This window comes from Oncorhynchus tshawytscha, linkage group LG03, assembly GCF_018296145.1.
Source record: "Oncorhynchus tshawytscha isolate Ot180627B linkage group LG03, Otsh_v2.0, whole genome shotgun sequence".
NCBI classification, from domain to species: domain Eukaryota; kingdom Metazoa; phylum Chordata; class Actinopteri; order Salmoniformes; family Salmonidae; genus Oncorhynchus; species Oncorhynchus tshawytscha.
The window spans coordinates 68,362,807-68,434,895 of record NC_056431.1 but is presented as its reverse complement, the minus strand read 5'-3'; the positions used below and the strand labels follow the sequence as shown (position 1 = coordinate 68,434,895).

General features: G+C 43.5%; 2 protein-coding genes across 3 annotated transcripts in view; both read right to left on the bottom strand.

Moving 5' to 3' along the window:
- LOC112246008 (otospiralin-like) overlaps positions 1 to 1,153 on the bottom strand; it is a 1,448-nt gene extending 295 nt beyond the window's left edge. Inside the window, exons 1-3 of the mRNA XM_024414271.1 lie at positions 1,080 to 1,153; positions 869 to 907; positions 1 to 262 (exon numbers count right to left, since the gene is read on the bottom strand). The exon at positions 1 to 262 is cut by the window's left edge and continues 295 nt beyond it. Of these exons, the coding sequence (XP_024270039.1) occupies positions 60 to 262; positions 869 to 907; positions 1,080 to 1,143 (306 nt within the window). The 5' untranslated portion in view covers positions 1,144 to 1,153 and the 3' untranslated portion in view covers positions 1 to 59. The remainder of the gene's footprint in view (positions 263 to 868; positions 908 to 1,079) is intronic.
- An 11,591-nt stretch (positions 1,154 to 12,744) lies between these two features.
- Positions 12,745 to 62,855, bottom strand: nck2a (NCK adaptor protein 2a). Of its 2 annotated transcripts, none has more exons than XM_042319887.1 (4): positions 62,628 to 62,855; positions 36,053 to 36,297; positions 13,810 to 14,600; positions 12,745 to 13,397 (listed from the first exon to the last, which is right to left on the bottom strand). In XM_042319887.1, the coding sequence occupies exons 2-4, from the start codon at positions 36,279 to 36,281 to the stop codon at positions 13,179 to 13,181; spliced, it is 1,239 nt and encodes a 412-aa protein (XP_042175821.1). In that variant the 5' UTR covers positions 36,282 to 36,297; positions 62,628 to 62,855; the 3' UTR covers positions 12,745 to 13,178. The 2 variants fall into 2 exon arrangements, with proteins under 2 accessions (XP_042175821.1, XP_042175822.1); XM_042319888.1 differs by having other exon boundaries at positions 62,754 to 62,834.
- Between the last annotated feature and the right edge of the window lie 9,234 nt (positions 62,856 to 72,089).

Genomic DNA, 72,089 nt, shown 5'->3' with positions numbered 1-72,089 from the left:
GACAATAGTTCAAAGGCAGTGATTTTAAACTTCTCCAAAGATTTAATTTGACCCAAACTTCATTCCGGTACCCCCTTAGACTCTTCTGTGTCTTCGTCGGGGCTGTCGTAACCTAGGTAACTGGCAATAGGGAAGTGGGCCCAGTAGGTTCTGGCCAGGTCCTGGATCCGGTCGTAACCAGCCTGGGCAGTCAGCTCCTGCAACCAGCCTGTGAAGTCAGACGACCACAGCGCCCAGTTGGGCATTTCACGTTTTTCCCTGCCTAGGGACAAAATCAATCAGTCAAATGATACATTTTTTTTAACCCTTATTTAATTAGGCAAGTCAGTTAAGAACAGATTCTTATTTTCAATGACGGCCTAGGAACAGTTATTACAGTTATAACTGCCTTGTTCAGGGGCAGGACGACAGATTTTTACCTTGTCAGCTCGGGGATTCGATTTTGCAACCTTTCGGTTACTAGTCCAAAGCTCTAACAACTAGGCTACCCTGCCGCCCCAGGGTAGCCTAGTGGTTATCCTGCCGCCCCAGGGTAGCCTAGTGGTTACCCTGCCGCTCCAGGGTAGCCTAGTGGTTACCCTGCCGCCCCAGGGTAGTCTAGTGGTTACCCTGCCGCCCCAGGGTAGCCTAGTGGTTACCCTGCCGCCCCAGGGTAGTCTAGTGGTTGCCCTGCCGCCCCAGGGTAGCCTAGTGGTTACCCTGCTGCCCCAGGGTAGCCTAGTGGTTACCCTGCCGCCCCAGGGTAGCCTAGTGGTTACCCTGCCGCCCCAGGGTAGCCTAGTGGTTACCCTGCCGCCCCAGGGTAGCCTAGTGGTTACCCTGCCGCCCTATAATAAAACATATTCATCCATCATTCTTTCTGGCTCACCTTTGCCTTCCTTTGTGGCAGTCTCTGTCTCTTCTGCTCCTGGATAAGACACAGTGAAGGGAAACAGAAAGAGTCAGACCTAAAGTTTAGTACTTTACGACAGTATGGGTGACCGATCAGATCCTTTGTCAATAACTGGGCAAAATATCAGAACTGGGTTGCCTGTGAAAAACACAGCCTATGAGTGGTATACTCAAAGGTGTTCACCTACCTGTGAAACTGAGGAGTCCCAGGAGTATGAAGCAGACCAACATTGAGACACGCAGGCGATGCATGCTGTCAGACAAGGCTATCCAGAGATAGACAGAGGGACACAGAAACACTATTCAGTTGAACTGAATAGGCAGAGAGGCCAAGAGACACAGAAAAAACACATGCAGGCAGATATAGTAGCAAGAAAAAATGCTCAGTTTACCTTGAACTATCAAGTACTAATTTCGTCAAACCACCCAGAGAAAATAGAAACTGGAAGAAAGTTAAAGGCAGAAATAAATACAAAGGGAAAATACCTGTCTATTCCAATGTTGTTACCAAGCCAACAAGTGCTCGAGGGCTAGATTCAGTCTGTAGCGCAGAAGATCCACGTTGTTGCGCAATTTAAATAGAAAGGTAATTTCCCATTGAGCTGACATTCCCAGCGTTTACCGTGAATGCGGGAACAATGCCTTCAGGAATGGCCTTTTCCTCTTTATTCAGATTACAGCCTCTCGCTTTTGGTTATTTGAAAATGACATCTCCAAAATATCGCTATTTTTAAAACAAGCCATAGAAAATTGGTTGCAATTTCAGTTTAACCGGCCAGAAAAGACAGAACAAATATTATGGTTCAACTCAAATATACTGATTAATTTTAAAAAGTATTTTTTGGGAGAAAAACAAACAAATTATATATTCTTTGTAAATGATATCATAAATAAGACTGGTGGAGTTATATCACACATGCAGCTAACAAAAATATATGGAAGTGTCTGCTCTACCCAAAATTACAACCAACTGATTGCAGCATTACCACAAAAATAGAAGAAGGAATTGGAAGGTGGAGAAACGAAGAAAGTTGCCTGTCGGCCCTGCATTAAAGACCAAAATTGGTTAAAGAAAATTGTGATAAATAAAAAAGTATACTCATTTCATTTAAGGACCAAAACATTGACAGCTGTGACATACAGATTGCAAAATAGTTGGGAAGAGATTTTCGATGTACCAATTCCATGGCACATGGTTTATGAACTGATACACAAAATTACACCTGATTCAAAACTTAGTTTTCTATTTAAATTATTATACAAAATTCTTTCAACCAATATGATGTCATATATATGGGGGACACAACCATCCCAGCTCTGCAGATTTTGCTGCGAAGAGACTCATTAGATCATTTGTTTTGGTACTGTCCATATGTAGCTGTTTTTGGTCGCAGGTTCAGGAATGGCTGAAGATTTGCAACATTTACCTGGAGTTAACTCTGCAAATCGCACTGCTGTGTGATCGGAAAAGTCAGATCGATCAATAGTCAATCGATCAATAGTATAATAATACTCTTAGTAAAAATGTTCATCTTTAATTTACAATTTGTAGAAACTATGAGAATAGAAAGGTTCAGAACTTTTGTGAAACATCACAGCACAGTTGAAAAATAGATGGATGGTCTTTAGAGACAGGTGGGAGGGGTTGAGGGTAGCTGAAGGCTGGGACTGGATGGTCTTTAGAGATAGATGGGAGGGGTTGAGGGTAGCAGAAGGATGGGACTAAAAACAAACAAAAGATAACTATTGTCAAATGCACTGTGTCTGTAAAATGTATATAGTATGAATAAGCTGGAAGTAAAAGCCTAATTGTTGTTGTTCATTAGTTTACTCCAATTAGGGGAGGGGGAAATAATAAAGGAAAATATATTTCAAAACAATATATATATTTAAAATAACATATATATTTATGGGGGATTGTAAAAGATATAAACAATCACATTCATAGAAGCCACAATCTATTTGCAATATTAAAGCTGATCCACCCCCTAAAAAAAATATTTTAAAAAATTATACAAACATGCAGTATCCACCAACGCAGGAACATTGCCTTTAAATCTAAATTGCGCTACAGCGTAGATTTTCCACGCTACGGATTGAATCTAAGCCCTAGTCTCGAGTACACTACCTAACCAACCAATGTAGAGAAAAAGACATTTGTACTAGAAATATGAAATATCAGGTAGAAAACCTTACCTGATTGAGATGACTGAGCCAAGGAGTTTTTGTCCGTATTGACCACAGTAAACTACAGCTACCTTCTCCTCTTTGATTGTACTGTAGTCTGCACCCGTTGAACGGTCCCTGTCCGGTGCTCTGGGGTTTCTGTCCATCTTCAGGTGAGGAGGAGACAGAAGAAGGGCAGACATATTTGTTTTTCACACTTCCTCTCTGTATGTCTGACCTCCACCACAACATACTTCACTGGATCTCTCACACACCTTACACACCCGCACACACAGTGATCTATGATACCAACTCTTTATTACCTGACTCTAGGCATAATGCTGACAACACTGCATTTGCAACGTTAGTTAGGTAGACTACAGCATCAACCATGCATTACTATTAATGCTGACCAAACTGCGGTTTACCGTCAAGGAAATCTATCGTGAAGAATAAACATTTGGCACTGAGCATCAAATACAGTGTACCACCTCAGGGTTAAACATATCTGTTTGGAAAGAACAGGAAGGGAGATGGAGAGAGGGAGAAAAATGGGATCAAAATATAGACAGGCGGAAAAGGCAGCCAGGGGGGAAATAGAGACAGACATGAGAGAGAGAGCTGTGAGAGACCAGTACACAGCCAGTCCAGAACTCTTCACACTTTGTATCCAGACAGCAGCCGGATGCAGTATTTTAATATTTAACAGATTTATTGTGGGGAAAGAGAAAGAGCCCACAGAGTGGATGAGACACAGAGACCAGACAGACAAACAGAGACTGGCACGGGTTATGAGAGAGCATCCTGTCATTTCTCCCTTCCATCTGTTATTCTCTTTGGGGGAGGCTAGCACCAGGATGTAAGCCTGAGACTGAGACTGAGCTACTGTTCTGATGTTTAGACCAAGTTTGGGTAAACTTCCCCTGCCAGGGCTGGTGGGTTGCTGCCTTTTACTCCAGCCAAGCAGTACTGATCAAGCCGTACTAATCAAGCCGTACTAATCAAGACGTACTAATGATGGTACTAATCAAGTCTTCATTCAAGGCTTTGAGTGCTTGTCTGGTGTTAAAATTGGTGTTTAATAACCATTTAATGTTTAATTGAATTGTTTATTCAGGCTTTGAGACACATCACAAGAGGTGTGTGTTTGTGAGAAAGTAGATAGAAAAAGAGAGCGAGAGGGTGTACTGTATGTGTGTAAAAGAGAGAGAGTGTGTACTGTACATATGTGTAAAAGAGATGGGGAGTATGTACTGTGTGTGTGTGTGTGTGTGTGTGTGTGTGTGTGTGTGTGTGTGTGTGTGTGTGTGTGTGTGTGTGTGTGTGTGTGTGTGTGTGTGTGTGTGTGTGTGTGTGTGTGTGTTAGTGTAAAAATCTTTTTCATCCTTAAGAGGGGAGTGGAATTATGTACAGAGACGGAGAAACCCTTCTATATGAAGAGCGTCCTCTCACTGACAACTTCACACACACAATGATCTGACACCTTCACAAACACAATGAGATGAAACAGCCTGGTCTTATAGACTAGACGTAATTAGATGTACCTAGGCAAATTAGAGAGATATGTTATGTTTGGTATGGGTATATAAGATAGATGGTTACTTAAGGCAAAAACAAAAGTAGAGTGGTTTTTCGGGGTGGATGGATGTGCATTTAACGCGAATGTCTAGCAACGCAAAGGTTGTGTGTTCAAATCTCATCACAGACAACTATAGCATTTTAGCTAATTAGCAACTTGCAACTACTTAGCATGTTTGCTAGCCCTTCCCCTAACCTTAACCCCCTAGCCAAGCTAATGTTAGCCAGCTAGCTCATTTTAGCCACCTAGCTAGAAATTGTAACATATCATACTACACGTAGCAAATCCGAAACATATAGTACGCTTTTAAAATTCATAACATATTGTACACTTTAAAATTCGTAACATATAATACAACTTGTAATTCGTAGCATATCATACGAGATGGGTGATGGACATCCATAAATGATGCATACAATACATACAAAACGTAATATATCATGCTAATGGATACAGGACTGTTTTGCTGGCACAGACTGGAATATGTTCCGGGATTCCTCCGATGGCATTGAGGAGTACACCACATCAGTCATTGGCTTCATCAATCAGTGCATTGATGACGTCGTCCCCAGAGTGACCGTACGTACATACCCCAACCAGAAAACATGGACATTCATGGACATTTAAGACATTCAACATAGAGCTGCAGCTTTCAAGGACTTTCAAGGACACACGTTACTGGGCTTGTGCCCAGTGACACAAGCCTACCAGACGTGTTAAACTACTTTGATGCTCATTTCAAAGCAAGTAACACTGCAACCTGCATGAGAGCACCAGCTGTTCCGGAAGACTGTGTGATCCCGCTCTCCGTAGCCATTGTGAGTAAGACCTTTAAACGGGTCAACATTCGCAAGGCCGCAGGGCCAGACGGATTACCAGGACATGTACTGCGAGCATGTGCTGACCAACTGGCAAGTGTCTTCACTCACATTTTCAACCTCTCCCTGTCAAAGTCTGTAATACCAACATCTTTTAAGCAGACCACCATAGTGCCTGTGCCCAAGAAGAATCACTGCCACTGTGAAAGATTTTAAAAATCAGTAACAATAATTTCACACACACACACACACACACACACACACACACACACACACACACACACACACAGTGTACTTTACACATTTCATTACAGATTATATTTTTATATATTGCAAATAAAATAAGAAAATCTTTTTAAAAATCTCAGATGAATAATATTTGATATGATTAATTTCAAACAATGACATTAGCATTAGAACTTACCGATCCAGCATGCCATCCCCGCCATGCAGAAACATGTCTTCCACCTGGTAGTCAAAACTAGCTTCTCTGAAAGATTCATCTTCCTGAAGCAACTCGGTCTCGCTGTATCTATCTATTTCCTCTGTAATTTGGGTTAAATCTGTATACCTAGCTTTTCCTGATTTATTCGCCATAATTTAAATATATAAACTTGTTGAAAATGCTATTGAATATGTACTGCTATGCGTAACACCCGTGGCTCCATCAAGTAGGATTTGCAATGGCGAACGAACCTCTTTTACTCCAGAGTTTACGACAAAGGCTGGTCTTCGAACGTATAACCATTACATATTGCCGTTTACCTCAGCTCATTGGCTATCTTCCAGGCTAGATTTCAAGATGATCAGTGGTCATTGGGCCAAAATACAGTCAATCAACGATAGACCGGTCCTACCATTGGTGCGCAATGAGGTCATTGATTGGTGTTTTCAAATCGGTTTGTTTCGGTCAATACGTCCCGGGAAAAGAACCATCATGTATGGTTGTGTTAGTAACAACCAGAGGATTGCAATGAACCCAACCATGACTGGATAAACATTTGTTTAGTGTGTAATTACCACAAACGCTTCGTCCAAAGTTGACTGAGACGGAAATCACGACGCAAGCGGTTTACAAATGTTTCGTGTTAGGCTATAAAAATGGACTTTATCAAACAAAACGAACATTCACTGTGTAGTTAGGACACTTGGCATTGCCACCAGAGGAAGATCTTCAATAGTAAGCTATTTATTTTATTGTTATTTCTGACTTTCATGACGCTAATGCTTGGTTGGAAAATGCTAGTAATACTTGTGTGTGGCGCCGTCCTCAGAGAATAGCATGTTTGCTTTCGCAGTAAAGCCTTTTTGAAATCTGACACAGCGGCTGGATTAATAAGACGTTCATCTTTTAAATGATGTAAGATACATCTATGTACAATAATGTTTACTATAACAAATGGTGTATTTAAAATGTTAGCGCTCTGCAGTTTCACCGGATGTTGGCCTGGTGGGACGTTAGCGTCTCACCTACCCTAGAGAGGTTAATAATGGCTGGAACGGAGCGAATGGAATGGCATCAAACACATGTGAATGACGTCACTCATTCTACTCCAGCCATTACCACCAGCCTGTCAGGGCCTGTATGGTTTGTGTGTGTCCAGCCCACTCCTCCTGACCTAATCTAAAGTAACAGGTGTAAAAAGACACCTGAGTGGAGTTTCCACATCCGGTTTTCAGCATAAAAGGAAGCTAGGTTGAAGATAGCTGTATCCTTGAAAACCAGATGAATCCGGTTGTTGGCATCTCTGCTAAGGGTGCTCCTCACCAGACAGACACGGTGTGATGTTTGTCACTGGTCAATCAAAAGGCTGAAGGATTTACTCAATGTAATGTGAACGGTGTGTCTGGCCAAGCCATTCCCTGAGATAAAGCTGGAAGGACTAACACCCTCCCTTACTCAGCAGAGACCCTGCTCCACACTGCAGCAAAAACACTAGACTGCCCATTCCTCTCTGCATCATAGTCACACACATCTCCACTTCTCACAGGAAACCACGTCTGTCATTAACTCCATTAGACAGGTCCTTACCAACAGATCACACATTCATCAGGGTTATCAAAGCCTGGCTGTCTCTCAGAGACTAGAGTATAGGACTTTCTGTCATTAATGTCCTTAGTGCTTTACCCTTCACCACCACCATGTTATCTAATGCATTGGTCATATTTCTACACCAGCAGACATTAAGGTAGTAAGATAATAGTGACGTTTAGACATGTTACATAGGCATGCATTCACAGTGCATCTCTTTGAGCTAGAGGACCAGCGCCCTCTAAAGGAGATCTGGGGGTAGGGGACAATATATCCTATCTTCCACTCTTATTTCCTACCTTCTACCATCTTCTCATCCAGACTCTTCTCTCTTCCCCTCTTTGTTCATCCTTCCTGTCCTCCTCCTCTCCTCTTCTCTCATCCCCTTCCATCTCACTCATCCTCTACTTCCCTGCCCCCTATCAGCTCTCCTTCTACCATCCTCTCATCCTCTCCCCCCCTGCCCTAGCTCACATCACCTGATTCCATCATCCTCTCCCCCACTTTCTCTTAACAGGGGGATTTACCTGCTGTAGTGATACAGTTGTTACCAGAAATATTTTGAAAGAAAGCTACAATTTCACACCATGTTATTGACTACCAACACACCCTTAGGCCAAGACTCAATCAGATAAAGTGTTAACAGGTGATAGAAGACACCCACATACAAGGCTGGCCTACTCATTAGGCAAGATTAGGCCACCGCCTGTGGTTGCAGATTAACAAGGGCGGCATGTACTGAGCTAAACTGACCAAGATACACCTCCAACAACACATAAAACCTCACATACTTCTGCCCAAAAACAATGACAATTTCTCTCAACCTGTGGCATATGGGCTTTTTAGGTGAGAGCTGATGCAGCCCTGTGATAAACAGTGCCCACCTTGTGAAAGCCAATATTTGGCTTGTCATTTCCCAGCATGCCTCTCTATCAGAGGCAACACTCTGGCGCTCCACCAACGTTCCATCAACAAAAAGATCTAACATAGGACCGTGGGCTCTCATTCTCAGTGGCTGACGTAAGACATTAAAGCGTGTTAACCCTCACAAGGCTGCCGGTCCAGACTATATCTCTAGCTGCGTCCTCAAAGCATGCACAGACCAACTGGCTGGAGTGTTTATGTACATATTCAATCTTTCCCTGTCCCAGTCTGTTGTCCCCACTTGCTTCAAGATGTCCACCAAGGTAACTGAACTAAATGACTATCGCCCCGTAGCACTCACTTCTGTCATTATGAAGTGCTTTGAGAGACTAGTTAAGGATCATATCACTTCCCCCTTAACTGACACCCTAGACCCACTTCAATTTGTATACCGCCCCAATAGAGCCACAGATAATGCAATCGCCATCTCACTGCACACTGCCCTATCCCATCTGGACAAGAGGAATACCTTCATTCAAGAATGCTGTTCATTGACTACAGCTCAGCCTTCAACACCATAGCACCCTCCAAGCGTATCATTAAGCTCGGAGCCGTGGATCTGAACCCCGCCCTGTGCAACTGGGTCGTGGACTTCCTGACGGGCCTCCTCCAGGTGGAGAAGGTAGGAAACAACACCTCCACTACACAGGGGTCCCACAAGGGTGCATGCTCAGTCCCCTCCTGTACTCCCTGTTCACCCATGACTGCGTGGCCATGCACGCCTCCAACTCAGTCATCACGTTTCCAGACGACACAACAGTAGTAGGCCTGATTACCAACAATGATGATATAGCCTACAGGGAGGTGAGGGCCCTGGCAGAGTGGTGCCAGGAAAATAACCTCTCCCTCAATGTCAACAAAACGATGGAGCTGATCATGAACTTGAGGAGACAACAGAGAGAGCACGCCTCTATTCACATCGACAGGACGACAGGACCGCAGTGGAGGTGTGATAGTTCCTCGGCATACACATCACTGACAAACACGTCTCCAGTGAAAGTTGGTAACAGATTTCTCTTTCCATTCACCACTGTCTGGAGGCTGGAAATATGTTTACTACATAGATTGGCTCTCATAAAATTATATTTGAGGCAACACCTCAGTTAGCACGGAATGATGCCGACGCCTTTTGGACTTTAAAAAAAATCTGACTTTGCCTTGATTTCCACGGACGTTGGTTTTTAGTCCAGTTGATTTGGTGCAAAACATAGACGTCTATTCAACTTTCATTCAGAACCAAAAATGTACCGAATTTCAACATACAGAAAATACTTATTTTCAACATCTTTAAAATAGATATTTTCAGCTTTCATTCAGAACCGAAAATGAACCTTATTTCAATGTCCGGGAAAATACATATTTTCCGATTTTATTCAGAACCTAAAATGAACGTAATTTCAACGTCGTAAAAAATACGTATTTTATTTTAAACGTAATTTTCTTACTGGGACTATTCTAGTTTTGTCAGGGGCAGCAATTTATTTGATCTTGCCTAGGGCGGTAGAGCAGCCACTGCCCTGCCTACATAGCGGATGTTTTGGCGGTGTGGGAGGTATAACTGTATAACAATGAGCAGCTGCTCTTGCGATCATTGTCAAGAAGCCGTACCCACCCCATTCGTGTTAGAAGTTCAGAACGAGAATATGTAGGCTATATAGAATAATTACACTTAAATTGAAAAATCATTAAAAACAAAAATAATGATTTATATAATTTTAATGGAGGTGTAGATTACATCTCACATTCCAGTATTCGAACTTGTAGTGCGAATCGTGCAGTCAGCTTTACGTATAATGACAGGAGCCGCTTGTGGATTTGACAGCTCTAACGCAGTTCCACCTCCGACACCATCAAAACAACCACTATGCAGATGTTGGCTAAAGTGGATCTGATTGAATCGAGCCCTTAATCCGTCTGACAAGGTTGTCATTGTGTGTGTCAGTGTAGGACAAATCAGACGTCTGTTTACGCTTTCACAATCATCTGAATCATTTGTACAGACTGTCTGTGAGGGAGCTATTAATTATATACTCTGATCAGATTGAGACAAGCCAGTCGATCCAGTTCAATCAATCTGTCAAACTGCATGTTGACAGCTAGGTGTCATCAGACCTGTGGCAGATGGTGTTAACCAATGATGGATTGAGACGAAATGAAGGAAAAGTTGGTGAAGCAACAGCTGTGCTGGAATGCAAACGCAATAGGTGTCAGTTCTGATGGTATGGAGCGGCAGAATGAGGGTCAAGGACGGGAATGGTCAGTACTGGAAAGACATAGTAAGAAGAGAGATCATGATACAGAAAGCAGTGGAGCATCTAGTAAAGAAAGCATAAAGAGAGCCAAGGTATGAATCAAGAGTAATGTGTTGGAGTGGAAATAGTGAGTGTTTGATGAGACCACAGGGCCTCACACACTATCTGACTAACTACTGCCATAGAGAAAGAGGTAGGTGAAGTGAAATTAGCTCAGTTCATTGAAAATGGTAGATTGTTCATGTTGTGGTAGCCAGGTTCAGCAAGAGAAGATTCTGAAAATGGAAAAGCTTACACGGGGAGAAGATTTAAGGCCATGTACGTGGTGATTATACAAGATTGAGGGGAGTCGTGACTGAGGTCCCAATGTCCATAGACGATAAAGAACATGTGAAGGGAGGAAGAGTGATTGAGGCCACACACTGGACACAATGAATAAAGTTGACTTCATAGCTAATATTGGTAAGGTTATCAATACAACGACTCGGGTTCTGGAAAGCAGAATTGCTAGGTTGAAGGTTATTGTGGAGACAGCAAGAGAGATATTGGGGGTAAGAGGTTACTGTTGAAATTGTTGACGTGCTGAACAATCCTAAGGGTGGAGTGTTTCAGCATGATATAGGTAACATTTAACGGGGTTGGGGGAGGGTTTGCTAGATGTTAGTAGGGATTTATTTGGTTTTCATGGTAGTACAGAATTCGCCAGCTCATGATTGATCGTACATTCCAGCACAGTACTTAAACAATTGTTTGCGGACCGCCATGATATCAAAGACGACAACAACGCTCAGTCATCTCCTCTGGCCTGAGTCACTCAGCAGCCAGACTGCATTTAAAAACAGCCAGCCAGACTGCATTTAAAAACTGCCAGCCGGACTGTATTTAAACAGCCAGACAGTTCTATGATTAACTATAGTGTAGAATAATAACATCCACTCCCAGAGACCAGCAGCAATTACCACTTGTCTCACGATGCAGCATCAGAGACAGAAAGGGCAGGCGGCTTATGATTTGAGTTATTCTGCAAAAACTTTTATTGAACATCCGCATTTCAATTCTCATCACATGATCAGTGGTACAGTACCATAGGTTGGATCAAAACGATTCATATATGCACATCTTCTGAATATATACATACAGTGGGAACAAGAATTAAATAACAATGCTCAATGACATTCAGATATATTATATCTAATAAAAGCTGAGAACCCCATGACCGATACGTAGCAAGAAGTATATAAAAAACAAAAAACATATTACTTTTGAATTAGTGTCATCCATCAACTACATTTACATATTGAGAGTAGAACGCCTGAAGACCTGATTTCATTGGAAAACAGCACTAGGGCCAATGAATACAATAAGGGCTCAATTCATATAGCGGAAGTTCAGCGTTAAAGCGTGATTTAAATTGAAAGAATATGTTCCCGCATTAGCGGAGACTGTAAACACTGCATCTTGTCAGCTCAAATCAGAAATGACCTTTACATCTCTAGCGTTCAATCTGTAATGCTTCAGTCATCCAGATTGAATCAAGAACTAAGTGTAGAGTAGAGCTGGAGCCAATAGAACAGTGCAATTAGTGTACAGCAGGAGCCAATCAAATAGCAGTAGTGTAGAGCTGGGACCAATAGAAAAACAGAACAATAAGTGTAGTGCCAATAGAAAAGCAATACAGTAAGCAGGTGGCACATTGACAGTATCTCTCTCTCGAAGTTGAGTTCCGAGGAGGATGAAGGTGGAGAAAGAGATGGATAGACGAGGATGAAGGTGGAGGAAGAGATGGATAGATGAGGATGAAGGTGGAAGAAGAGATGGATAGATGAGGATGAAGGTGGAGGAAGAGATGGGATGAGGAGATGATGGGATGAAGGATGAAGGAAGAGATGGATAGACGAGGATGAATGAATGGTGAAGATGAAGGTGGAGGAAGAGATGGATAGACGAGGATGAAGGTGGAGGAAGAGATGGATAGACGAGGATGAAGGTGGAAGAAGAGATGGATAGACGAGGATGAAGGTGGAGGAAGAGATGGATAGACGAGGATGAAGGTGGAGGAAGAGATGGATAGATGAGGATGAAGGTGGAGGAAGAGATGGATAGATGAGGATGAAGGTGGAGGAAGAGATGGATAGATGAGGATGAAGGTGGAGGAAGAGATGGATAGATGAGGATGAAGGTGGAGGAAGAGATGGATAGATGAGGATGAAGGTGGAGGAAGAGATGGATAGATGAGGATGAAGGTGGAAGAAGAGATGGATAGATGAGGATGAAGGTGGAAGAAGAGATGGATAGATGAGGATGAAGGTGGAAGAAGAGATGGATAGATGAGGATTAGGCAAAAGGAAGAAGAACAAATCTAAAGAGTGTTTACAGTGGTCCCTTAGTGAACTAGAAATCATCAGAACCTCTGGAGAGGGTTTACATTTCAAATGTTTTTTTAACTAACAAAGGAAACAGAACCAATACGAACTATGTGACTGGGCTAAAACAGACAGTAAGGTCTCTCCCCAAGTTCAGCATGTTGAGGATAGCTGGGGTTCGGGCAGCGGTTTGACCAGGTAGAGCTTGTCTCCTTGTTCACTGGTGAAGATGGGGGCTTTCTTGTAGTGTTCCACCAGTTCATCTATGGAGCTGAACTTGCGCTGGCCGATACAGTAGACCTCCTCTGAACACTGCACCTTGAAGTGCTTGTTCTTCCCAGGCGCCTTCAGAGACACAGAGAAATCACTGGGCTAGAGGGAGAAGGATGGAGAGAGCGAGAGTCAGTTCACTTACACAACATAGATGAAACATCTCCAACAAACACTCTACTAACTATCCACCAGCAGAGGGCACTATGACTTCATTTATAAATCACAGGTGAATAGCTGTTCATGTGTGCAGATACTGTATATCTCCTATCCTCCAATTTAGTATTTTATCCTTGGGAAGATCTCTATTGCATACTCCTCGCGTCCTCTCTCCCCGTCACCTCCTCAAAACCCATTGGAGGTGGTGGTCAATGAGGGGCATGAGGAGTATGCAATTGAGATCTTCCCCTTCCCACAGGGCAGTGTTTGGGAAACCCTGGTCTATCTCTTCTCACACACTCATACCTCCTTCCCTAATCCCTCCCCTTCCTTCATCCTCTCCTCCCCCACTCACCGATGACTCGCTGTCACGTATGAGGAAATCCCCCTCCTGTCCTCTCTCGTTGAGGACCAGCTCTGCTTGGTGTCTGGTCACCCCTCCGTAGTACCAGTCCCTGCCTGCAAACTTGCCCTCGCACGCCGGGGCCATGTGGCCGATCTGTGGGGAACCGGGGGGCGACAGCGGAAGGGCGGGGAGCCCGGGAGGCCCGTTGGTGTCATTCAGCACCAGCACGTAGTTTTTGGGCACCAGGCCCACCAGACCGCGGGTGTTCCGGCAGCGCCACCACTCTGGGTCGTTCTCAGGTTTCTCAACAACCTCCATCACCTCTCCTTTCTCAAAGTTCAGCTCCTCCTCCGTCACTGAGCTGAACGGGTACAGAGTCTGGACCAGCTGGAGCGCACCACTGCCCTCGCCACCCCGGCTGCCACCACCTCCCGCCCGCCCGTTGGTCATCGTGGCCTCCCTGCCCCTCCCTGGGGAGTCCCTTCCGCCTCTACCCCCTTCACCCTCTGAGGGGTCCTCCAGGACATAGTTGGAGGGGAACCAGCCCACACGGCCCCCCTGGCTGCCCCGCCACCAACCGTCACTGCACTTCTCCATCACCGTGACCCGGGACCCCTTGGCTAGGGTCAGCTCATCCTCGCGCTCCGCCACGTACGAGAACTTGACCACAGCCAGGATGTTGAGGTCGTAGACCCGCTCGGCCACTCCTCGGCCACTCCCATTGGAGGGGTACTCCGCATCTGTGCTGGGCGTAGGGGAGGCGTCACTGGCACTCTGCTTCCTTCTGCCCTTACCCAGTCCTGAGACAGAGACAAAGACATCAGTATGATAAGCTAACCTACCATGACATTTCATTTTATTTTAGAGAACCAGTCAAAGACAACATGTTTGGTGTTGCAAGTGGATTGAATAAAAAGTACTGTGGATTTCTTCTAGTTGGCAGTATTGGCAGCGACTGGTACTACAACACTTGTATAACCAGATACTAAGTAAGGAATAATTAACAAGGGGTTATGCGTCTTATGGAAAATAATAAACAACTAGGAGTTGCATTATTTTCCAGAGAACGCATAGAGCCCCAAGCTGATTATCTCTTTTATACCACGGCTATAATTGAACACAGTTGCCTCTAGAAATGTGTTCAAAATCCACTGAAGTAGCTAGCAAGTTAACTAGAAAGCTACAGTAGTTGCCTTGGTAACCAAACACAGACTTGCTAGTTTAGCTAACCAAACCACAATGCCAATGTTTTCAATTTGACTTGCTTGAAAAGCAGCTAAAACATGGAAGAATGAACTACAGACAGTGAATTATATCGTGCGTTATAGGGGATTAAACAACGGGTGGATCTAATCCGGGATGCTGATTGGTTAAAACCGCATTCCAGCCGGTGTCTATTCCACCTGTTGTGAAATCGTTAGATTACTTGTTAGATATTGCTGCATTGTCAGAACTAGAAGCATAAGCATTTCACTACACTTGCATTAACATCTGCTAACCATGTGTATGTGACCAATACAATTTGATTTGAAGTGACAACCGGTTAAAGCTATGCCCATTTACTCTGATCCATCTCACTGTGCAATCCACTGTCTCATCAGCCCAGCCATACAATTTATAAACTTGATCTCTAATGTAAAAACCATCTAGACATTTTCTCCCATTTCTTTTAGACTGGCAACTGGTTTTCAATAGCGATTTGCATAAACCTTGCTGTCGGTCTCTGACATTTCCAACATTGAATTTCAATATTGAAACAATCTCCTGCTGTCCAATAGTAATGAACGTGTAGGGGTCTGGAGTCGGGACAGACAGTTTTTCTCAGCCAGTCAAAATCACGAATAGGCATCATTTAAGGACATATACGAAATACATTTCAATGGAAAACAGATCAAACGATACTAAATGCAGCTTGTTTGTAGTCTTTCCTGCTTCAGTTTGAAGTGATTGTGTTAGTTGTGTTGTTGGCTGGCTCCTCTGAACAACAGTGATTGTGTTAGTTGTGTTGTTGGCTGGCTCCTCTGAACAACAGTGATTGTGTTAGTTGTGTTGTTGGCTGGCTCCTCTGAACAACAGTGATTGTGTTAGTTGTGTTGTTGGCTGGCTCCTCTGAACAACAGTGATTGTGTTAGTTGTGTTGTTGGCTAGCTCCTCTGAACAACAGTGATTGTGTTAGTTGTGTTGTTGGCTGGCTCCTCTGAACAACAGTGATTGTGTTAGTTGTGTTGTTGGCTGGCTCCTCTGAACAACAGTGATTGTGTTAGTTGTGTTGTTGGCTGGCTCCTCTGAACAACAGTGATTGTGTTAGTTGTGTTGTTGGCTGGCTCCTCTGAACAACAGTGATTGTGTTAGTTGTGTTGTTGGCTGGCTCCTCTGAACAACAGTGATTGTGTTAGTTGTGTTGTTGGCTGGCTCCTCTGAACAACAGTGATTGTGTTAGTTGTGTTGTTGGCTGGCTGAACCTCTGAACAACAGTGATTGTGTTAGTTGTGTTGTTGGCTGGCTCCTCTGAACAACAGTGATTGTGTTAGTTGTGTTGTTGGCTGGCTCCTCTGAACAACAGTGATTGTGTTAGTTGTGTTGTTGGCTGGCTCCTCTGAACAACAGTGATTGTGTTAGTTGTGTTGTTGGCTGGCTCCTCTGAACAACAGTGATTGTGTTAGCTGTGTGTTGGCTCCTCTGGCTGGCTGGCTCCTCTGAACAACAGTGATTGTGTTAGTTGTGTTGTTGGCTGGCTCCTCTGAACAACAGTGATTGTGTTAGTTGTGTTGTTGGCTGGCTCCTCTGAACAACAGTGATTGTGTTAGTGTGTGTTGTTGGCTGAACAACAGTGATTGTGTTAGCTCCTCTGAACAACAGTGATTGTGTTAGTTGTGTTGTTGGCTGGCTCCTCTGAACAACAGTGATTGTGTTAGTTGTGTTGTTGGCTGGCTCCTCTGAACAACAGTGATTGTGTTAGTTGTGTTGTTGGCTGGCTCCTCTGAACAACAGTGATTGTGTTAGTTGTGTTGTTGGCTAGCTCCTCTGAACAACAGTGATTGTGTTAGTTGTGTTGTTGGCTAGCTCCTCTGAACAACAGTGATTGTGTTAGTTGTGTTGTTGGCTGGCTCCTCTGAACAACAGTGGTTGTGTTAGTTGTGTTGTTGGCTGGCTCCTCTGAACAACAGTGATTGTGTTAGTTGTGTTGTTGGCTGGCTCCTCTGAACAACAGTGATTGTGTTAGTTGTGTTGTTGGCTAGCTCCTCTGAACAACAGTGATTGTGTGAACAACAGTGATTGTAGTTGTGTTGTTGGCTGGCTCCTCTGAACAACAGTGATTGTGTTAGTTGTGTTGTTGGCTGGCTCCTCTGAACAACAGTGATTGTGTTAGTTGTGTTGTTGGCTGGCTCCTCTGAACAACAGTGATTGTGTTAGTTGTGTTGTTGGCTGGCTCCTCTGAACAACAGTGTCCTGACGAGAGAACACATTTTCCGTGCCAGGTGAAATCGCTCATCGTTAGCTCATTCTTATGGATGTATCCAAATAAATGTCACTAGAAAACAGCTTAAACATGCAGCTACTTTGCTGTTGTTCTGGCTGCTGTGTTTAACGTGACTAAGTTAGCCGTAGTTCGGTAGCTAGCAAGCAAGGTATAAGAACGTCGCCAGCCAGCATGACAATAGAACATTTAGGATGAACGACTGGGTTCGCATCCATAGATGGTTCGGTTGCCAGAGACTGATAGAACGAACGACCAGCCGGCTTGGGTAGCAACCCTAGATTTGTGTCAGGACTTTATTTTTTGGAAGGATGAAATAGTATGAATAAATTAATCTAAATAAAAATGTAATGAAAATATGTCAATCATTATCTGAATATGTTGGTAACCCGTTCTATTTAAGCGATAATGCCCTTGATTAACCCCATACCAATTTATCCGCCAAACACCCTCAAGCCAATCAGAAACGAGTATTCAACAATGCCATGATATAAACATCTTTCATATCCACAACCGAAAACACATAAGTTATAACTCCAGTGGTACTGAGAAAGTAAATAAGACAGAAGGAGCCGAAGCTGATTCAGGACACTGGGAGACAAGGCAGGAGTTGGGGCACTAAATGGAGGCTTCAGGCTGCACTCTGGGCCCAGTTGGGGAGTAAACACTTAAGATAGAGGACAAAACAAACACATACAGGTAACTGCCAGAATAAAGGAAACACCAACAGTGTCTTATAATAGGGCACCATGAGCCAGAACAGCTTCAAACTCATGTTCACAATCACATGCACGTACATACAAGATTGTACACACATGCACTACATACAGTAATTCTCTCAAACTCGCACTCAGTGGGGCTAACACACACACACACACACACACACACACACACACCTGCTAGTGTGTGTGTCACAACTCCCATCTCATTAAACCAGGCATTCAGCACCACCGACATGCTCTAGCTCAGCTAACCAAGTCCCCTCAAAAAGCTGAAAATAGTACATTCGAGCTGGGGAGGAAAGTGGAGCAGACAGCCTGGTGCATGGATCTGCTGTGGTACTGACAGGCAGGCAAGGGATCAAAGCTGCCTCTACACCTACCCATCTCCTCTCCCTGCCTCCATCTCCTGCACAACGAAGACAGCAAGCTCTCTCCTGTCTCCTCCATGTTGATTATTTACCTGTTGTAACCCATGTTGAGCGCTAGCTAGGGCCAACTAAAAGTTGTTCTGATGCTTTCAGTTGTCACACCTAGGGAGATGGGTGACTGACATACAGATGACTAATGGCTCCGGTGGTTGGATGCTGGGCAGACAGACCCCATCAGGGCAGCTCTTACTGTACAAACCAATTACATCTTAAATAAAAGTCACCAAACATACTTTAGTTCTTCTGTTAGTTATGCAGTAAGTACAATTAGATTCCACTGCAAACACACATTCCCAATGCTGCAATTTGTTTAGTCACAACACAGGGAAAAGTGACAACTGTGTGTGTTTGTGTTGCAGTGTAGAGCCAGGTCACAGCTCTGTCGATGACAGCTAACTCAGAAAGTTATCGGGTTCACACAGAGTGGCACTAAACTTTCCTCCTGCTTTGTTGTGCGAGAGAGAAATGGGTGAGGAGAGGTGGAGGGAGGAGGCTCCCTTGGCAGCTGTTACTAACACACAGAAGACCAGACATCACAGGACAGAACTCACAGAAAAGAGGGGCGGAGTGAGAAAGAGTGAGAAAGAGAGCGAGAGAGAAAAAGCGAAACAGAAACAGAAAAAGAGGGCAGAAGAGGGCAAGATCAAGGGAAAAAAAGACAGACAGAAGGGGATGACAAATGCAAACAAGACAGGAATATTGAACAGACCGTAATGTTTAAAAGAAGAGTCAAGGTCCATGTACAACAAGCTACTGAGGAGTGGCTTCCGTCTGGCCACTCTACCATAAAGGACTGATTGGTGAAGTGCTGCAGAGATGGTTGTCCTTCTGTTCTCCAATGTCCAGAGGAAATCTGTGACCAAGGCCCTTCTAGCCTGATTGGTCAATTTGGCCGGGCGGCCAGCTATAATTATTTTTATTCAACTAGGCAAGTCAGTTAAGAACAAATTCTTATTTACAATGACGGCCTACCCTGGACAAACCCGGACGACGCTGGGCCAATTATGTGTTGCCCTATGGGAATCCCAGTCACGGCCGGATGCGATGCAGCTGGGATGCAGTGTCTTAGACCACTGCACCACTCTGGAGCCAAGAGAGTCTTGGTGGTTCCAAACTTCTTCAATTTAAGAATGATGGAGGCCACTGTGTTCTTGGGGACCTTCAATGCTGTAGAAATGTTTTGGTACCCTTCCCCAGATCTGTACCCACGACACAATCCTGGACAATTCCTTCAATCTCATGGCTTTGTTTTTGCTCTGACATGCACTGTCAACAGTTGACAGATCATGTCCAATCAATTGAATTTACCCCAGGTGGACTTCAATCAAGTTGTAGAAAGATCTCAAGGATGATCAATTTGAACAGGATGCACCAGACAGAGCTCAATTTTGAGTCTCAGTGCAAAGGGTCTGAATACTTATGTAATTAACCTCTCAAACCTCAGATTTTTGGGGTGGTGTGTTAGAATACCATTTTGGTATTTTGTATATAGTTATTCCATTCAAAATGTATAACTTCACCAATTTGGCCACTTGGGTACATTTGGGCTACTTATGTGGGACACCAGGGTCACTTCATGATAAATGTCATGTAGCACACTCATTTTGGAAGTTATCATTCTGAAACTTTGCACAAGTACTGTTGCCCTCTTATGTTTTCCACTGAAATTGTCCCCATCATCCTATCTGAATGTTTGTTTTATCTTGTTCATTTTAAAGATGATACAACAATAATAAACATATGTTTTTTTTCATTGTATTATCTAAACCAGATCTATTGTGTTATATTCTCCTACATTCAATTCACATTTACACAAACTTCAGAGTGTTGTCTTTCAAATGGTACCAAGAATATGCATATCCTTGGTCCTGTGCCTGAGTTACAGGCTGTTAGATTTGGGTATGTCTTCAGGCGGGGGGGGTAGCTCTAAGAGGTTTTAAGGTATTTCTGTATTTTATTTTTCACTTTGTCATTATGGGTATTGTGTGTAGATTGCTGAGGATTTGTTTTTTGTTTGTTTTTTAAAACTATTTTAGAAATAGGCTGTAACGTAATACAAATTTGAAAAAGTAAAAGGGGTCTGAATACTTTCCAAGGGCACTGTATGCTAATCTGATTGGGTAACACTAGAATACGCAAAAATATCTTTCAAAAGGAACAGAACAGCATTTTCATTATTTATGTTACTGTACGCAATGTGAGAGTAAAGTGTTTTAGAAACCTCGATACTATTTAGAACACAGATTTTATTTATTTATTTTACCTTTATTTAACCAGGCAAGTCAGATAAGAACAAATTCTTATTTTCAACGACGGCCTAGGAAGTGGGTAAACTGCCTGTTCAGGGGCAGAACGACAGATTTGTACCTTGTCAGCTCGGGGGTTTGAACTTGCAACCTTCCAGTTACTAGTCCAATGCTCTAACCACTAGGCTACCCTGCCGCCCCATATACCAAAACGTCTTACGTGCATGTGACTCTGGAGGAGTATTTGAAAAAGTCCTTTATTGGCGCTCCAGGAAAATGTCCTCTTAAAAACTGCCTATAAACACAAATGATGTTTGTGATATCAAAATGCTAATGTTAACACGTGTGTTAAATACTTATTTAGGAAAAGTCAAGAATGGAGGGGGGGGGGCATGACATTAACAATTGCAGAGATATTTCTATTTTAGATTCATATGCATTCAAAGTGTTTAAAAAAAAGTTACACTTCTCAAAAGGCACTGAATGGGTGGAACAACTCATTAGTGTGTGTGTGTGTTGCCCCACTTGATGTGACACAACATGAAACCTCTCCTCCTGGGCCTACTTCAAGCCATCCCGTGGAGAGACTGAGCTGTCGACTGCCTCAGGGTAGAGAGCAGAGATATGCCGAGGGCAGCAGACAAAGTCCCCCGAGACCCACACAGCCCAGCTCAGCTGAAACACACACTCTCAATCTCCCTCATTTCCACTTCAAGGCTCTGGTCTGCTGGTTGGCAGCGGAACAGTCTATTCCCTCCTTCCACACTCCATCTTTCTCTCTCTCCCCCCCATCCTTATTCATTCATCACTGGAGCCTGACCCATGACAACCCTACCTCAGCATGTTTAATAACAACCCAGAGTGACACAGAGGTTGGCATATCAACAGGGTGGGTAGGATTAGGGCTGTGGCGGTCACAAAATTTAGTCAGCCGGTGATTGTCAAGCAAATAACTGTCAGTCTCACGATAATTGATCGTTAATCAACAAACACATTTAGCATCTCCTGGCTTCCACTAATCACCTACAAGCCACTGATGCAGACCTTTGGAACATCTACATTTAAAAATGTCTAATAAATCCATTAAATATAGCCTACAACTTCGCAATAAATCCATTATTTATTTTAGACAGAATAGCACTCTGAGTTGTCTGATCTGACTAGTTCATTTAGCAAACAAACAAGATTTGCTTAGAATGCCGTGGCATTATTTTATAGTATGAAGAATACAATTGAACAATGCTGAATACAATTGAACAATGCTGAATAAAATAAAGGACATTTTCTCCAAACGATTTGAGGGAGTGCGACCATGCGGCTATTTTTTGTTGAGAGGTTAACAAAGAAATAGGTCCTCCTATATGCTTAATTTAGAGTTATTAATGTAACTTTAGTTGTTCTGCAAATGTTGGGCTATGTTTTGTTTTTAATACATTGTAAGGCGGCATGACGAGACTAACGATTTGAAAAGAAGTTGCTTGAAAGGCATGAGCTACGCTTTGTTTTTTGCAGAGGCTGTACAAATTTCATCAGTCTCTCATTCACAATTTGACAAGCACTTGATAATGCCTCGGATTTCACAGCGGCATCCCCTTTGTATGGCTGTAATGTACCCTAAGCACGAATATTCCATTAGCGAAAAACACCATTATCAAGTGACCGCAAATACGATTGTGCATGTAATGCATTTATTATAAAATGTGCATTTTTTATGGTGAAAATGATCTTCCCCAAACTTGAAACTCATGTGCTGCTTATGTATGCCAGCTAGGCTATATTGTCACCCATCAGACAATTCTTGATTTAAGCTCGTCTTCACATATACGAAAAAATGTGTGCAATTTGTTTTGATTTAGAACGGATCATTATCATGCACCCGTCTCAAAACAGGGACAGAGATTTAAAAAAAATACAGGTCATCTATGCACTTAAATAGCGAATGGAGGATGCTTTTCCTGTGGTTCATTTTCATACCAGCCTGGTAGGCTATACTCCTGTTGTAAAGATAAGTAATGTGCTTAATATTACTAAAGTTGAGAAATAAATATAGTAGGCCTAGCCTATAGAAAGCTGATGGGATCCTCCTCTTTTTAATAGAGGTCATCACTCTGTTTTCTCACGCAATTGCATAGCCTATAGAAATGTTGCGCAACATGAGCTCATGGACTCTCATGAAGTGTTTGATTAGATTTTTGATTACATTTGCATTGATGTCAGAGTGATTAGAGGGAGAATAGAGTGCTGAGAACCAGGCAGTTAGCAAGTTTGGTAGGCTACTAATGACCTTCAGCAGCATCAGAGCTTGAAGAAGCCTAATTACCGTGACTACACGGTCACGTGGAATTTGACTGCCTTAAGACTCATGACTGCCGGTGTGGCGGTAATACGGTCATCGCAACAGCCCTAGGTAAGAGACTTAAAATGTAATGCGTTACAGTTACTAATTACCTGTCAATTGTAAATCAGTAGGGCTGACTCCAATTAGTCGACTGGTCAATTGTTTAGGCGATAGGCTGTTGGTCGACAGATTTGCGTAACAAATATAGAGTACCAGTCAGAAGTGTGGACACACCTACTCATTCGAGGGTTTCTGTATTTTTACTATTTTCTACATTGTAGAATAATAGTGAAGACATCAAAACTATGAAATAACACATATGGAATGTGTAACCAAAAAAAGTGTTAAAATCTAAATTTATATTTAATATTTGAGATTCTTCTAAGTAGCCATCCTTTGCCTTGATGAGAGCTTTGCATACTCTTGGCATTCTCTCAACCAGCTTCATGAGGTAGGTAAATATATTTTTTTTATGGCACAGGAGACATGTCTGAGGCTATTACATCTCAGGATACTAATCCATTGCGGTGGCCACAGGGATGTGCTCTCTCCTGCCAATTTGTGAACAGTCACAGTCAACTTCATTGTGTGAATTATTTGCATTTGATTGTTAGTGTCAATTCCCCATTACATATATCACCAGAAGTACATTTACCATTCATTCCTATAATATGTCATCTATAATGTTTGTTAGAATACAGTCATTTCTGTTAATGCATTCAATATATAATTATTCCAGTCTAACGTTCTCGTTGTTGGAGTGGACACACTGTTTGCAGAGCACACAACATATACTTGAGAGAAACAAGTTTTGATTTATTTAATTCCTTTTAGGGGTTTTTCCAATTTAGGTGTGGTCTTTTGTTTGGAGCGCTTCTGTGAATGTTGAGTAAGGACACGCACCGGATTATACATAGAAGTAGGCCTATAGGCTACCTGTCCTGCGTGCAAATGTAGGCATATAAAATGTGCCCATTTGGAGATCAGATAGTGTTTCTGATTGGCTTAATGCAGCACTACTAATGAGCAGTGGAGCATCTCAAAGTAACCTCAGATAGCAAGAAAACAAAGTCTGTTTTTACATCCATTGAGAATGACAACAGTTCCTCAATGTATTGGAAACATCTTTCCAGCTCTCTCCCTTTCAATAACCACTCAGGATGAAAGAGAAAAAAATGTATGCTCTGATCCAGTGGAAACATCATAGAACAGGCCTACCTGATGACCTCTTTTCCCTTGCGCAAATAGCCTACAGCTGTGTCTGTCCCAAACTCACTGGCTCAGGAACCTCTGAGGGCCCAGCATATTTTATACAATGTTTCAAGTTCATTGCAGATAGGCCCTGCGTAGCCAATATGACATTTATTTTTATCAGGGTATTTTATACCTGTAGGCTGCAATGTATTAATTTGTTGGCTTTATGTAGGTTATTTTTACCTAGTTGGCAATGGAAATAGAAGTGAAGTTACTTTTTAGGTTTGTATCCTTATCGTTTAGATATAATTTTGATGAACCACATGACAATGATTGAGATAGGAAGACAAAGTAAATGAAACTCTTCCACAGAAATGTGCTTATGAAAACCATAAATGCCACGCAGATTGGTAGAAATGTTAAGATAAACCAGCATTCCACGTGAGAAAGGTTGCTGACTCCTCATGCAGCCTATAACCGGCAACTTCAGGAGAGTGAAGGCAGAATCTGGCAAAAGCCAGTAGGAGCAGGTTTGTTTTTGCTGCTGTGAAGGCACACGGTGGTATATTACCCAATAGATATTGGAGTTCAACAAATTTGTTTTCAAATTATTCTTTGTGGGTCTCTCACTCTCTCCCTCTCACTGTTCAACTATTGTCTTTCCGAGTTAACTACTAACCACACTTTATGCACTGCAGTGCCTGCTAGCTGTAGCTTTTCTTTCAGTACTAGATTCATTCTCTGATCCTTTGATTGAGTGGACAACATGTCAGTTCATGTTGCAAGAGCTCTGATAGGTTGGAGAACGTCCTCCGGAAGTTGTAAGTAATTACTGTGGAAGGGGGTGAGAACCATGAGCGTCTTTATATTGAAGTCAATGTACCCAGAGAAGGAAGGAAGCTAGCGGTGTTCCGACCACACCATGGTGCTACCCTACAGAGTGCTGCTGAGGCTACTGCCAAAACTTTGAATCAATCATTTGGTGACGTGAATATATTTAGTATAGTTATCTAAAAATGATAACTTTGTTTCACAATTGATATGAAATTCACTGAGGATGGCCCTCTTCCTCCTGAGGAGCCTCCATACAGTATCGCCTGTCGGCTAAACCACTGCTGTCGTCTTTACTGCCAAGCGTTTATTCAAGTTGTATGTATGATCTTTGGATGCCGACAGCAGTCACAGCATTGGAAGACATAGCTTGAACTGTAACCTAAAATAAATAAATATATTCATTCCTGTGATCTATTATTGATCAAACACATTGCTGTGTCATCATGTAGTGGTCTCGGACTTGTGGTCAGACTATATTATATATATTTATTTATATATATTTATATTATATATATGCCATCTATATTGTGAAGTGCACCAGTCCCTCCTGCAGCAAAGCACCCCCACAACATGATGATGCCACCCACCTGCTTCACGGTTGGGATGGTGTTCTTCGGCTTGCAAGCCTCCCCCATGTTCCTCCAAACATAACGATGGTCATTATGGCCAAACAGTTCTATTTTGGTTTCATCAGACCAGAAGACATTTCTCCAAAAAGTACAATCTTTGTCCCCATGTGCAGTTGCAAATCCTAGTCTGGCTTTTTTTAATGGTGGTTTTGGAGCAGTGTCTTCTTACTTGCTCAGATGGCCTTTGAGGTTATGTTGATATAGGACTCGTTTTACTGTGGATAAAGATACTTTTGTACCCGTTTCCTCCAGCATCTTCACAAGGTTCTTTGCTGTTGTTCTGGGATTGATTTGCACTTTTCGCACCAAAATTACATTCATCTCTAGGAGACAGAGCGCGTCTTCTTCCTGAGTGGTATGACGGCTATGTGGTCCCATGGTGTTTATACTTACATCCTATTGTTTTTACAGATGAATGTGGTACCTTCAGGTTTTTGGAAATTGCTCCCAAGGATGAACCAGACTTGTGGAGGTCTACAATTTTTTTTCTGAGGTCTAGGCAGATTTTTTTTATTTTACCCCGTAGTTCACCCCAATTTCATGGCATCCAATTGTTTAGCAGCTACTATCTTGTCTCATCGCTACAACTCCCGTACGGGCTCGGGAGAGACGACGGTTGAAAGTCATGCGTCCTCCGATACACAACCCAACCAGGACGCACTGCTTCTTAACACAGCGCACATTCAACCCGGAAGCCAGCCACACCAATTTGTCAGAGGAAACACCTTGCACCTGGCAACCTTGGTTAGTGCGCACTGCGCCCGGCCCGCCACAGGAGTCGCTGGTGCTGAGTGATGAGACAAGGATATCCCTACCGGCCAACCCCTCCCTTACCAATTGTGCCCAGAGTCTCTGGTGGCACAGCTGGCGCTGCAGTACAGCGGGCTGATTTATTTTTATTTTCCCATGATGTCAAGCAAAGAGGCACTGAGTTTGAAGGTAGACCTTGAAATACATCCACAGGTACACCTCCAATTGACTCAAGTGATGTCAATTAGCCTATCAGAAGCTTTTAGAGCCATGACATCATTTTCTGGAATTTTCCAAGCTGTTGTAAGGCACAGTCAACTTAGTGTATAAAAACTTCTGACCCACCGGAATTGTGATACAGTGAATTATAAGTGAAATAATCTGTCTAAACAATTGTTGGAAAAATGTCTTGTGTCATGTACAAAGTAGATGTCCTAACCGACTTGACAAAAGTATAGTTTGTTAATTAACTAGAAATTTGTGGAGTGGTTGAAAAACAAGTTAATGACTCCAACCTAAGTGCATGCAAACTTCCGACTTCAACTGTGTGTGTGTGTGTGTGTGTGTGTGTGTGTGTATATACAGTGCCTTGCGAAAGTATTCGGCCCCCTTGAACTTTGCGACCTTTTGCCACATTTCAGGCTTCAAACATAAAGATATAAAACTGTATTTTTTGTGAAGAATCAACAACAAGTGGGACACAATCATGAAGTGGAACGACATTTATTGGATATTTCAAACTTTAAAAAAAAAAATCAAAAACTGAAAAATTGGGCGTGCAAAATTATTCAGCCCCTTTACTTTCAGTGCAGCAAACTCTCTCCAGAAGTTCAATGAGGATCTCTGAATGATCCAATGTTGACCTAAATGACTAATGATGATAAATACAATCCACCTGTGTGTAATCAAGTCTCCATATAAATGCACCTGCACTGTGATAGTCTCAGAGGTCCGTTAAAAGCACAGAGAGCATCATGAAGAACAAGGAACACACCAGGCAGGTCCGAGATACTGTTGTGAAGAAGTTTAAAGCCGGATTTGGATACAAAAAGATTTCCCAAGCTTTAAACATCCCAAGGAGCACTGTGCAAGCGATAATATTCAAATGGAAGGAGTATCAGACCACTGCAAATCTACCAAGACCTGGCCGTCCCTCTAAACTTTCAGCTCATACAAGGAGAAGACTGATCAGAGATGCAGCCAAGAGGCCCATGATCACTCTGGATGAACTGCAGAGATCTACAGCTGAGGTGGGAGACTGTGTCCATAGGACAACAATCAGTCGTATATTGCACAAATCTGGCCTTTATGGAAGAGTGGCAAGAAGAAAGCCATTTCTTAAAGATATCCATAAAAAGTGTCGTTTAAAGTTTGCCACAAGCCACCTGGGAGACACACCAAACATGTGCTCTGGTCAGATGAAACCAAAATTGAACTTTTTGGCAACAATGCAAAACGTTATGTTTGGCGTAAAAGCAACACAGCTCATCACCCTGAACACACCATCCCCACTGTCAAACATGGTGGTGGCAGCATCATGGTTTGGGCCTGCTTTTCTTCAGCAGGGACAGGGAAGATGGTTAAAATTGATGGGAAGATGGATGGAGCCAAATACAGGACCATTCTGGAAGAAAACCTGATGGAGTCTGCAAAAGACCTGAGACTGGGACAGAGATTTGTCTTCCAACAAGACAATGATCCAAAACATAAAGCAAAATCTACAATGGAATGGTTCAAAAATAAACATATCCAGGTGTTAGAATGGCCAAGTCAAAGTCCAGACCTGAATCCAATCGAGAATCTGTGGAAAGAACTGAAAACTGCTGTTCACAAATGCTCTCCATCCAACCTCACTGAGCTCGAGCTGTTTTGCAAGGAGGAATGGGAAAAAAGTTCAGTCTCTCGATGTGCAAAACTGAGAGAGACATACCCCAAGCGACTTACAGCTGTAATCGCAGCAAAAGGTGGCGCTACAAAGTATTAACTTAAGGGGGCTGAATAATTTTGCACGCCCAATTTTTCAGTTTTTGATTTGTTAAAAAAGTTTGAAATATCCAATAAATGTCATTCCACTTCATGATTGTGTCCCACTTGTTGTTGATTCTTTTCAAAAAAATACAGTTTTATATCTTTATGTTTGAAGCCTGAAATGTGGCAAAAGGTCGCAAAGTTCAAGGGGGCCGAATACTTTCGCAAGGCACTGTATATATATATATATTATTATTTCCCTTCCCCATTGAAAGGTTGTGGCCTGTCAAATTTTTAAAACATTGCTACAGTAAAAGCATAGTGATATTAACACACAGTGCCCCGCCCTCCTTTCGGAAAAGCTGACCACGACTCCATTTTGCTGATCCCTGCCTACAGACAGAAACTAAAACAAGAAGCTCCCACGCTGAGGTCTGTCCAACGCTGGTCCGACCAAGCTGATTCCACACTCCAAGACTGCTTCCATCACGTGGACTGGGATATGTTTCGTATTGCATCAGATAACAACATTGACGAATACGCTGATTCGGTGTGCGAGTTCATTAGAACGTGCGTTGAAGATGTCGTTCCCATAGCAACGATTAAAACCGTGGATTGATGGCAGCATTCGCATGAAACTGAAAGCGTGAACCACTGCTTTTAATCAGGGCAAGGTGACTGGTAACATGACAGAATACAAACAGTGCAGCTATTCCCTCCGCAAGGCTATCAAACAAGCTAAGCGTCAGTATAGAGACAAAGTAGAATCTCAATTCAACGGCTCAGACGCAAGAGGTATGTGGCAGGGTCTACAGTCAATCACGGACTACAAGAAGAAAACCAGCCCAGTCACGGACCAGGATGTCTTGCTCCCAGGCAGACTAAATAACTTTTTTTCCCGCTTTGAGGACAATACAGTGCCACTGACATGGCCTGCAACGAAAACATGCGGACTCTCCTTCACTGCAGCCGAGGTGAGTAAAACATTTAAACCCTCGCAAGGCTGCAGGCCCAGACGGCATCCCCAGCCGCGCCCTCAGAGCATGCGCAGACCAGCTGGCCGGTGTGTTCACGGACATATTCAATCAATCCCTATACCAGTCTGCTGTTCCCACATGCTTCAAGAGGGCCACCATTGTTCCTGTTCCCAAGAAAGCTAAGGTAACTGAGCTAAACGACTACCGCCCCGTAGCACTCACTTCCGTCATCATGAAGTGCTTTGAGAGACTAGTCAAGGACCATATCACCTCCACCCTACCTGACACCCTAGACCAACTCCAATTTGCTTACCGCCCAAATAGGTCAACAGACGATGCAATCTCAACCACACTGCACACTGCCCTAACCCATCTGGACAAGAGGAATACCTATGTGAGAATGCTGTTCATCGACTACAGCTCGGTATTCAACACCATAGTACCCTCCAAGCTCGTCATCAAGCTCGAGACCCTGGGTCTCGACCCCGCCCTGTGCAACTGGGTACTGGACTTCCTGACGGGCCGCCCCCAGGTGGTGAGGGTAGGCAAAAACATCTCCACCCCGCTGATCCTCAAAACTGGGGCCCCACAAGGGTGCGTTCTGTGCCCTCTCCTGTACTCCCTGTTCACCCACGACTGCGTGGCCACGCACGCCTCCAACTCAATCATCAAGTTTGCGGACGACACAACAGTGGTAGGCTTGATTACCAACAACGACGAGACGGCCTACAGGGAGGAGGTGAGGGCCCTCGGAGTGTGGTGTCAGGAAAATAACCTCACACTCAACGTCAACAAAACTAAGGAGATGATTGTGGACTTCAGAGGGAACACCCCCCTATCCACATCGATGGAACAGTAGTGGAGAGGGTAGTAAGTTAAGTTCCTCGGCATACACATCACAGACAAACTGAATTGGTCCACTCACACAGACAGCATCGTGAAGAAGTCACAGCAGCGCCTCTTCAACCTCAGGAGGCTGAAGAAATTCGGCTTGTCACCAAAAGCACTCACAAACTTCTACAGATGCACAATCGAGAGCTTCCTGGCGGGCTGTATCACCGCCTGGTACGGTAACTGCTCCGCCCACAACCGTAAGGCTCTCCAGAGGGTAGTGAGGTCTGCATAACGCATCACCGGGGGCAAACTACCTGCCCTCCAGGACACCTACACCACCCGATGTTACAGGAAGGCCATAAAGATCATCAAGGACCACAACCACCCAAGCCACTGCCTGTTCACCCCGCTATCATCCAGAAGGCGAGGTCAGTACAGGTGCATCAAAGCTGGGACCGAGAGACTGAAAAACAGCTTCTATCTCAAGGCCATCAGACTGTTAAACAGCCACCACTAACATTGAGTGGCTGCTGCCAACACACTGACTCAACTCCAGCCACTTTAATAATGGGAAATGATGTAAAATATATCACTAGCCACTTTAAACAATGCTACCTAATATAATGTTTACATACCCTAAATTATTCATCTCATATGTATACATATATACTGTACTCTATATCATCTACTGCATCCTTATGTAATACATGTATCACTAGCCACTTTAACTATGCCACTTTGTTTACATACTCATCTCATATGTATATACTGTACTCGATACCATCTACTGTATCTTGCCTAAGCTGCTCTTTACCATCACTCATTCATATATCTTTATGTACATATTCTTTATCCCCTTACACTGTGTATAAGACAGTAGTTTTTTGGGGGGAATTGTTAGCTAGATTACTTGTTGGATTATTACTGCATTGTCGGAACTAGAAGCACAAGCATTTCGCTACACTCGCATTAACATCTGCTAACCATGTGTATGTGACAAATAAAATTTGATTTGATTTGCTACTGTATGTGCTCAGTCCATAACCATCCAGCGAGTTATGTTTTCACAAACATTATGGGCAGACAGGCACCACGACAGTGTGTACTGTACACCCTATATCTGTCAGAGAGATGAGAAAAATGGGGCAAAAGTTAAAAAAGAAAAAGACAAGAATAAACAAGTGAGGAAGCCATTTTGGCTCAGTGGGGAGATGGTTGCCCCCTGCACAGCCATTTTGTATCAATGCTACTGGGCTTCTCCCTTCAGGAAGAACAACCCAGGATACGGCAAAACATGCAGTACTGACTGGAGAAAGAGGAAACATAGCTTTGAGTGCTTACTTTACTAGGCGGGCCGGCATGCATGTGCGCACACACAAAATAAGACGCATTAGAAGATACTGACGAACCCTCACCATCCAAACATTGATTTATGATGAAATACAACATTTTGAAATGCTAGGGGTTGAAGTAGAACCTGGCCATAATGTAAAATTCAATAACAGACGCGGATAGCTAGTCGTTTCTTGGTTTCACCACAGGCTGCAACACCATCAGGCTAGCGCATCATGCCCTGATGGTTGGTGGGTGGGCAAGTGCATTGCTTTGTTTAGAGACCTCACTCTGAAGCTGGTTTACTGGCCTGCAGACAAGACTTCAATGACTCAGCCACATCTCTTTAACGGGCATATAGAGACATCCCTTCAATTATGGATACACTCACATTGGTGTCAGAATAACAGTGTGTAGGGGATAGCAGAGAAGGTGAGAATGTTTGTGGATGAGTGTTGGTTCAGTGCCTCTAGAATTAGTTTTCTTATTGCTAGAAATATTTTGAGATTCATGGCAAGAGAAAGAAGCTAGATCTGTGCACATCGTGAGCACTCCCCACGCACACACAGTCCTGACTCAGTGCTGGCGAGTGACAGGCTGTGCAGTGTTGGCCCACAGTCTGATGGCGCCGTCCCTCGGGGCAGAGGGGAATATGTGTCTGAAACAGACTACCCATCCCCTCGCATAGCCTCCTCCCCCCTCTCTTTCTCTGTATGTCTGTGTGCGCCTCTCTCTCAATCTAAACTTCTCTCTCGCTCTCCCACAAGCAGAGAAGACGTACACTATATATGCACAAAAGTATGGAAACACCCCTTCAAAATGAGTGGATTAGTCTATTTCAAGTGTGAAATCAAGCACACAGCCATGCAATCTCCATAGACAAACATTGGCAGTAGAATGGCCTTACTGAAGAGCTCAGTGACTTTCAATGTGGCACCTTCATAGGATGCCAACTTTCCAACAAGTCAGTTCGTCAAATTTCTGCCCTGCTAGAGCTGCCCCGGTCAACTGTAAGTTATGTTATTGTGACATGGAAACGTCTAGGAGCAACAACGGGTCAGCCACTAAGTGGTAGGCCACACAAGTTCATAGAACGAGTGTTGAAGCGCGTAGCACGTAAAAATCATCTGTCATTGGTTGCACTCACTACTGAGTTCCAAATTGCCTCTGGAAGCACAAGAGCGGTTCATCGGGAGCTTTATGAAATGGGTTTTAATGGCAGAGCAGCTGCACACAAGCCTAAGATCACCATGCGCAATGCCAAGCATCGGCTGGAGTGGTGTAACGATCACCGCCATTGGTCTCTGGAGCAGTGGAAACACATTCTCTGGAGTGATGATTTGGTTGATGTCTGGAGAACACCTCCTTCCCCAATGCATAGTGACAACTGTAAAGGGCTAGGCCTCTTAGTTCCAGTGAAGGGAAATCTTAACGCTACAGCGCCATTCTGGACGATTCTGTGCTTCCAACTTTGTGGCAAAAGTTTGGAGAAAGCCCTTTCCGGTTTCAGCATGACAATTCCGCAGAGCACAAAGCAAGGTCCATACATAAATGGTTTGTTGAGATCGGTGTGGAAGAACTTGAACGGCCTGCACAGAGCCCTGACCTCAACTCCATCAAACACCTTCGGGAAGAATTGGAATGCCGACTGCAAGCCAGGGATAATCTCACAACATCGGTGCCTGACCTCACTAATGCTCGTGTCTGAATGGCAGCAAGTCCCACAGCAATGTTCCAACATCTAGTGAAAGCCTTCCGAGAAGCGTGGAGGCTGTTACAGCAACAAGGGGGGGGGGGACTCCATACTAATGCCCTGTGTGCTCAACTCCCTGTCTCTCTCTCTGGTGCACGCTAGAGTTCACAGTTCAGCTAAATGTGTATGAGTATATGAAAAGGCATAAAAAAGGGAGCAAGGGAGCAAGGAGATGGCGAGAGATAACAGGACAACGTCTCTTCAGTCTCCACCAGCCCAGAGACAGGATCACGTTTGGATAACATTTAATCTACCATAATCCTGTAGTGTGCGGAGCAGTTTTCATGACGTTACACGCATTATCCTGAACCCTTAACTCTAAACTAGGAATCTTTCCAACCGGAAACCTGTGAAGAGGAATGCTGACAAACCTGGGACAGGTGCACGACCTTTACACTCACAGGTCACACGTGAATGAGTGCTTGTATTATTAAATTCTTGGATATAGGGGGCGCTCTTTTAATTTATGGATTAAAAAACGTGCCCGTTTTAAGCGCAATATTTTGTCACGAAAAGATGCTCGACTATGCATATAATTGGCAGCTTTGGAAAGAAAACACTCTAAGGTTTCCAAAACTGCAAAGATATTATCTGTGGAGTGCCACAGAACTCATGCTACAGGCGAAACCAAGATGAAACTTCAACCATGAAATGGGCAGAATTTTTGAAGCTCTGTTTTCCATTGTCTCCTTATATGGCTGTGAATGCGCCGGGAATGAGCCTGCCCTTTCTATCGTTTCTCTAAGGTGTCTGCAGCATTGTGACGTATTTGTAGGCATATCATTGGAAGATTCGCCATAAGAGACTACATTTACCAGGGGTCCCCCCGGTGTCCTTTGTCTAAATTGGTGCGTAATCTACAAGCTGCACGCAGTCATCCAGTGATTGAGAGGAGAGAGGCGGCTTTCAACGAACGATATATCATGAAGAGATATGTGAAAAACACCTTGAGGATTGATTCTAAACAACGTTTACCATGTTTCATTATGGAGTTAATTTGGAAAAAAGTTCGGCGTTTTGAAGACTGAATTTTCGTTTTTTTTTTGGTAGCCAAACGTGACGCACCAAACGGAGCAATTTCTCCTAAACAAATAATCTTTCGGGAAAAACTGAGCATTTGCTATCTAACTGAGAGTCTCCTCATTGAAAACATCTGAAGTTCTTCAAAGGTAATGATTTTATTTGAATGATTTTCTGGTTTTTGTGAAAATGTTGTCTGCTGATGCTAACGCTAAATGCTACGCTAGCAGCGCTAGCTGTTACACAAATGCTTATTTTGCAATGGTTGAGAAGCATATTTTGAAAATCTGAGATGACAGTGTTGTTAACAAAAGGCTAAGCTTGAGAGCTAGCATATTCATTTCATTTGCGATTTTCATGAATAGTTAACGTTGCGTTATGGTAATGAGCTTGAGGCTGTATTCACGATCCCGGATCCGGGATGGCTCGACGCAAGAAGTTAATGTGAGGACATACAGACACCAAGCTGTGGCAACTCCGAGAGATGGCCAACTGAACACTGAGGACATACAGACACCAAGCTGTGGCAACTCAGATATGGCCAGCTGAACACTGTGAGGACATACAGACACCAAGCTGTTGCAACTCAGAGATGGCCAGCTGAACACGGTTCCTGAGATGCTGGTGGATAGCTGCTCTGTAAAGTAAGAGGCTCACATCCAGCCCCAGTACCAGAGTGGGACACACACATACAATTCAGGAGAAGGGTTAATAATGACCTCATCAATTTCTAGCGGTTGTGTAGAGGGGATTGACAAAATAGAGGAGAGCTGATATACTACCACGCCTGCCGCCGCACCGATAACCCCGCCGCCGCTGATAACCCCGCCGCCGCCGATAACCCCGCCGCCGCCGCACTGACCCCAACACACCGAAACGACCACCACACCGAAACGACCACCACCACCACACTGAAACGACCACCGACACGCTGAAACGACCACCGTCCACCGACGCGCTGAAACGACCACCGACCACCGACCACCGACCACCGACGCGCTGAAACGACCACCGACGCGCTGAAACGACCACCGACCACCGACGCGCTGAAACTACCACCGACCACCGTCGCGCTGAAACTACCACCGACCACCGACGCGCTGAAACTACCACCGACCACCGACGCGCTGAAACTACCACCGACCACCGACGCGCTGAAACTACCACCGACCGCACTGAAACTACCACCGACCACCGACGCGCTGAAACTACCACCGACGCACTGAAACTACCACCGACCACCGACGCACTGAAACTACCACCGACCACCGACGCACTGAAACTACCACCGGCCACCGACGCACTGAAACTACCACCGACCACCAACGCACTGAAACTACCACCGACGCACTGAAACTACCACCCACCAACGCACTGAAACTACCACCGACCACGCACTGAAACTACCACCGACCACCAACGCACTGAAACTACCACCAGACCACCAACGCACTGAAACTACCACCGACCACCAACACACTGAAACTACCCCCAACAACACAGACAAACTACCCCCAACAACACACTGAAACTACCCCCAACAACACACTGAAACTACCCCCAACAACATACTGATAAACTACCACCAACAACATACTGATAAACTACCACCAACAACATACTGATAAACTACCACCAACAACATACTGATAAACTACCACCAACAACATACTGATAAACTACCACCAACAACATACTGATAAACTACCACCAACAACATACTGATAAACTCAGCCCCAACACTCTTACCCAGTGTGTCTTTGAGGTTCTTGACCAGAGAGGCCTTCTTCACCAGGCTGTTCTTGCGCTCTACGTAGTTGGAGGGGACATAGCCGGTCTGGTTTGAGGCGTTCCTCACCCTCCACCAAGTCTTGCTGTCGTCCAGCAGAGTAAGCCGATCATTCTTCCGGATGTCAAGTTCCTGGTCCTGCTGGGCCGTGTAGTCCCACTTGGCTACAACTGTCACCTCCTCCGTCATCTTTCATGGAGTCCCCCTGGAAAGAGAGAGAAGAGTGGAAGTTACACATCAACCCCAAATTAGACCTAAGACCGAGAGACTGATTGTCTGCAGGGAGTATGCATGCTCCAGTTCACCATGCAGGACACGAATCAGGTGAACAGTCACACACACTACTTTACAGCTGAACGTACATGGAAGGGTGAGCATGTATCCGTACATTCAGACATGTATTGTATGCGCACCTGACTGCCTGCGTGTTGGGGAGTGTTTCTGTGTGTGTGACTGACTGCCTGCGTGTTGGGGAGTGTTTCTGTGTGTGTGACTGACTGCCTGCGTGTTGGGGAGTGTTTCTGTGTGTGTGAGTGACTGCCTGCGTGTTGGGGAGTGTTTCTGCCTGCGTGTTGGGGAGTGTTTCTGTGTGTGTGTGTTGTTTCTGACTGCCTGCGTGTTGGGGAGTGTGTTCTGTGTTGTGTGTGTGTGTGACTGACTGCCTGCGTGTTGGGGAGTGTTTCTGTGTGTGTGACTGACTGCCTGCGTGTTGGGGGGAGTGTTTCTGTGTGTGTGACTGACTGCCTGCGTGTTGGGGAGTGTTTCTGTGTGTGTGTGTGACTGACTGCCTGCGTGTTGGGGAGTGTTTCTGTGTGTGTGTGTGACTGACTGCCTGCGTGTTGGGGAGTGTTTCTGTGTGTGTGTGTGACTGACTGCCTGCGTGTTGGAGAGTGTTTCTGTGTGTGTGTGACTGACTGCCTGCGTGTTGGGGAGTGTTTCTGTGTGTGTGTGACTGACTGCCTGCGTGTTGGAGAGTGTTTCTGTGTGTGTGACTGACTGCGTGTTGGGGAGTGTTTCTGTGTGTGTGTGACTGACTGCCTGCGTGTTGGGGAGTGTTTCTGTGTGTGTGACTGAATGCCTGCGTGTTGGGGAGTGTTTGTGACTGAGATGAACACCATATTAAATGTCTATATTTATGAGATGAAATGTCTATATTTATGAACACAACACCATATTAAATGTCTATATTTATGAGAGCCGGCCAGGTGTGCTCAGTCTCAGTGTTCTGTTCCATCAAGTCTTCCCATAACAGCCTAATGAAATTCTCTGGGTCCCACATGCCAGTGGAATGAAACAAATCCTGATTCAGCGTCTGTTTAGAACGTTCCGCCAGAGTTCAACCACTGCTGCTGGGAAACAACTGTCAAATAAACAACGGAAGAGCCGCCTTGTAAACATGAAACGGAGATGATCGCATAGAAGAACAAGAGGGAGAGAAGTAATTCACACAATAACACTAATGTTCTACAATAGTCAACCTCGTCTCCAAATATGATCATTTTTTAAAAAGTGAAATACTAAAAACAGTCTACTTTTGATGCATTACATCTTGTGTTGAGACAGCCCAGGTCTACCTCTTTCAATCCAAACCTGGAGGAGCAATAAACAAGCCCGAATCAATCACAGCCTCCCTTCTGTTGTCCTGACCTGCAGGTAAATAGTATAGTAACACTATTCTACTGTGAGGAGGTAGTCGTTGTTTAAAAATGCACGTTGCAAAGTAATGGCCTGATTACATATTCATGGTGAAAGAGTGCGAGAGCGACAGAGACAGACAACTGCTAAACCCTTGCTGTGTGAAACTTAGCTAACGGCCGGTGGTTAAACATAGGGCTGGGCTGGCAGGCTGGCTGGCGGGCTGGCTGACTGGGCTGGCTGACTGGGCTGGCTGACTGGGCTGGCTGGCAGGCTAACAGGCTGGCTGGCTGACTGACAGGGCTGGCTGGCTGACTGGGCTGGCTGGCTGACTGGCAGGCAGTCAAAACACTGGAGTGTTCTAGAGACAGACCCACAGGGGGAAAGACACTTGGGATCACACATTCCCTTTCTCATATCGTCTTTGACACTATTCTTTAATGAGGGCAATTCACTGATGAAGCTCTGCCACACAGGACCGTAAAACTCAAGAGAAGCGGAGACACACGATTACACCACATAAAAGATCCCATTACAGCTGGAAAGATTTAGATCTTCGGATATAGCCCACTGTATTTCATAAATTGTGTTTTTTTAAAGACAGGATATTAAACTATCCATGACAGGCTCATTTCTTAATGCACCGTCAAGAATATGGATGTTTTAGCACAGTGCCACTCATTTCTAGTACATCAGACGCTTTACTGTCCCACTAGTCTCTTCTCACAGTCACTGGAGAGACAGACTACTGCCACACCAGCATCTGTGTAGCATCAGAACCATTGTAATATAGTGGATGTGCCCCTGCTTGCATGCACTAAAGCTACCTAACAGGTTTCCCCAACAGGCCTGGACAGGGTTAGATTTGAAAGAAAGGAGGTAGAGCAGGTAGAGCAGGTAGGAGGAGGAAGAGCCGGTAAGGGAAGGGGCGCAGGCCAAATCTTGCCTGTGAGCCTGTCCTTGCCTTGGGAACAATGCAGAAGGTTGAGTGAGAGGGGTGAGGTGTTACCAATGTGGCTTACAGAACAGCTGTATACACAGTTACACACACGTTTAACCTCGTCCACAGGCGATCATTGGGCAGTAGTGTCTGCTATCAAAATTACACACACAACCAATCCCAAATCAACCTCACACAAGGATGAGACCAGTAACAAGAGTATGATAATAACCATCGGTCTCACCCACCCTCACTCCCTTCTCTTGTAGTCGGTCTCATCCACCCTCCCATCTCTTGTAGTCGGTCTTATCCACCCTCCCGCCCTTCTCTTGTAGTCTGTCTCACCCACTCGCCCACCTTCTCTTGTAGTCTGTCTCATCCACCCGCCCTTCTCTTGTAGTCAGTCTCACCTTGGTCTCTGATCCACCCTCCCGCCCTTCTCTTGTAGTCTCTGATCCACCCTCCCGCCCTTCTCTTGTAGTCTCTGATCCACCCTCCCGCCCTTCTCTTGTAGTCTCTGATCCACCCTCCCGCCCTTCTCTTGTAGTCTCTGATCCACCCTCCCGCCCTTCTCTTGTAGTCTCTGATCCACCCTCCCGCCCTTCTCTTGTCTGTCTCATCCACCCACCTTCCCTCCCTTCTCTTGTAGTCTGTCCACCCTCCCGCCCTCTCTTGTAGTCTCTGATCCACCCTCCCGCCCTCTTGTAGTCTCTGATCCACCCTCCCGCCCTTCTCTTGTAGTCTCTGATCCACCCTCCCGCCCTTCTCTTGTCTGTCTCATCCACCCACCTTCCACCCTCTTGTAGTCTGTCTCACCCACTCGCCCTTCTTGTAGTCTGTCTCACCTCGGAAACATCCACCCTCCCTCCCTTCTCTTGTAGTCTGTCTCACCTCAGAAACATCCACCCTCCCTCCCTTCTCTTGTAGTCTGTCTCACCTCGGAAACATCCATCCTCCCTCCCCAGTCTGTCAGCCTCTGATAGATCCACCCTAGTTCTCTCTTGTGATGGTCTCACCTCTGTATCCATGGTGATTATCCACCCTCCCTCCCGGGCTCTTGTAGTGATGGGGGTCTACTTCTAATAAGATCCATCCTCCTCCCTCCCCAGTTCATCAGCGTTCTGATAGATGACGCTCGTTCTCCCTCAGTGTGATGGCCCCGCTACCTCTGTATCCATGGTGATTATTCAGCCTCCCCCGACGACCGGGCTCATTAGGGAGAGTGATGGGGATGCTACTTCTAATAAGATCAATCCTCCACTCTGGGCATTCACACACGCGCCGACAGTCTCACTAAACACACGCGCCGACAGTCTCACTAAACACACGCGCCGACAGTCTCACTAAACACACGCGCCGACAGTCTCACTAAACACACGCGCCGACAGTCTCACTAAACACACGCGCCGACAGTCTCACTAAACACACGCGCCGACAGTCTCACTAAACACACGCGCTGACAGTCTCACATTTTGACTAAAACGGTATAGATCCCCCCCATCACTACTCTCACTATACACACACACTACTGTGCCTCACACACTATCAGCTTACCTCAGTTCTATGTGTTAGTGCCAACGCACCTAAGTTCTATGTGTTACAGTGCCGACGCACCTCAGTTCTGTGTGTTACAGTGCCGACGCACCTCAGTTCTATGTGTTACAGTGCCGACGCACCTCAGTTCTATGTGTTACAGTGCCGACGCACCTCAGTTCTATGTGTTACAGTGCCGACGCACCTCAGTTCTATGTGTTACAGTGCCGACGCACCTCAGTTCTGGTCTAGATGTGTTACAGCTGACGTCCGCATTCCAGGCAAAGCTTTAGTATCTAACTAAATGTATTTCATTACTCTTTTACTACAGCCATCAAGTTTCAGCTGCATTGTCATTTATGTCTGCCTGCTATTGTCAGATTGTCTTTAAAAGGATCAAATTGGGAAGAAACTGGGAAGACACATGGTTAAAAATAAGGGAGAATAGGAGAAAGAGAGGGAGACTGCTCCCCCCTGACCCTCCATCCCTCTATTGAGAGTGGAAAGACGAAGAGAAGTGACAGAGTGCTGAATTGAACTACTCCAGCACTTCACAGTTCTTCACTGACGGGGAGAGAAAAAAAACCTCAGGCCTTTTCATCACATCACAGAGATAGTAGAAGAGGATTAAAAAAAAGAAACAAGACTGGCACAGCTCTCCGCATTTGGCATTCAGGTCAAAAACACAGTCAAAGGAAGACCCAGGGGAACAAACTATTCTCCCCTTTTCCCAACACTTTGATTTGTTTTGGTGGTGTTTTCTTTGGGTCATTTCTAAAACTGAGGTAGAGGGAACTGGTTGATCTCCAGCCAGTGACCAGCTCCTAGCACTGAGGAATGAATTGGGGTGGCTGGCGCCTTTGAAGCATCCTGAATGAATACACCGCAGTATAAGGAAACAGCTCCTGGTACTCCTATAGACCCATCGGTTCACTGTGGAGGGGCCTACTAGCAGCACCCACAACAGACTGCTTTGGCGGGTTGACAATGGGTGCTGAAAGCAGGTCAAAGCCCTCGTCATCATGGCCAAATTCATTGGAACACTGTCAATGTTAATGATGTGTTTTATAGTGAGCCCATTGCCACAGTCATGCCCTACCACTTTGTTCACGCCTGGCCTGAAACACTAAACGGGACACGTGTGTGTGTGTGTGTGTGTGTGTGTGTGTGTGTGTGTGTGTGTGCGCGCGCACACACATCAGGGGTGTGGTATGTAATGCAGTTGGCTAGACCCATCTCTCTCTCTCTCTCTCTCTCTGAGGTTGGTGCTCCTCTTCATTTTGAGCGGCAGAAAATGACTACCGTGTTTGATGTCATCAAAGAGGACAGGCTAAAAACTGTCAACAGACCCAAGACTTTGATGGCTCAGGGAGGTCCCAAAAGGAAGACATCATGCCGTCCTTTCAAGTGCCTGCTCAAAATAGACCCCGAGGAGTTAGCTTGAGCTTCTGACAGAATTCTCAGACCACAGAACGAGGCCCAGGCCTGCAGTCATTCAGCCGGCTACGTCATGGGGATAAAATACAGCAGGAAGAGGGACTTATCGAATTAAGCTATTGTAAGTCCTGATCAAAGCTACTGTGATTAAACCGTATCGCTGACAAAAGCCTGTACAGCAAAATGGACTGAGAGCATAAGTAAGCGCTAAGACTGAAATAACCATACTCTATGCCAGGTGTTTCTTAAATCGTGGTCCTGGGGACAAACATCTGATATCACTAATTAAAGGTTTGAAGAGTTGATTAATGGATTTAGGTAGGAAGTGCTATGGAAAAACCGTGCACCCGTTGGGTCCCCAGGACCCGGATTAAGAAACACCTGCTCTACATGTCCTTCTCTTCAGCACCAGAAAATGGCATTTCTACAAATGTTATACACCAAAGCTAAAAGACGACATTTGAAGTTTCTAAAGTATATATAGTTGTCTTTCTGCGACAGCCCGCCACCTCAGTGCTTCAAAAAGCAGGGAGGTCATTATTTTCAGACAGTATCACTGTCCTCTCCATCATCTTCTCCACCCATAGAGAAGAGTAGGCAGTGTCTTGGGTCCACCCAGTCCCGGTCAGCTGCCTTGGACAGCACTTTCACATGTCCAGCTTCACTAAAACAAATGGAATTCCTATATCTTTCTCCATTCAGTCTTTACTCCATTCACTCCCAAATTTTCAAGCAATTTCTCACTTTCACTCTGGTTCTGTCATTTCTTTCTCTTCCCCCGAGTGGGAGAGACATCGTTTAGTGAGTTTCCATGGTTACGGTTGGCGTGGTGGTCACACACACACACACACCTACCTCTACGCACTGGTCAGACTGCAACAAAGTGAGGTAAAATTGTGTAGTAGAATAAAATGCCTGGACACTCATAGTACAAGATGGAGTTGGCTTGAACTCTGTCTAGATTTAAAATGTTGTCAAGCAATAGGTACAGGCGTTGGAGTAAGTGTCCTATTTTATTTTAATGTAGTCCGTCCCAGGACATTCTTAACCCCTCCCTCTTCTTGGGCTAACTTACTCAAATCAAATGTATTTATATAGCCCTTCTTACATCAGCTGATATATCAAAGTGCTGTACAGAAACCCAGCCTAAAAACTCCAAACAGCAAGCAATGCAGGTGTAGAAGCACAGTGGCTAGGAAAAACTCCCTAGAAAGGCCAGGCCCTAGGAAAAAACCTAGAGAGGAACCAGGCTATGAGGGGTGGCCAGTCCTCTTCTGGCTGTGCCAGGTGAAGATAACAGAACATGGCTAAGATGTTCAAATGTTCATAAATGACCAGCAGGGTCAAATAATAATAATAATAATAACAGTGGTTGTAGAGGGTGCAACAGGTCAGCACCTCAGGAGTAAATGTCAGTTGGCTTTTCATAGCCGATCATTAAGAGTATCTCTACTGCACCTGCAGTCTCTAGATGTGACCTTTGACTCGCTCAGGTTCCTACTGTACTACCATCGTTTTGTGACTGGCATGTTTTTCTCTTCCCTTTGTTTATTTCTCACCACTTCAACGGAAGTGTACCAGATTACAGTGTTAATTAATCATGTATTCTCTATGTTACCCCAGGAGAGATGGCAGCATGGTCCCTTCCTCCATGTCCCTGGGCACACAATACAAAGCACAGAAAACAAGAGCTTTGATGTACAGCTCAGTTTGTTTAGTACCGTCTGGAAGAGTGAGGGTAATGCTGAGGTGAACACGTACGTGTGTGTGTGTTTGTCAGAGTGCCAATGTAAATCAGCCATATTGTCAACCAAAGGGTGAAATACAACACACATGGCTGTGGGCTAAAGCAGTGTACTGAACATCATTGATTATTGTACCTACACTCTCTCCACCCAGGCAAATCCAAGACAATCCTCATTCACAATGACTGTACTTCTGCAAACTGTCCTTTATGTTGGTGTCAGTTACAGTACTGGAGAGGGTTCTGTGGCACAACCAGCTGGGGTTAACATGGCTCCTGGAGCATCCGCATTGCCTAGCCGGGTGCTAGCATGTTTCCTTTGACGGGCCGGGTTCATGCACGCTGACACGGTCGCCAGTCCGACACATTAGTGAGTCTGGCTTCCTGGTTGTGTCAAGAAGCAGTGCGGCTTGGCAGGGTTGTTTCGGAGGACGCATGGCTCGACCTTTGCCTCTCCCAAGTCCGTATGGGAGTTGCAGCGATGGGACCAATTAGATATCACGAAAAAAGGTGTATCGTAAAATATTTGGGGTTCTCCCCAACTCAAATACATCTGCCACTGTCACACCAGATGCCCATTTCCTTAGATTTCTTAAGGTCATGTGTTTGAATGTAACTTAAAGTAATGGACATCTGAAGTGTATCAATGGCACACAGACAAACACACCAACAATCATAGTGCCTCCCACAAGCAGGGATGAGAACTAGTGACGGTCCAAAAAAGGTAATAGTTGCATATAACAACAAGTACATAATACATATTTGAATAATCTCAATACTCAGGAAACATGTTTATGGTATGCTGACATGGATTAATTCTTTACGTGGGTCAAATTTAAATCCACTGAAGTGTAGGGTGGCAGGATTTTCCATGTCTGAAGAGGACCTATAGGCCTATTTGTTTGGAAAGACAGCTGGTCATGACTGCATCTCACTGTAGCAGGCTGTGTTTTCCTGATTTGGATCTCCATTCAACTTTAGTTTACGGTTAATATCACTGGTCTAAATATAGATTGTGTCATGCCTTTATCCATCTGATAGTGTTTACTGTTAATATCACTGGCCTAAATATAGATTGTGTCATGCCTTTATCCATCTGATATTTAGTTTACGGTTAAGATCACTGGTCTAAATATAGATTGTGACATGTCTTTATCCATCTGATATTGTGTTTACGGAGCCTACTTGGTACCACTGTTTTGTTCTGTTCACATTCATTTGTTTGCGTTCGCAGTCGTGTCAGTATTCTAAGCCAAACTGCTATTCAGTGTTTTTGTTAAGAGCGCGTGATGACACAGCCGCCAGAGAAGGTAAGGTTAGTGAGCATATAGTGGGAGAATATCAACGGCATACTCCTTTGCGTCCTCTCTCCTCAAAACCCATTGGATGAGAAAACCAGAGTTCTGTCCCCTCTGACCTTCTCCTCCAATGTGTTTTGAGAAGGTGTGGAGGACACGAGTATTGAGATTGTCCCAGGAAGACAATCCGTTTGCACCTCTTATATAGCTCAATGGGGTGATACACTCTGCGTCTGCGTTCTTTGTCAGACCCCACACACGTTTTTTTATGGATCTGCACAATTCACATGGACGACCAATTGTGATCAAAACCGCGAATATCACCGAAAGGTTTTCATCCCTGCACAAGGCACCATGTCACCACAGGATTAGCCCTGAGATTATTCTGATGATATACCCTGAGTTAAAGACAAACACATACCCAGAAGAGAATGATGGAAACATGGGAGGAAATCATGCCCTATGGAAAACCCATCCCTTGAACATCGAGAAGATTACTGTCCATGTTGATCACACACGCTGCACACCCCTCAGGTGTATAGGAATGGAAAAGAAACTGTGGAGTAGAACAGAGATCTGCTGGTGTAAGCACCACTGTTAGCTCAGAGGACTAAGCTCAGGGGGGCTGCAGACTGCTCATACTGTACACACTCAGCACACAGAGGAAATGTGATGCCACTGGTCTCCAGTTGCCTGCAGGTTCCCCTCAGCTAATGTTTAACCTCCAATTCCCTACAGGTCAGGATGTGTCCTTTTCACAGTGACTGGCTGCTAAAACACCCGTCAAAACAAAACACATGATGCATGGATCTCTGATTTAGCAGTAGAGCTCCTAACTATGTCACTCAACACAAATGACACCCACAATGCCAGGTGAATTGAACACACACACACACACACACACACACACACACCTGTGTATAGAAGGAAGAAACCATAGTCTGAACCCCAGAATCAATGTGGATATAGATTTAGCTTCAGATGCAACAAACAAACTCTCGTCTCTAGGGCTGGTCATCACACAAGCAAACAGAAAGGCACAAAGGTCCTAGGGCCAGGATAGGTCTCTAGGGCTGGTACTTGAACGAGGGTTGAAGAGGTCTCTAGGGCTGGTTTCTCTCACTAGCCCCAGTGCTGTGCACACCTGGGAGACCAGATGCAGTAGGTCTCTAGGGCTGGTGTAGGTGTGGTGATTTTAAGAGGTGGAGGAGGATAGATGGGAGAGGGTTGAAGAGGTCTCTAGGGCTGGTACTATGATAGGCGAGGGTTGAAGAGGTCTCTAGGTCTGGTACTATGATAGGCGAGGGTTGAAGAGGTCTCTAGGGCTGGTACTATGATAGGCGAGGGTTGAAGAGGTCTCTAGGGCTGGTACTATGATAGGCGAGGGTTGAAGAGGTCTCTAGGGCTGGTACTATGATAGGCGAGGGTTGAAGAGGTCTCTAGGGCTGGTACTATGATAGGCGAGGGTTGAAGAGGTCTCTAGGGCTGGTACTATGATAGGCGAGGGTTGAAGAGGTCTCTAGGGCTGGTACTATGATAGGCGAGGGTTGAAGAGGTCTCTAGGGCTGGTACTATGATAGGCGAGGGTTGAAGAGGTCTCTAGGGCTGGTACTATGATAGGCGAGGGTTGAAGAGGTCTCTAGGGCTGGTACTATGATAGGCGAGGGTTGAAGAGGTCTCTAGGGCTGGTACTATGATAGGCGAGGGTTGAAGAGGTCTCCAGTAAGTAACCAATGAATCTATATGTTTTGACCATGACAATTTACAATCTAAGGTAACACCAAGTAATTTAGTCTCAACTTGTTCTGCCACACCATTCATTACCAGATTCAGCCGAGGTCTAGAACTTATGGAGTGATTTGTTCCAAATACAATGCTCTTAGTTTGAGAGATGTCCAGGACCAGTTAATTATTGGCGACGCATTCCAAAACAGACTGCAACCATTTGTTAAGGGTTTCAGAGACTTCATTAGCTGGGGTTGCTGATGGGTATATGGAGTATTTTATACCGTTTTAAAAAAGGTACTCTTGTTGCTAATCCCACCAGTGTCCGATTTCAAATAGGCTTTACAGCGAAAGCACCACAAACGATTACGTTAGGTGACCACCAACTCACAGAAAAACCCAGCCATTTTTCCAGCCAAAGAGAGGAGTCACAAAAAGCACAAAGAGATTAAATTAATCCCTAACCTTTGATGATCTTCATCAGATGACACTCATAGGACTTCATGTTACACAATACATGTATGTTTTGTTTGATAAAGTTAATATTTATATAGTTTACATTGGAGTGTTACGTTCACTAGTTCCAAAAACATCCAGTGATTTTGCATAGCCACATCAATTCAACAGAAATACAAATCATAAATGTAGATGAAAATACAAGTTATACACATGGAATTATAGATATACACCTCTCCTAATGCAACCGCTGTATCAGATTATTATTTATTTTTTTACTTAACGGAAAAACCAAAACGATGCAATAATCTGAGACCGCGCTCAGAAAATAAATACAATTATCCGCCATGTTGGAGTCAACAGAAATCAGAACATTATAAATATTCCCTTACCTTTGATGATCATCAGAATGCACTCCCATGAATCCTAGTTCCACAAATGCTTGATTTGTTCGATAATGTCCATTATGTCCAAGTAGCTACCTTTGTTAGCGTGTTTAGTACACAAATTCAAACGCTCGTGCAGGTCCATCCGAAAGTCTTATGAAAACTTCAAAAAGTTATATTACAGGTCGAAGAAACTTGTCAAACTAAGTATAGAATCAATCTTTAGGGTGTTATCATAAATCTTAAATAAAGTTCCAATTGGAGAATTCCTTTGTGTGTAGAGAAGCCATGGAACGCAGGTCGCTATCATGTGAATTGCGTGTGACCAGCCCTTGGCTCTCTGCCAGACCTGGCTCATTCAGCCCCACAACACAGTAGAAGCCTCATTCAAGTTTCTAAAGACGGTTGACATCTAGTGGAAGCCCTAGGAAGTGCAACTTCATCCATATCCCACAGTGAATTCAATAGGGGCTGGGTTGAAAAAAAAAAAAAAAAAAATCAAATAAATAAATAAATAAATTAAAAATTTTAAAAAAAATCGACCAACCTGATTTCTCACTTCCTGTTTGGATTTCTTCTCAGGTTTTGAGGTTCTGTTATACTCACAGACATCCTTCAAACAGTTTTAGAAACTTCAGAGTGTTTTCTATCCAATACTAATATGCATATATTAGCAACTGGTACTGAGGAGCAGGCTGTTTACTCTGGGCACCTTTCATCCAAGCGACTCAATACTGCCCCTGCAGCCATAAGAAGTTTATTTTATTTTAAAAAATCACCTTTATTTAAATCTTGTTCCTGTAGTTTTGGTAAACACGCTGGTAAATTGATTAATAACCTTATCCAGATTAAAGGCACTGGTTACAGTGAGAAGCTTCCTTTTGAGTGCACAGCTTATTCAGGTCCCCAAGAAAGTAGACCTCTGTTTACGTCACATACACTGTCAAGCATTTCACATATTATTTAGATACTGACGGTTAGCACTTGGTGGCCAATAGCAACATCCAAAAAGAAAAGGCTTTAGATGTGCCAAGTGAACCTGCAACCACAACACTTCAATAACACTCGAAATAAGATATTCTCTAAGCATTACAGGGATATGGCTCTGAATAGATACAGCAACACCTCCCCTATAAGCATTCCTGTCTCTTCTATAGATGTTATATCCTTGTGTTGCAATTTCTGTATCATCAAATTACATGGAATTTTGTTATCAATTTTCATACATTTAAATTATTCTAATCGGTCTGCAACCCAGAGTTGGTAAAGTTCTGGTTTAAATGAAAAAGACAGAATTCCCAGCTTAGAAAAGTAAAATCAATGTTTATTCACGAGAGCTCTTCAGTTCATATACAAAGACATTCATTTTATACCATTCTCCTTACTTACGCACACACATGCACACTAACATTAGGAGAGCCATCTTCTCCAGAATTCTCACCACGGTTTGACAGTTCCATTCCCCCCAGATTAGGGGAACCTGGAGGGGTACTCCCTGTCCTATCGTACTTTTCTCAGAGTTCTAGCCAGGTCGGTTCAAACACAGTTTAATTGTTCTCTGTGTTTTCTTTAGGCACAAACATACATTTCTCTCTTCCCCAGTCCAACCTAGTTGGACTTATGTTTAACATTTTCATTATTCCTTATATATGCTACATAACCTATAATCCCTAATGGTTACATTTCCAGGTAGAATTACTTAATCATTATCTTTAACCTTATAAAGTCTTTTGCAATGAAATTAATAATTTAAGTGGGTCCCTGGGGCTGGTACTATGACAGGAGAGGGTTGAAGACGTCCCTGGGGCTGGTACTATGACAGGAGAGGGTTGAAGACGTCCCTGGGGCTGGTACTATGACAGGAGAGGGTTGAAGATGTCTCTGGGGCTGGTACTATGACAGGAGAGGGTTGAAGATGTCTCTGGGGCCTATTCTCTACTACATAAACTATATTGTGAGTGAGTGAGAGTGAGGAGAGAGGAGAGCTTTGCCTACACAGACATGGTGTTGTGCAGTCACCGTAGGTGTCAAGAACCAGAGCATAACATGAGCATAACATGTGGATGAGATTCTCTTGGCTGTGTCTCCCAGGCTGGCTTCAGGAAATTCAGATTAGCATGTGTTACGGAGTCGATTTCTGTACATCTGACAAGCCAAAGCATTCACGAGTCCTGGCACCTGTACTTCAAGGTCTCAGGAAGTAGACATCACTGCTCGATGCTAACTTAACCAAAATCGATACATATGCAAATGAGAGACTCCATAATGGTAAGTAAAAACTGTCTCTTGTTCTCTCTTACTCTGCCCCTCTTCTTTCTCCAGTAATATAAAGTGCTGTTTCACCGTGTGCTTAACCTTCTCTTTGTACCTCCTGCTCTTCTCTCCTCCACAGCTGCTCTGAATAGCTGAATTATTCTCTTTGATGAAGAGCAACCCAATGGCACCAGAGTGACAGTACAGGGAGAATGAGAAAGACAGAATGTGAAGAGAGAACTATTTGGAGTGAAAAAAGTGGGTTTACTTCATTACACTACCATACCCACCTGCTGGTCATTGGCATGCCACAAGACTGCTTATTTCTCTCTCCCTCTCCCTCTCTCTCTCTCTCCCTCTCTCTCTCCCTCCCCCTCTACACACAGAGAGAGACAGTCAATGTGGCTGCCATGGCCTTTGGCCTGGTGTGCTGCAGGTATATGCTGGGGGTGAGTCACTTCTCTCCTGCTTGCCTTGCCCAAGCGTGCTTGTGTTATATAAGCCCATCTCTGACGTCGTGACAATGCTCCCAGCCCCAGGAAGTAAGGTTGACGCACAATCAGAGGAGAGAAACGGAAGCAGCCTGTGTGAATAGGATCATCTCTGGCCCAAGACTAAAAATCACATGGTCACGACCGGCTGACACAGCATTAACCAGTGTGTGCGTTTGTGTGAGCCTGACATTTTCTTGGTCAGGACAAACCTCCTGACACTGCCAACTATGACACATTGACACACACCAACACCAAATAAAAGATATGTTCTTTTAGAAAATGGAAGCCAAAACAACCCATCGCTAGGCAACAGAAGTGTTTCTATTTTCCCAAACAGGCAGAATGCTGATGTCACTCCTTCCACACAAAACACCAACATTCAACAGGCATCTGCTTGTGCGTGGCCATGTATTTGCTTGGCCCTGGTAATCTTGTTAGGACCCCAGTCACCCTTAAGCCACCCATCTCATAAATAAAACAGTTTCATAGTGCACCCTCTGTGTGTGTGTGTGTGTGAGAGAATTAACACTGCGGCACACTGCAGTATTGGTGGGTACTAAGAGAGGGGAGAAGGGGTGAAAAGGGGTTCTTTGACACTAACCCATTGAGACCAATCCAGAGGAAATGTGATACGTGATAAATCAGTAACTGCTTTAACCAATGGCACACTATGAACTCGGATGATGAACAATTACACTCAGAAGGCATATTATATGAATTGATTGACAGGTGATGTTAAATAGCACATCACAGCTCGAGGTTTCCTCTAGCTAGAGCGATGCCGAGATGGGTGATTGGGTAGTTCAGTCAGAACTTCTCAGTGGTCTAAGAGACACATTCTAAACTGTTAAAAGCACAGTCCTAACTGGTGGAAATCTCTAGGGGCTCCATTAATATTATACGGTAGTATTTTAAAACTGTAATCTAGTGCTATAGGGTAGTTCTACCAGTCTTACCAGAGAAAAGATCAGGGATAGGTTAGGATATAGCAGCAACCTCTGACCGTGAGAGCTGTGTCACCATCAGGGCTATGTGAGCCATGCATGGACAGAGGAAGAGAGGATCACATCTTACACAGTAATGGGGAAGTAGTTGATTCTCTCTCTCCATACCGTTTTTTTTTTATTTTATCCATTTGAATATTTGTAACTACTTTTTAAGTACATACCTGCAGTCAACTTGTGCAATTCGTTAAGAGAAAGCAGATCGAAGGCACACAACAACGAGACCGGAGCCTTGCTAGTAACTCACTGTTACGCAGCACGCAACATGTGATCAAGTTATTTATTTAACTAGGTAAGTCAGTTAAGAACAAATTCTTATTTACAATGACGGCATACCAGGGAACAGTGGGTTAACTGCCTTGTTCAGGGGCAGAATGACAGATTTTTACCTTGTCAGCTGGGGATTTGATCCAGCAATTGGCTTTGGGGATGACCAGTGAAATATACCGGCTGGAGCGCGTGCTACGGGTGGGTGCTGCTATGGTGACCAGTGAGCTGAGATAAGGCAGGGCTTTACCTAGCAAAGACTTATAGATTACCTGGAGCCAGTGGGTTTGGCGACGAATATGAAGTGAGGGCCAGCCAACGAGAGCATACAGGTCGCAGTGGTGGGTAGTATATGGGGCTTTGGTGACAAAATGATGGCACTGTGATAGACTGCATCCAGTTTGCTGAGCAGAGTGTTGGAGGCTATTTTGTAAATGACATCGCCAAAGTCAAGGATCGTCAGGATAGTCAGTTTTACAAGGGTGTGATTGGCAGCATGAGTGAAGGATTCTTTGTTGCGAAATAGGAAGCCAATTCTTGGTTTCCATTTAGATTGGAGATGTTTAATATGAGTCTGGAAGGAGAGCTTACAGTCTAACCAGACACCTAGGTATTTGTTGTTGTCCACATATTCTAAGTCAGAACCGTCCAGAGTAGTGATGCTGGACGGGCAGGAAGGTGCGGGCAGCGATCGGTTGAAGAGTATGCATTTAGTTTAACTTGCAATTAAGAGCAGTTGGAGGCCACGGAAGGAGAGTTGTCTGCATAGAGGTGGATCAGAGAATCACCAGCAGCAAGAGCGACATCATTGATGTATACAGAGAAAAAGAGTCGGCCCGAGAATTGAACACTGTGGCACCCCCACAGAGACTGCCAGAGGTCCGGACAACAGGCCCTCCGATTTGACACACTGAACTCTTTCTGAGAAGTAGTTGGTGAACTAGGCGAGGCAGTCATTTGAGAAACCAAGGCTGTTGAGTCTGCCGATAAGAATGTGGTGATTGACAGAGTCGAAAGCCTTGGCCAGGTCAATGAATACAGCTGCACAATACTGTCTTTTATCAATGTCGGTTATGATATTGTTTAGGACCTTAAGCATGGCTGAGGTGCATGACCAGCTCGGAAACCAGATTCCATAGCGGAGAAGGTACGAAATGGTTGGTAATCCGTTTGTTAACTTGGCTTTCAAAGACCCTAGGCAGGGCAGGATAGATATAGGTCTGTAACAGTTTGGGTCTAGAGTGTCACTCCCTTTGAAGAGGGGGATGACCGCGGCAGCTTTCCAATCTTTGGGAATCTCAGACGATATGAAAGAGAGGTTCAACAGGCTAGTAATAAGGTATACAACAATTGCGGCGGATCATTTTAGAAAGAGGGTCCAGATTGTCTAGCCCGGCTGATTTGTAGAGGTCCAGATTTTGCAGCTCTTTCAGAACATTGGCTATATGGCTTTGGGTGAAGGAGAAATGGTTGAGGCTTGGGCAAGTTGCTGTGGGGGGTGCAGGGCTGTTAACCGGGGTAGGGGTAGCCAGGTGGAAAGCATGGCCAGCCGTAGAAAAATGCTTATTGAAATGGTCAATTATCGTGGATTTACCGGTGGTGACAGTGTTTCCTAGCCTCAGTGCAGTGGGCAGCTGGAAAGGTGCTTTTATTCTCCATGGACTTTACAGTGTCCCAGAACTTTTTGGAGCTTGTGCTACAGGATGTAAATTTCTGTTTGAAAAAGCTAGCCTTTGATTTCTTTAACTGCCTGTGTATATTGGTTCCTAACTTCCCTGAAAAGTTGAATATCGCAGGGGCTATTCGATGCTAATGAAGTACGCCACAGGTTGTGCTTTGCAAGTGTGCATTTGATTAGCTAATTAAGTAGCTAGTTAACCACATCGCTAGATAACTAACTTCTTCCAAAATCAATCTTTGCAAGGTAACATCAGAGAATCCCCTCCTGGATCAAGAGCCTTGCTGTCTAATATTTGTTTAGTGCGTACAGAAAACTGTGAGTAGCATTTTTTTTAAACTTGTATAACTTTGAGATGGGTTGTCTGTCCTGCAAACACTTTAGATCAGAGACTATTAAAATGTTCACAATGCACTCATTAGCATTCTATATGGGATTTAAATGTGCTTGTTAGCATTGCTAACTTTCGGATCACAAACTCACCTGGGTTTGAAAATAATCACCCCTTGTATTCAGAGCCGGTATTACCGTATATCCCAGTATGACAATCTAGATACCGCCCAAACCTACTTCTCTCTCCCATCCCACTCTCTCCACAATGGCAGTCCAGCTCCATGAGGGTTTAACCTCTCCTCTGAACACCCTGGCAATCTGGGTTATCAGAACATGACTGAAGCCAGGAGGCAGAGAGGGAATCACGGCGTCATGCTACTGCTGGCAACACGCCTGCTCTCTGTGACCGGCTGCTTTAGCCTTGCACTAACATATGACTGCTGCGCCTGCCGCCTCTGGGGGCGTAACACTGGTACCCCTTAATTACTCTTTAACGAGCACTTCTGAGGGTTCTTTTGTCTGTCTGGCGGGAGAGGGTGAAGTGAGGAAGGGGAGAAAGAGGGAGAGTGGCAGTGGTGTGAACTCATAGTCCCAACAGAAATCCTGCCCCCTGGTCCCAGCCCCCCTGGTCCCAGCTCCCCCCACCCCCTGGTCCCAGCTCCCCCACCCCCTGGTCCCAGCTCCCCCACCCCCTGGTCCCAGCCCTGTGGAGTGTCTCTAAAGCTATACACTGGAGCTGTATTTCATGTGTTCATGATGAACTGAGTTAACTGATTGGATGAGAGTCACTGAAACATAGTCCCTTCTCTTTCATCCTCCATCTCCCCATCCATCTCCCCATCCATCTCCCCAAGCATCCATGGGAAAGATGGGTCTTTTAAAAGGGCCTGTTTTAAGGGCCTTACGGAACCATATGGGGCTGGGGTCAGGGCTTGTGGACAGGGAGTGGATGGTCCATGAAAGAGACATACCAATGTACCAGTGCCATCTCCCCCTCCCCTCTATCTGTCCCCCTCTCTGTCCGTATCTGCAGCCCAGAACAGGATTAGGCTGGGTGCCCAGTGGTGACACTAGTCTGTTGGAGCTGAGCTGACAGACTGTTGGTTCAGTTGTTGGCTGCAAGTGGAGTGAGGACCTGAGAGAGAGGGTGGAGAGAGGGAAGGGAGGATGGGAGCGTTGAGACAGAAGTGAGATAAAAGGCTTAAAATTAGTGAGAAGGAGAACAAGAGTGAGTGAGGAAAAATGGGAGAGCTGGTACACCATGTAATGAAATGGAGAAAGAAAAGGCTGTAGAATCATCTCTGATGAGAGAGGGCAGAAATAGAAGGGTCAGCCAGAGGACAAAGTCTCCTTGGACTGTCCGTGTCGGATAACTCTTAAAAAGAGTGCCAAGCTGGAAGGGACGTTTTTGATGATTATGTACCGTGTGCCTAAAATGACATGCATCTCTTCAACATTTGCTCTCACTATAAGTAGGATTGCAATGTGTATGCGGAGATATGTGGCTCTCCCCCCATAAAGATGTTATGTCTATTCTCATCCATACGATTTCAATAGGTTTCCTACGGAGGATTGACAGTATCATTTAAAACAGATTCACATTCAAGTCAACATTCTCTGATGTGTGAACCTCCAACCATCTTTGTGGTACCATTTTAAATGTCAGTTTTATTCCCACTTTAGCACTTATCAGCCAAAACATGACACCCACCCTGTATTCAAGAGGAAGTTGTGTCTCAACCGATGGAGGTCACACCTCAGATTATGTAAAATAAGGTCTTTATTTTTTTTATTTCACCTTTATTTAACCAGGTAGGCTAGTTGAGAACAAGTTCTCATTTGCAACTGCGACCTGGCCAAGATAAAGCATAGCAGTGTGAACAGACAACAGAGTTACACGTGGAGTAAACAATTAACAAGTCAATAACACAGTAGAAAAAAAAGAGTCTATATACATTGTGTGCAAAAGGCATGAGGAGGTAGACAAATAATTACAATTTAGCAGATTAACACTGGAGTGATAAATGATCAGATGGTCATGTGCAGGTAGAGATAATGGTGTGCAAAAGAGCAGAAAAGTAAATAAATATAATCAGTATGGGGATGAGGTAGGTAAATTGGGTGGGCTATTTTTACTAGGGTAGTCAGTTTTACTAGGGTAAGTTTGGCGGTATGAGTGAAGGAGGCTTTGTTGCGGAATAGAAAGCCAACTCTAGATTTGATTTTAGATTGGAGATGTTTAATGTGAGTCTGGAAGGAGAGTTTACAGTCTAGCCAGACAGCTAGGTACTTATAGATGTCCACGTATTCTAGGTCGGAACCATCCAGGGTGGTGATGCTAGTCGGGCGTGCGGGTGCAAGCAGCGAACGGTTGAAAAGCATGCATTTGGTTTTACTAGCGTTTAAGAGCAGTTGGAGGCCACGGAAGGAGTGTTGTATGGCAATGAAGCTCGTTTGGAGGTTAGATAGCACAGTGTCCAAGGACGGGCCGGAAGTATACAGAATGGTGTCGTCTGCATAGAGGTGGATCAGGGAATCGCCCGCAGCAAGAGCAACGTCATTGATATATACAGAGAAAAGAGTCGGCCCGAGAATTGAACCCTGTGGCACCCCCAAGTCTAAGGTACAACATATGCATTGACCTTTAAGATAATAGAAAAAAAAGAAAATGTAATTGTATTAACATTTTTTAAATATTTTTTATGTTTGACAACCCTGTTTTGTACACTTTTAAATTATATAAATCTCAACTGTTTATAATTTCCAGGGATGAAGACATGAAAGTCTCATGGTATGGTGTGTTATGCTAAATAGGTTCCCTTTGAGCACCTTTATCTATTGAATGTTTTGGTATTCAGGTCCAAAAAGTCACTTTCTGAGCACTTCTACAACAGGCAAATACGTATGGTAGGTTTTGTTCAAATCGAAAAGGGGTGCAGTCAAAAGGTGATTGAATTCAAATGGATTTACCCTGTAACTGCTGCCACATGATAGAGGGAGAATAACAATGAGCTAACCTTTGGACCTACCATCCCTCATTACATAATATTATCTCCAACCGTCTGTGTACATCTAGTCCTCTATTGGGCAGATTAACATTTTGCAATAGGAGAAAGAGCAGAGAGTTTAGGACCAGCTACTGTGCTACCAAATCAGTGGTGTTGTGAATGGGTGGTTTTACAACAAGGCTTCTTTTCTCGAACAAGCACAACAGATGAGTAATGATGACGTCTTGGTGATTCTGGGTCAGTTCTACACGTCACAGTGGAAGTCACTATTTATTGTGTAGCCTAGCTATAAATGTGGATGATTACACATGTTCTATTTCAACAGGATGGCCAGTCAGAAAATTGTCAAACGTATAACATATGATAAAACAATATTTTTGAGTGGAATGAGAAACCACTAAATATCAAGGGATGGGCTATGGGCTTGCAAGGCTCCACCAAGTCTTCAACACTATAATTATAGCCTTTTTAGGAGAGACATTCAAGTCTATTTAGGTCAGTGTTCCAAAGAGAACAAGAAACTGTTACAGATATACAGATCTTAAACACTGAGATGGAGAGAGAAACTGTTATAGATATAAAGATCTGAAACACTGAGATGGAGAAAGAGGGAAACATATATACAGATCTGAAACACTGATATGGAGAAAGAGAGAAACATATATAAAGATCTGAAAGACTGATATGGAGAAAGAGAGAAACATATATAAAGATCTGAAAGACTGATATGGAGAAAGAGAGAAACATATATAAAGATCTGAAACACTGATATGGAGAAAGAGAGAAACATACATAAAGATCTGAAACACTGATATGGAGAAAGAGAGAAACATACATAAAGATCTGAAACACTGAGATCAAGACAGAGAAACTTATATAGAGATCTGAAACACAGATATGAAGAGAGAGGAACTGTTAGATATATACAGTGGGGAGAACAAGTATTTGAAAACCTGCAAAATCGGCAGTGTTTCCTACTTACTTTTGTATACCCATAGACATCCAGTCATTCATTTTTCAATACTATTAAGATGTATTACATATTATAACAAGGTGGTATCTGATCTATGGAATTTGCATGGACTTCAAGGGAACTCGTACACTTCTGTAAGCCTCATTGAAGGCTAGAACTATCTGAAAGCCACAGCCCTACTAAACTATGCCTCAAGTCTTCTGATCTGACCCTCTCTGTCATATCTCAATAACTCAGCATCAACAACCCAGCATCAACAACCAAGCATCAACAACCTCATCTCTACAGAGTCATCACCTCATCTCTACAGAGTCATCACCTCATCTCTACAGAGTCATCACCTCATCTCTACAGAGTCATCACCTCATCTCTACAGAGCTGCTGCCTATGCTATCTGACCATGCCACTATTTTAATAGTTCCTCAAAGTAAATAAGGCATACTTTTGTGACTGCTGAATACCAACTACAAGTCACTTAGATCATGTATTATCAGGCTCGCAAAGCAACTGCTTCCCATTCCTCTCAATCATGGGTTCTCTTCTCTAGTGTCTGCACCGCACAGACCAGACAATCCCTGGTTTTCAGATAACTTGGCAGAATGAATTAGAAAGACATCTCTTGGGCTCAAGCTAGACTGGGCCTCCTTCAGAGCGCTAAGAAAGAAATGCACAGGATTGATCAGGAAGTCCAAATCAGATGACTATTTAAATGCAGTCACAGAGAACCTAAACAATCCTACCTAGTTCTGGAAGCTAATCCAATCAGTGTCAGGTTCTAATGTGTCCTCTGACCTTCCTGACCATTTAATGATGGATTCTAATGAAGTGAAGGATAAAGACAATATTGTAGGGGTTTTAACGAGCACTTCATATCTTGCTGGTTCAGTTTTTGATAATGGTGGGGCCCAGGCCTCTAATGTCAGCTCTGTTATAGTCAACTATGATATAGTCCCCCATGTGAACCATTTTAACCTTGAGCCTGTTCTGTTTCTTATACTGAGGTCAATAAAAGGCAATAGACACTAAAAAGTCTGCAGGTCCAGACAACCTGGATCCCTACCTCTTAAAGACAGCAGCTGGTATTATTACTGAACCTATGGCTCACATTTTCAACTTGAGTCTCTTGACCAATTCCATACCCAGCATTTGGAAATCAGCTTATGTCTTCCCACTGCTAAAGGGTGGAGAACCCTCAGATGCTAATAAATAACTATTGTCCTATCTCTAAACGCTCTATCCTGGCCAAAACCTATTAATCCCTAGTGAACTCACAATTAAAAAACTTAATTGAAAAGAACATACTGAGCGCGGTTCAGTCTGGCTTTAGATCGGGGCACAGCACCAAAACTGCAGCTATGGCAGTGGCAAATGACATCATTAATGCACTAAATAAAAAGCAACATTGTGCTGCTCTGTTGGTGGATTTTTCAAAGGCCTTTGATTCAGTTGACCATGAATTGTTGCTAGAGAGACTCTGAAACATTGGTCTCAGTGAAGGGGCAGTAAATTGGTTTAGAAACCATCTTTCTGACAGAACACAATGTGTATATACAGACAATCACAAGTCTAGCTGTCTAGAGATTAATAGAGGTGTGCCTCAGGGTTCCATTTTAGCTCCTGTGTTGTTCTCAATTTGTATTAATGATTTGGGAAATGGGATGCAACCAGCAAAGCTGCGTCTATATGCAGATGATACAGTTCTATATTAATGTGCTCCTTCTCTGGTTCAGGCTGTTGAAGAGCTCCACACTGCTATTCAGTCACTGCGGGCCTCCCTTTATGGTCTAAATGCATGACCTTTACCAGAGCTAGAACTCTGCCAAAGGTTAGCATTGTCACATATGGTGGCTTATCCATTGAAAAAGTGTTATCCTACAAATACCTAGGTATTTGGTTGGATGACAAGTTGTCATTTAAAGTTCATGTGGATAATCTTGTAACAAAGCTTAAATTGAAATGTTATTTTCGTAATAAGGCTTGCTTCCCGCTTATGACTAGAAAGAAGTTTGTTCAGGCCACTTTTCTCTCTGTAATTGATTATGGTGACTTGTTGTATATGCATGCAGCCTCCTCTGTCTTACAGAGACTGGACTCTGTTTATCATGCAACCTCCTCTGTCTTACAGAGACTGGACTCTGTTTATCATGCATCCTAGCGCTTTATTACAAATGCCAAATCCCTCACCCAGCATTGCACCTTGTACCGAATGGTAGGTTGGACCTCACTTTATATGCGCAGAAAGATACATTTGTATGCGTTCATCTACAAAGCCCTTTGGGTAAACTCCCTCTTTACCTCTGTAGTCTGTTCTCCTTCACCACCAGCAGTTACCATACCCGGTCTGCTAGGTGGTTGCTACTTAAAGTCCCCAGGACATTCACAGTATTAGGCAAGACTACCTTCTCTTCTTGTGCATCAAAGGCATGGAATAGTCTACAATCCATGCTTCATCTAGATACGTTAGTGCCACTGAATTAATTTAAAATATTGATAGAAATCTTACAGAGGAGTGTAAATGCTTTTTTTTAGGCTGGATCATGTTGTGTTGTATGTTTTAATGATGTAATGTATCTATTGTTGCTACCTTCTTGGCCAGGTCTCCCTTGAAAAAGAGACTCTGGGTCTCAGTGGGCTTTTCCTGGTTAGATAAAGGTTAAATAATAATAAAAAGGTTAAATAATTTGGAGGCTGGACACTGATCACGAGTCAGATTTAGTCTATTTGAACAGACATTTGAAGATGTGAAGATCATGTAAGGATATTTATTGAAATCAGTTCATTTTATATACAGATCCATAAATGATCAGATAATGACTACAGATAATGACTACAGATAATGACTACAGATAATGACTACAGATAATGACTACAGATAATGACTACAGATATTATACATTTCTGAAAGTGGATTCGTTCATGCCTAAGTATAAAGGCTTAGATATGTCAGCATGTTGAAACATACGTATTTGTAGAATATTTTGATATCGCAATAGGGTAAGTGGGTGCACGCGCATCAGACGCTTGTCTTGAAGGGAGCTCATCCCAGATAGTTCCCTGGACTCATAAGGTAGCAGGGAGATTTCTAAGGTCCGGATTGGATGCATGTAGAAACTGTCCCATTACGGAGAATATCCAAGCTCCATATGAAATTAAGAACATGCGTATCCGGATAAATATAGCTATCACCTGATATTGACCCTTTTCTCCCAGTGCATTTTATTTGAAATCAATGACAGCAAGGTACATAATTGTTACCCAGAAATGATTTGATATTGAGGTTAAAAAAAACAGCTGCATTGGACCTTTAATAACAAGCCTACAGAGAATGCCAAAACTTGCATTTTACATACCTGTCATTGCAACCGCAGCCAACCATGTCCTGTAAAAACTGGGTTGCCATGGTGACCTACCTCTCAGAGGGGTGTATGTGCTAGGTGCGGCCCAAAACTACACCTGACCCACTGTCCCAGATACTGAACCTTCATCCCCATCACATAAAACTGATCTGATAAGGACAAAAAAAAAGCTGATAAGCTAAATTTCCTTATGAGTCTGTTAATCAGTGGAACGGTTTCATATTGCTGTCCACAGCACAGAGCTAAATGTGTTAGTTCTGGCATTTATGTGACATTTGCAGCACAGGTAAAAACAAATCCTGACTGTAAAGTACAATATCTCTCGATGGTACCACTTCACACCTCTGAAAGCCTGATGGAATAACATACGGGTGCTGTGGAGTGGTGGTGTGAGTGAGTTCATTTGCATAAAGGTCAGCCTTGGGCTGAGTGATGGTGTGAGTGAGTTCATTTGCATACAGGTCAGCCTTGGGCTGAGTGATGGTGTGAGTGAGTTCATTTGCATAAAGGTCAGCCTTGGGCTGAGTGATGGTGTGAGTGAGTTAATTTGCATAAAGGTCAGCCTTGGGCTGAGTGATGGTTTCTAAACAGTAGCCTAGTAGACAAAAGAGTGGTGGATTATAAATTATATTTCTTTAGTTGTTTCTGTCATTGCCTTTTGTCTGGACTGTGTTTGAAAGAAGTTCATTAACCATTCTTCCTGACTGCACTACAGCTTACTACTGTATGTAATCCCTGTTGGCTATCGTAGCCTACAATGTGAAGCTCCTTTTTTTCTGGCAACAAAATATAATTTTCCTCAATGTGTGATAAAGGTTTGCAATGAAGATGGTTTAATTGTCTAAGCAAAGCTGTTGAAGCAAAATGTTCATACCAACGGATATGAGATGTGTGCGGGAATCTAGGTTTTGATTGGATTGTAGACCAATTGTGGGAAAAGGTTATTGGCTACGGGATAGCAGAAGGCGAGGTCAGTACAGGTGCATCAAAGCTGGGACCGAGAGACTGAAAAACAGCTTCTATCTCAAGGCCATCAGACTGTTAAACAGCCACCACTAACATTGAGTGGCTGCTGCCAACACACTGACAATGACACTGACTCAACTCCAGCCACTTTAATAATGGGAATTGATGGGAAATGTAAATATATCACTAGCCACTTTAAACAATGCTACCTTATATAATGTTACTTACCCTACATTATTCATCTCATATGCATACGTTTATACTGTACTCTATATCATCGACTGCATCCTTATGTAATACATGTATCACTAGCCACTTTAACTATGCCACTTTGTTTACATACTCATCTCATATGTATATACTGTACTCGATACCATCTACTGTATCTTGCCTATGCTGCTCTGTACCATCACTCATTCATATATCCTTATGTACATATTCTTTATCCCCTTACACTGTGTATAAGACAATAGTTTTGGAATTGTTAGTTAGATTACTTGTTGGTTATTACTGCATTGTCGGAACTAGAAGCACAAGCATTTCGCTACACTCACATTAACATCTGCTAACCATGTGTATGTGACAAATAAAATTTGATTTGATTTGTATGAGTTGAATGTTACATTTACACGATATACTCTACTAGCATATTGCAGCCTACTTCTAATGATAAGTGCATTATTTCATGTAAAAAATACAAATAATGCATTCCCGTTAACCATATTTAAACAATCCTGTAAAAACGCACATAGCCTAACAACTGGTGTACCGCCAGTGTGTGGACACGACGACACAGTGACTGAAAGAATCAGAAAGTGTTCTAGTTTAGTGTTCTGACAAAATGGTCCATGAATATATTGTCCACGTCTAGGCCTTGTACCAAACGATAAATAGGCTTCTGTGTATAATATTTATAACCACTGACTTGTCATGGTTCGCAATGCTACATTTGTGAAAATAAAATGCAGCGACTATAGGCTATAGTTCACGCCACAAACATCACCCGGGGCGACCACACCAACTTTACGCTCAGTTAATTATTTTCTTACCTTTGTGTTCACTCCAACGAGAACGGGGACTGACGAAGCACACACACTCGAACAAGAACGAAAATAAACCGTTTCCACAAACCAGTCGAGTCGTAAGCAAAAGCGCAAAATAATTAATTCACGTACTTTCTTTGATTTCTCAAAACAATTCCTTTCACGTAGCTGCCTCCACCTCAATTCACTCGACCTAGTGACGTCACCGCTGCCAAACCAGGCTTGCAGGGGGGGTGTTGCGTTCATGGCTAGATGGGATACTTAAAACTTGTCTATATATATATATATATATATATATATATATATATATATATATATATATATATATATATATATATATATATACATATATATATATATATACATTTTATATATATTTATATACAGTACCAGTCAAAAGTTTGGACACAACTACTCATTCCAGGGTTTTTCTGTATTTTAATTATTTTCTTCATTGTAGAGGAAGGAATCACGTAGTAACCAAAAAAGTGTTAAACAATTCAAAATATATTTTATTTATTTTATTTCAAATAGCCACCTTTTGCCTTGATGACAGCTTTGCACACTCTTGGCATTCTCTCAACCATCTTCATGAGGTAGTCACCTGGAATGCATTTCAATTAACAGGAATGCATTTCAATTAACAGGTGTTAACTGGCGCCGACAGAGAGGGCTGCCGTGCTTCTATCTCTTAGGAAACTTGGCACTATTTAGTTTTTTATGTGTTATTTCTTACATTATTAGCCCAGATTTGTTTTTGGTGTTATTATATAGAGCCAAACTATTAAATATCAGAGTGACAGTAACTCACCAGCACTACCAGCCTTTCCGACCAGGAATACGACTTTCCGGAATTGGATCCTTTGTTCGTATGAGGTGCGCACACCACCCACTGCTTCTGAGTATATTACTCGCTAATGTCCAGTCTCTGGAAAATAAAGTTGATGAGCTCAGGGCAAGGATTTCTTTCCAGAGAGACATCAGGGATTGTAATATACTCTGGTTCACAGAAACATTGCTCTCTCGGGATATACTGTCTGAATAAGTCCAGCCAGCTGGGTTCTCAGTTCATCGCGCAGACAGGAATAAATATCTCTCCGGGAAGAAGAAGGGCAGGGGTGTATGTTTCATGATTAACGACTCGTGGTGTGATAGTGCTAACATACAGGAACTTAAGTCCTTTTGTTAACCCGACCTAGAATACCTCACAATCAAATGCTAACCGTATAACCTCCCAAAATAATTATCTTCGGTTATAGTTACAGCCGTATATATCCCCCCTCAAGCCGATACCACGACAGCCCTCAAAGAATTTCACTGGACTTTATGCAAACCACATATCCTGAGGCCACATTTACTGTAGCTGGGGATTTTAACAAAGTAAATTAGAGGAAAAGAATGTTGAAATTCTATCAACATATTGACTGTAGTACTCACTCTGCTAAAACACTCGACCACTGCTACTCCAACTTCCGGGATGCCTACAAGGCCCTCCCCTGCCATACTTTTGGCAAATCTGTCCACGACTCCATTTTGCTCCTCCCTTCCTATAATCAGAAACTCAAACAGGAAGTACCCGTGCTAAGAACTATTCAACGCTGGTCTGACCAATCGGAATCCACACTTCAAGATTGTTTTGATCATGCAGACTGGGATATGTTCCGGTTAGCCTCCGAGAATAATATCGAAGTATATACTGATACGGTGACTGAGTTTATCAGGAAGTGTATAGGAGATGTTGTACCCACTGTGACTATTTAAACCTACCATATTCAGAAACTGTGTATAGATGAAAGCATTCGCGCAAAACTGAAAGTGCAAACCATCGCATTTAACCATGGCAAGGTGACTGGGAATATGGCCGAATACAAGCAGTGTAGTTATTCCCTCCATAAGACAATCAAACAGGCAAAACATCAGTATATAGACAAAGTGGAGTCGCAATTTAACGGCTCAGACACGAAACGTATGTGGCAGGGTTTACAGATAATCACGGACTACAAAGGGAAAACCAGCCAAGTCGCGGACACCGATGTCTTGCTTCTGAACAAGCTAAACACCTTCTTCGCCCCCTTTGAGAATAATACTGTGGCCCGCTATGAAGGACTGTGGGCTCTCGTTCTCCGTGGTCAATGTGAGTAAGACGTTTAAGCGTGTTAACCCTCACAGACAACATCCCTAGCCACGTCCTCGGAGCATGTGCACACCAGGTGGCTGGAGTGTTTATGCACATATTCAATCTCTTCCTATTCCAGTCTGCTGTCCCCGCATGCTTCAAGATGTCCACCATTGTTCCTGTACCCAAGAAAGCAAAGGTAACAGAACTAAATAACTTTTGCCCTGTAGCACTCACTTCTGTCATCATGAATTGCTTTGAGAGACTAGTTAAGGATGATATCACCTCTACCTTACCTGACACCGTAGACCCACTTAAATTTGCTTACCGGCCCAATAGGTCCACAGACGATACAATCGCCACGGCATTGCACCACTGCCCTATCCCATCTGGACAAGAGGAATACCTATGTAAGAATGCTGTTCATTGACTACAGCTCAGCCTTCAACACCATAGTACTCTCCAAGCTCATCATTAAGCTCAGGACCCTGGGTCTAAACCCCACCATGTGCAACTGGGTCCTGGACTTCCTGACGGGCTGTCCTCAGGTGGTGAAGATAGGAAAAAACACCTCCACTTCGCTGATACTCACCACTGGGGCCCCACAAACTGAAATGGTCCACTCACACATATAGTGTGGTGAAGAAGGCGTACCAGTGCAAACTTCTACAGATGCACAATTGTGAGCATCCTGTCGGGCTGTGTCACCACCTGGTATGGCAACTGCACTTCCCACAACCGCAGGGCTCTCCAGAGGGTGGTGCAGTCTGCCCAATGCAAACTACCTGCCCTCCAAGACACCTACAGGACCCGATGTCACAGGAAGGCCAAAAGGATCATCTAGGACAACAACCACCCGTGCCACTGCCTTTTCATCTCGCTATCATCCAGAAGGCGAGGTCAGTACAGGTGCATCAAAGCTAGGATGAGAGACTGAAAAACAGCATCTATCTCAAGACCATCAGACAGTTCAATTCTGTTAAATAGACATCACTGGTACATTATACATAGACTTGGAATCACTGGCCATTTTAATAATGGAACACTAGACACTTTAATAATGTTTACACATTTTGCATTACTCATCTCATATGTACAGTGCCTTGCGAAAGTATTCGGCCCCCTTGAACTTTGCGACCTTTTGCCACATTTCAGGCTTCAAACATAAAGATATAAAACTGTATTTTTTGTGAAGAATCAACAACAAGTGGGACACAATCATGAAGTGGAACGACATTTATTGGATATTTCAAACTTTTTTAACAAATCAAGAACTGAAAAATTGGCCGTGCAAAATTATTCAGCCCCTTTACTTTCAGTGCAGCAAACTCTCTCCAGACGTTCAGTGAGGATCTCTGAATGATCCAATGTTGACCTAAATGACTAATGATGATAAATACAATCCACCTGTGTGTAATTAAGTCTCCGTATAAATGCACCTGCACTGTGATAGTCTCAGAGGTCCGTTAAAAGCGCAGAGAGCATCATGAAGAACAAGGAACACACCAGGCAGGTCCGAGATACTGTTGTGAAGAAGTTTAAAGCCGGATTTGGATACAAAAAGATTTCCCAAGCTTTAAACATCCCAAGGAGCACTGTGCAAGCGATAATATTGAAATGGAAGGAGTATCAGACCACTGCAAATCTACCAAGACCTGGCCGTCCCTCTAAACTTTCAGCTCATACAAGGAGAAGACTGATCAGAGATGCAGCCAAGAGGCCCATGATCACTCTGGATGAACTGCAGAGATCTACAGCTGAGGTGGGAGACTCTGTCCATAGGACAACAATCAGTCGTATATTGCACAAATCTGGCCTTTATGGAAGAGTTATTATGAGTTAGTATTCTTATGCAAGAAGAAAGCCATTTCTTAAAGATATCCATAAAAAGTGTTGTTTAAAGTTTGCCACAAGCCACCTGGGAGACACACCAAACATGTGGAAGAAGGTGCTCTGGTCAGATGAAACCAAAATTGAACTTTTTGGCAACAATGCAAAATGTTATGTTTGGCGTAAAAGCAACACAGCTCATCACCCTGAACACACCATCCCCACTGTCAAACATGGTGGTGGCAGCATCATGGTTTGGGCCTGCTTTTCTTCAGCAGGGACAGGGAAGATGGTTAAAATTGATGGGAAGATGGATGGAGCCAAATACAGGACCATTCTGGAAGAAAACCTGATGGAGTCTGCAAAAGACCTGAGACTGGGATGGAGATTTGTCTTCCAACAAGACAATGATCCAAAACATAAAGCAAAATCTACAATGGAATGGTTCAAAAATAAACATATCCAGGTGTTAGAATGGCCAAGTCAAATTCCAGACCTGAATCCAATCCAGAATCTGTGGAAAGAACTGAAAACTGCTGTTCACAAATGCTCTCCATCCAACCTCACTGAGCTCGAGCTGTTTTGCAAGGAGGAATGGGAAAAAATGTCAGTCTCTCGATGTGCAAAACTGATAGAGACATACCCCAAGCGACTTACAGCTGTAATCGCAGCAAAAGGTGGCGCTACAAAGTATTAATTTAAGGGGGCTGAATAATTTTGCACCCCCAATTTTTCAGTTTTTTGATTTGTTAAAAAAGTTTGAAATATCCAATAAATGTCGTTCCACTTCATGATTGTGTCCCACTTGTTGTTGATTCTTCACAAAAAAATACAGTTTTATATCTTTATGTTTGAAGCCTGAAATGTGGCAAAAGGTCGCAAAGTTCAAGGGGGCCGAATACTTTCGCAAGGCACTGTAGATCTTTATTATATATTTTATGTAACCCTAACTCTTTTCCTAGCCTTAACCTAATTCTCCTAAACTGCTACGTTAATTCTCCCATCCTGTTGCCTACTTTCAAGCCTGGCTGATGCGACCCACATTACTCAGCACAAGGAGAGCTGTGGCCACACTGGTCTGGAAAGGAGGCCGTTTGTTAATGTAATATTCACTCAGAAATTGTGAGATGGGTTTGATTGGTTCTCTTAAATGTATTTTTTCCCCTCAGAGGTTGAGATCTCTCATTGTTTAGATTTCAAAATCCAACCATTGTAATGGACCTGGGTAGTGCTCAGGGACTCTGCGTGTGTATGGGTGTTTGAGTGAGAAAGCCAACCAGTAAGAGCACAGCCCCCTTCATTATGGACCATTGTGCCTACAACATCAAAGAGCCATTTCAGACTCTGATTTAGGTGTTAGCCAGAAAGTTCTCCTACCCTGCTACGAAAAGTAAATCCAAACATTTAGTTAAAACTGGGTGTTGCCGTCTTGGCTTGGCTGTGATGGAGTGTCAAGGGACAATGGGTGGTGTGACACTTCTATTACTCATATACCTTGTTGACTAGTGACTGATTCTTTTTCATTCAGAAGTTTACCTGAGTCAAAGAGAAAACTCAAACAGATGTAAATGTATTATCTGGAATGGAAACTATTTACACAGTGATATAACAACTTGCTTTATGCATGACATGTTGATGAGCTTCCAGGTTGCTGTGTAAAGGACATGTTGTTGAGCTTCCAGGTTGCTGTGTAAATGACACGTTGTTGAGCTTCCAGGTTGCTGTGTAAAGGACATGTTGTTGAGCTTCCAGGTTGCTGTGTAAAGGACATGTTGAGCTTCCAGGTTGCTGTGTAAAGGACATGTTTTTGAGCTTCCAGGTTGCTGTGTAAAGGACATGTTGTTGAGCTTCCATGTTGCTGTGTAAAGGACATGTTGTTGAGCTTCCAGGTTGCTGTGTAAAGGACATGTTGTTGAGCTTCCAGGTTGCTGTGTAAAGGACATGTTGTTGAGCTTCCAGGTTGCTGTGTAAATGACACGTTGTTGAGCTTCCAGGTTGCTGTGTAAAGGACATGTTGTTGAGCTTCCAGGTTGCTGTGTAAAGGACATGTTGTTGAGCTTCCAGGTTGCTGTGTAAATTACACATTGTTGAGCTTCCAGGTTGCTGTGTAAAGGACATGTTGTTGAGCTTCCAGGTTGCTGTGTAAAGGACATGTTGTTGAGCTTCCAGGTTGCTGTGTAAATGACATGTTGTTGAGCTTCCAGGTTGCTGTGTAAATGACATGTTGTTGAGCTTCCAGGTTGCTGTGTAAATGACATGTTGTTGAGCTTCCAGGTTGCTGTGTAAATGACATGTTGTTGAGCTTCCAGGTTGCTGTGTAAATGACATGTTGTTGAGCTTCCAGGTTGCTGTGTAAAGGACACGTTGCTGCCTTTGACTGGAAGCCAGGACAAACACTCCAATCTGACCTTAGTTCAATATTTATTCTGCAATTCTGTTTCCTTATGAAACCTTTATCAGTCGTTATTTTGAGGAAGTTTGATTTTAATAAACCCGCTAAAGGGAGGTTGTTTCCACTGAATGCAACCCACTGTGGTCTTCAGTACTTGGGTACCTGAGCAAATTGATTTGCAATGTTGAACAAAAACAACAAGTTCAGGTGTTGTATCTCCCTGTTTCAAAATGTTTTACTTTTCTTGCCACTGAATGTGACCCAGGTCTCAGGAAGGTAAAGCGACATCACCTTAGAGGGACAACGTAGCTGCCTGTGACCAGCTTACTTCCAGTAACTCAACTTTTCTCTGTGTAAATACAAAACAACAAACTACTCTATCTCTCTGTTGCCCTTCCATTTCTCTCTCTGGTTTGACTTTGGTACTTTAGAAGTAAATATTGCATTACATGCTCCTTTTAACGTCATAGCTTAAACAGACATGACAATGATGCAATGCAAAAGGAAGGAAACAAGTGAAATCCTCTAAGGAAGACAATGTGGATGCAGCCATTCCGAAATGGGAGAACAATTCATTAGGTCCAATTAGACTGAACCAGTTCTTTCCTTAATGAATGGTCCCTATTGTGGCAATATAGGGCCAACAGATAATAAGTGCTTTGAAGAATTGATTGAGGAGACTATTAGATTTGAAGAGTGCTTCAGATCTCTCTTTACTACCATTGCTTTCCAGACAGAATAACGATCTGTACTGGTGACTGATCAACTGGTCTCTTTACTACCGTTACAGACAGAATAACGATCTGTACTGGTGACTGATCAACTGGTCTCTTTACTACCGTTACTTTCCAGACAGAATAACGATCTGTACTGGTAACTGATCAACTGGTCTCTTTACTACCATTACTTTGCAGACAGAATAACGATCTGTACTGGTGACTGATCAACTGGTCTCTTTACTACCGTTACTTTCCAGACAGAATAACGATCTGTACTGGTAACTGATCAACTGGTCTCTTTACTACCGTTACTTTCCAGACAGAATAACGATCTGTACTGGTGACTGATCAACTGGTCTCTTTACTACCGTTACTTTCCAGACAGAATAACGATCTGTACTGGTAACTGATCAACTGGTCTCTTTACTACCGTTACAGACAGAATAACGATCTGTACTGGTGACTGATCAACTGGTCTCTTTACTACCGTTACTTTCCAGACAGAATAACGATCTGTACTGGTAACTGATCAACTGGTCTCTTTACTACCGTTACTTTCCAGACAGAATAACGATCTGTACTGGTAACTGATCAACTGGTCTCTTTACTACCGTTACTTTCCAGACAGAATAACGATCTGTACTGGTGACTGATCAACTGGTCTCTTTACTACCGTTACAGACAGAATAACGATCTGTACTGGTGACTGATCAACTGGTCTCTTTACTACCGTTACTTTCCAGACAGAATAACGATCTGTACTGGTAACTGATCAACTGGTCTCTTTACTACCATTACTTTCCAGACAGAATAACGATCTGTACTGGTGACTGATCAACTGGTCTCTTTACTACCATTACTTTCCAGACAGAATAACGATCTGTACTGGTAACTGATCAACTGGTCTCTTTACTACCGTTACAGACAGAACGATCTGTACTGGTAACTGATCAACTGGTTTCTTTTCCAGACAGAATAACGATCTGTACTGGTAACTGATCAACTGGTCTCTTTACTACCATTACTTTCCAGACAGAATAACGATCTGTACTGGTGACTGATCAACTGGTCTCTTTACTACTGTTACTTTCCAGACAGAATAACGATCTGTACTGGTAACTGATCAACTGGTCTCTTTACTACAGTTACTTTCCAGACAGAATAACGATCTGTACTGGTAACTGATCAACTGGTCTCTTTACTACCGTTACTTTCCAGACAGAATAACGATCTGTACTGGTAACTGATCAACTGGTCTCTTTACTACCGTTACAGACAGAATAACGATCTGTACTGGTAACTGATCAACTGGTTTCTTTACTACCGTTACAGACAGAATAACGATCTGTACTGGTGACTGATCAACTGGTCTCTTTACTACTGTTACAGACAGAATAACGATCTGTACTGGTGACTGATCAACTGGTCTCTTTACTACCGTTACAGACAGAATAACGATCTGTACTGGTAACTGATCAACTGGTTTCTTTACTACCGTTACAGACAGAATAACGATCTGTACTGGTGACTGATCAACTGGTCTCTTTACTACCGTTACAGACAGAATAACGATCTGTACTGGTGACTGATCAACTGGTCTCTTTACTACTGTTACTTTCCAGACAGAATAACGATCTGTACTGGTAACTGATCAACTGGTCTCTTTACTACAGTTACTTTCCAGACAGAATAACGATCTGTACTGGTAACTGATCAACTGGTCTCTTTAACGGATACTTCGGGATTTTAACAATGAGGCCCTTTATCTACTTCCCTGGAGTCGGATGAACTTGTGGATACCATTTGTATGTCTTGGTGTCCAGTAAATTAGAGGTAGTTTTGCGAACCAATGCTAACTAGCGTTAGCACAATGCCTAGCATGCTAGCAGATACCCATAGACTTCCAGTCATTGCGCTAATGCTAGTTATCATTGACTCATGAAACTAGCTCTAACTTATTTCCTTCATACTGGAGAAGTAGATAAAGGTGCCTCATTGCCAAACTCCCGAAGTATCCCTTTAAGGCATAATTTAATACAAAGGAATTTGCTGTATAAAAGCATCTGCTATGACAATGTAATGTATTCTGTGACCGTCATGCGCTGAATCTCAACCGTCTGAGAAAAACAAGTAGCGGTTTCCCTGGTTACTTGGATGAACAGATCCGACCTTCTGTTTTCTTTTTCAGCTGACATCTTCAGTTCATATTTGAAGTTTTCTCCATAATAGCACTGAGCATTTGTCAGAACCCTGCATTTTTAGCTTGTTTTCAGTCGTGGTAGTACAGTGTGTAGAAACTTGCCCTCGTCAAGAAAAATCCTATAGGATTTTGTGTCACCTCTATCAGAATCCTATTGGACTCATTTTTGTCCTATTGGGAATCAAAGTAATCCTATTGGATCCTATAGATT

Bases quoted from the DNA above. Each gene is read 5' to 3' on its own strand.
- nck2a (XM_042319887.1), bottom strand. From the start codon at position 36,281: ATGACGGAGGAGGTGACAGTTGTAGCCAAGTGGGACTACACGGCCCAG. The intron at 14,601-36,052 runs GTAAGAGTGTTG...TCTCTGTCTCAG, and splicing joins GAACCTCAAAGACACACTGG to GACTGGGTAAGGGCAGAAGG. The intron at 13,398-13,809 runs GTGAGTGGGGGA...TTCTCCCTCTAG, and splicing joins TACGTGACAGCGAGTCATCG to CCCAGTGATTTCTCTGTGTC.